The 71,883-nt window shown below is 44.3% G+C and overlaps 1 protein-coding gene, 1 long non-coding RNA gene and 1 pseudogene across 3 annotated transcripts; 1 reads left to right on the forward strand and 2 right to left on the reverse strand.

Moving 5' to 3' along the window:
- Window positions 1–6,032: 6,032 nt before the first annotated feature.
- Window positions 6,033–9,834, reverse strand: LOC134739390 (uncharacterized). The gene is made up of 4 exons (XR_010125987.1): window positions 9,796–9,834; window positions 8,500–8,656; window positions 6,655–6,771; window positions 6,033–6,567 (listed from the first exon to the last, which is right to left on the reverse strand). It is a non-coding gene; the product is annotated as an uncharacterized LOC134739390 (long non-coding RNA).
- Window positions 9,835–19,570: 9,736 nt separating this feature from the next.
- Window positions 19,571–22,547, reverse strand: FRG2 (FSHD region gene 2). 2 transcript variants are annotated; one of them, XM_054485364.1, is made up of 4 exons: window positions 22,181–22,547; window positions 21,842–21,919; window positions 21,535–21,612; window positions 19,571–21,212 (listed from the first exon to the last, which is right to left on the reverse strand). In XM_054485364.1, exons 1-4 carry the CDS (start codon window positions 22,356–22,358, stop codon window positions 20,698–20,700), a joined length of 849 nt encoding a protein of 282 aa, XP_054341339.1. In that variant the 5' UTR covers window positions 22,359–22,547; the 3' UTR covers window positions 19,571–20,697. The 2 variants fall into 2 exon arrangements, with proteins under 2 accessions (XP_054341339.1, XP_054341340.1); XM_054485365.1 differs by having other exon boundaries at window positions 19,837–21,212; window positions 21,842–21,916; window positions 22,181–22,358.
- Window positions 22,548–36,454: 13,907 nt separating this feature from the next.
- On the forward strand, window positions 36,455–38,167 carry LOC129034646 (angiogenic factor with G patch and FHA domains 1-like; annotated as a pseudogene).
- Window positions 38,168–71,883: the final 33,716 nt, after the last annotated feature.

Here is a 71,883-nt window from a genome sequence, read left to right on the forward strand (position 1 = left end):
TGAATCCAGCAATACATCAAAAGGCTAATTCACCACAGTGAAGTAGGCTTCTTCCCTGGAATGGAAGGTTGGTCCATCATGGGCAAATCAATAAAATGTGATTCATAACATAAATAAAACTAAAGACAAGAACCACGTGATTGTCTCAATAGACGCAGAAAAGGCTTCAGTAAAATTCAGCAATGCTTCATGTTAAAAAGTCTCAATAAATGAGGTATTGAAGGAACATACCTCAAAATAATAAAGGCCACCTACGATAAACTCACAGCCAACATTATACTAAATGGGCAAAGTCTGGAAGCATTCTCTTTGAAAACTGGCACAAGACAAGGATGCCCTCTCTCACCACTCCTATTCAACACAGTATTAGAAGTCCTTGCTGGAGCAATCAGACAAGAGAAAGAAATAAAGTGTATTTAAATAGAAAGAGAAGTCCAACTACTTCTGTTTGCAGACAACATAATTCTCAATCTGAATCCTATAGTTCTGACCCAAAAGCTCCTTAAGCTGATACAACTTCCACACAGTTTCAGGATACAAAATCAATGTACAAAATTTGCTAACATTCCTACACACCAAGAAGAGCCAAACTAAAAACCAAATCAGAGAGGCAATTTTATTCACAATTTCCACAAAAAGAATAAAATACATAGGAATACAGCTAACCAGGGTGGTGAAAAATCTCTATAATGAAAATTACAAAACACTGCTCAAAGAAGTCAGAAAAAACACAAACAAATGAAAAATCATTCCATGTTAATGGAGAGAAAGAAGTAATATCATTTAAATGGTTTTACTGCCCAAAGCTATATTAAACTACCAATGACATGCTTCACAGAAGTAGAAAAAGCTATTTAAAAATTCACATAGAACCAAGAAAGAACCTAAGTAGCCAAGGCAATCCGCAAAGCTTGAGGCATCACATTACTTGACTTCAAACTATACTACAGCACTACAGTAACCAAAACAGCATGGTACTGGTGTAAAAACAGACACATACACCAATGGAACAGAATAGAGAGCCCAGAAATAAGACCACATACCTACAACTATCTAATCTTTGACAAAGCTGGCAAAAACAAGCAATGGGGAAAAGATTCCTTATTCAATAAATGGTGCTGGAATAACTGCACATACCTACAACTATCTAATCTTTGACAAAGCTGGCAAAAACAAGCAATGGGGAAAAGATTCCCTATTCAATAAATGGTGCTGGAATAACTGGCTAACCATATGCAGAAGATTGAAGTTGGACTTCTTCCTTATACCACACACAAATATCAACCCAAGATGGATTAAAGACTTAAATGTAAAACCCAAAACTATAAAAGCCCTGGAAGACAACCTAGGCAATACCATCCTGGACGTAGAAACAGGCAAAGATTTCATGATAAAGACACCAAAAACAATTACAACAAATGCAACTATTGACAAGAAGGATCTAATTAAACTTAAAAGCTTCTGCTCAGCAAAAGAAATTATCAATAGAGTGAAAAGACAATCTATAGAATGAGAAAAAGTATTTACAAACTATGTCTCTGACAAAGAGCTAATATTCAATATAAGGAACTTAAATTTATAAGAGAAAAACAAACAACCCTATTAAAAAGTGGCCAAAGAATTGTCTATTCATGTCCTTAGCCTACTTTTTGATGGGATTGTTTGTTTTTTTCTTGCTAATTTGTTTGAGCTCTTTGTATATTCTGGATATTAGTTCTTTGTCAGATATACAGATTGTGAAGATTTTCTCCCATTCTGTGGATTGTCTCTTTACTCTGCTGACTGTTCCTTTTGCCGTGAAAAAACTCTTTAGTTTAATTAAATCCCACCTATTTATCTTTGTTTTTCTTGCATTTGCTGTTGGGTTCTTGGTCATGAAATATTTGCCTAAGCCAATGTCTAGAAGGGTTTTTTTTATGTAATCATCTAGAATTTTTATACTTTCAGGTCCTAGATTTAAGTTCTTGATCCATCTTGAGTTGATTTTTGTATAAGGTGAGAGATAAAGATCCAATTTCATTCTCCTACTTGTGGCTTGCCAATTATCCCAGTACCATTTGTTGGGTATGGTGTTCTTTCCCCACTTTGTTTTTGTTTGCTTTGTCAAAGATCAGATGGCTGTAAATATTTGGGTTAATTTCTGGGTTCTCTATTATGTTCCATTTGTCTATGTGCCTGTTTGTATACCAGAACCATGCTGTTTTGGTGACTATGGTCTTATGATATAGTTTGAAATCAGGTAATGTGATGCCTTCTGATTTGTTCTTTTTGTTTAACATTGCTTTGGCTATGCAGGCTCCTTTTTGGTTCCATATGAATTTTAGGATTGTTTTTTCTAGTTCTGTGAAGAATGATGATGGTATTTTGGTGGCAATTGCATTGAATTTGTAGATTGCTTTTGGCAGTATAGTCATAGACAATTCTCAGAAGATATACAAATGGCCAACAAACATATGAAAAAATGCTCAGCACCACTAATGATCAGGGAAATGCAAATTACAACCACAATGCAGTGCCACCCTACTCCCACAAGAATGGACATAAGAAAAAAATAATAGATGTTGGTGTGAATGTTGTGAAAAGGGAACACTTCTGCACTGCTGGTGGGAATGCAAGCTAATACAATCACTATGGACAATAGTGTGGCGATTCCTTAAAGAACTAAAAGTAGAAGTACCATTTGATCCACCAATCCCACTACTGGCTATGTACCCAGAGGAAAAAAAAGTCATTATACAAAAAATATACTTGCACACACATATTTATAGCAGCACAATTTGCAATTGCAAAAATGTAGAACCAATCCAAGTGCCCATCAATCAATGAGTGGATGAGGAAACTGTGGTACATATGTACGATGGGATACCACTCAGCCATAAAAAGGAATGAATTAATGGCAGTTGCAGCAACCTGGATGGGATTGAAGACTATTATTCTAAGTGAAGTAACTCAGGAATGGAAAACCAAACATCATATATTCTCACTTATAATTGGGAGCTAAGCTATAAGGATGCAAAAGCATAAGAATGACACAATGGACTTTAGGGACTCAGGGAGAAAGGGGAGAAGGTGGTGAGGGATAAAAGCTAAAAATTGGGTTCAGTGTATACAGATGAGGTGATGGATGCACCAAAATCTTACAAATCAATAAATAACTTACTAATGTAACCAAATGCCCCCTGTTGTCCTAAAACCTATGGAAATAAAATGTTTCAAAAGTGGGCAAAGGACATGAACACTTTTCAAAAGAATACATACATGTGACCAACAACCATAGAATACAAGGCTCAATATCACTGATCATTAGAGAAATGCAAATCAAAGGCACACTGAGACACCATCTCACACCAGTCAGAATGGCTATTATGAAAAAGTCAAAAAATAACAGATGCTGGCAAGGTTGTGGAGAAAGAGAACACATACACAGTTGGTGGGAGTGTACATTGGTCCCACCATTGTGGAAAGCACAACAGTGCTTTCATCGAAAGAGATAAAAGCAGAACTATCACTTGACCCAGCAATCTCACTACTGGGTATATACCCAGAGGTATATAAATTGTTCTGTCATAAGGACACAAGCACGTAAATGTTTATTGCAGGACTATTCACAATAGTAAAGACATGGAATCAACCTAAATGCCCAACGATGACAGATTGGATGCAGATAATATGGCGCACTGTGGAGGAAAAGTTAAATATTAAATTTGAACTCAATTGAACAGGGACACAAACAATGGTCACTAAGTCCTGGAACGAGTTGTGTGAGCCCCTTGAGGCATTCATCCAGTGCTGCTTCGGAGAAATAGTTATTGAAAAACAACAGTTATTGAAAAACAGTTATTGAAAAACAACAGGCAATTGCAAAAACAAGTTGACCTTTTTGTGTTCCCTGAGCTCAGTTGCGAAGGGCCCTCATGACTGGGCTTCATGACAAACAACCTGTTACAAAAAGAGCTCGGTTCCCAGACTGCGCTGAAGCTTCATGGGACCCCTCCTCATCTGTACACGGACTAGTGGCCAATTCTGAATCCCAGGCTGTTGCTTCCCAGTCTGGTGATGAATCCTCCATAGTCTGGTGAGTGTAAATATATATATATGTATGTATATACCTTTTCCCTTCTCCCGTTCCCATTAAAATTTGTTTATTGTATCATTTGCTTATTATATCTATATTGCCATATACTCAGGATAAAGTCTATTTACCTTTAAAAGTATTGTGTGTTTCTTTTCTTTCCTCACACGTTTCCCACACAGAACAAACATATGCACCATGGAATACTATGCAGCTACATGTTCTCACTTGTAAGTGGGAGCTAAATAATGAGAACTTATGAACACAAAGAAGGAAACAACAGACAACAGACACTGGGGTCTACTTGAGCAGGGAAGGTGGGAGAAGGGAGAGGAACAGAAAAGATAACTATGGGGTACTGGGCTTAATACTTGTGTTATGAAATAATCTGTATAACAAGCCCCTGTGTTATGAGTTTATCTATGTAACAAACCTTCACATGTACCCCCAAACCTAAAATAAAAAATTTTTTAAATCCTTTATGAAAGCTGTAAGATCTGCTCCTGTGTGTTTGTATGTCTATATGTGTTACATGTTATATGATAATATTTTGTAAATAAAGCTCATTCTTAAATCGTTAGTTAAATAGAAACGGCTTTACAATTATCCATTAAAAATAATTAGATACTTGCTTGATTTAACTGTGAGCTTATGTCTTTTGTTGAAAGTTTCTAGATTCATGGGTCTTGATAGGTGACCATGATGAAGTATGGAGACATGTTCTCAGTGCCTAGACCAGCAGCTACAAGCCAGAATCAAGCAATCGGCCCCTTCTTTCTGTGCTTTTCCTGTTTTGCCTCCTGGCTATTTTAGGCGGGGTTGGATCCTCCAGTTACAGCCTTCACAGCTTTGTCTTTAGTCCTAATGGACTCAGGCAGGCCCTGATCGTCATAGTTTTCCTGGGTGCCATGTGGCTACTTGAGACCTAGAATTACTGAGGGAAGACATTACGGATGCTACCTGTGTCATAGTTTCAAAATTCTGTTCATTAATTTAAAATCTTAAAATCACGTTAAATTAAGTAATACATAACCAGAAAATATCTTGAGTCATTTGTAAGCTAAAATAGTGAAATATTAACCATTAAAAATTAGTTTAGGTCTATATACCATGACATGTTACTTGTATATGGTATAGAAAACCTAAATATCTTTAGTTCTGTTAGTAAACAGTAATTTGAAGAACTATATTTCTTAAAAGTTGTAAAATGGTTTTTATCTTAAAATACTGATACAAGACAGTTGAATATCACTTTTTAGGGTTTTCGCTGAAAATTGGGGCTCCTAAGACTTAATTACTAGATATGAGAGAAACAATTCTGCATACAGAGTATATAAAAAGCAAGATATGCTTTTTTTTTTCTTTTTTGAGAATGAGTCTTGTTCTGTTGCCCAGGCTGGCATGCAGTGGTATGATCTCAGCTCACTGCAACCTCTGCCTCCCCAGTTCAAGGGATTCACCTGCCTCAGCCTCCCAAGTAGCTGGGATTACAGGTGCTTGCAACCACACCCGGCTAATTTTTGTATTTTTAGTAAAGACAGAGTTTCACCATGTTGGCCAGGCTGATCTTGAATCCCTGACCTCAAGTGATGCACCTGCCTCGGCCTCCCAAAGCGCTGGGATTACAGGCTTGGGAACATATGCTTTTGATGATAAAACTTATAAAGACATAAAAATGTGTTTTAATTTTTTTTTGGTTTGAAGTTACTTAAAGATTTCAAATTGAAGAAGTAAAAAAAAAAGTAGATAAAACTAGATAAATATAGAAAGTTGGGGGAAAATGCACAGCATAGGTTCACAAAAATCTGGGATTAAAAGATGACAACATTTGATAAATTTATTTATAAAGTTTTATTAAATTAACTTTAGAGGCTGGGCGTGGTGGTGCACACCTGTAAATAATAAAATTATCTTGCCAATTATGTCTAACTATGATAGTTTAAAGTCATTTCCACTGTAAATTGCTTAATTCTGAGGCAGTTTCTGAAAACTTTACAAGCCTGCAAAATCCTGGAATATTTTATCTTTAAGGAGGTTCACGAAAGGATGGAGAAGGCCCTGAGAAGCACTCTTGAATACAGGTTTTTGAGAACTTTCGAATTACATTATTTGAACTGGGTAAGAATTCCCAGAACTTTAATGAAGAGACTGACTGGTTAATAAAACTGCTAACGCAAGCAGAATAAAAATCAATTGAATACCAAGAAAATACTTTGCCAGATTTTCATGCCAAATCAGCTAGTACTTAAATTGTCTAGATAAAGAATTTGAACGAACGGCATAGTTCAAGTCAAATTATCTATGATAATCTCTGATTAGTCAGTGCTAAGCACCTAAGTTGAAGAAACAGTCCAATGTTAAGCATGGAGAACCAGAATGTCTTCCTTCTCCTTCCTGAGTTCTGAAAGCTTTTCTTATTAAAAGTTCTGCATTCTGATTCTTGGGTGTAAGAATAAAGCAAGATGGCAGAAAGAAGGCTCCACTGATAATCCCTCCTGCAAGGACACCAGATGAACAACTATTAATATCCACATAGAAAATACATTCATAAGAATCAAAAATCAGGTGAGTACTCGAAGTACCTGGTTTTAACCTCAGATCACTGAAAGAGGCACTGAAGAGACAGAAAAAACAGTCCTGAAATCACCGTTTCCTCATCCCCAGCAGTGATGGCATGGTGCAGAGATCAACTCTGGGTTCTGCGGGAGGGAGACAGCAATTGTGAGGCACTGAACTCAGTGCTGTCCTGTTAGAGCAGAAAGGAAAACCAGACCAAATGCAGTTAATGCCCATCCACAGAGGGATCAATTAAACCAGCCCTAGCCAGAGAGGAATCAGATTCCAGTGGTTGGAACTTGAGTGTTTGGAAACCTGGCAACTAAGGGCTCCCGCACTCTGTGTGTCTAAGAGAACTTGAAAGGCAGCCTAAGCCATCAGGACTGCAACTCTTAGGTGAGGCCTGGGGCTGAACTGGGCCCAGGGACAGTGGACTGGGGTGGGGAGGGCATGCAACATACTGAGACACCAGCTGGGGCAGCCAAAGGAGTTCTGACATTATCACTCCGCTAACACCAGACTGCACGGCTCATGGTTCCAAAAGGGACACCATCCTTCTGCTTGAGGAGAGGAGGGAAAAGAGTAGGGAGTACTTTGTCTTTCATACTGGACACCAGCTCAATCACAGCAAGATAGTGCACTGGTCAGAATCCTGAGGCCTCCTTTCCAGTCTCTGGCTCCTTGACATTCCTAGACACACCCTGGGCAAGAAGGAAACCTGCTGCCTTGAACAAAAGAACCATGTGCTGGCAGGATTTATCGCCTGCAAACTTGAAAACCTTTGGGCTCTGAATAACCAGCAGCCATACCCAGGTACTACATCAAGGGCCTTGGATGACCCTCATAGACTTGCTAGACTTAGGTGAACTCAGCACATTACCAGCTGTGGTGGCTAAAAGGCAAAACTCCTTCTTCTTGGGAAAAGTAGAGGGAAAATTAAAGGGGACTTTGTCTTGCCCCTTAGGTACCAGCAAGGCCAGAGGTGGGTAGAGCACCAAGCAAAATTTCAGAATCCCTGATTCTAGGGCTTGATTCTTGGTTGGCATTTATGAAGCTGCCCAGGGCCAGTAGGGAGCCCATTGCCCTGAAAACAGCAAGACCCAGGCCAGGCAGCATTCATCGCAAGCTGACAAGAGGCTTTGGGCCTTCTGGGAACATTGGTGGTAGCCTGGCAGTACTCATTGTGGCCTGAAGTGGCGGTGGCTACTCTGCCTTTAGGAAAGGAAGGGAGGAATAGGAAGGACTATGTCTTATGGTTTGAGTGCCAGATCAGCTGCAATGCAATAGAATGCCAAGTGGACTTCTAAAATTTTTCACTCTACTCCCTGACTTCTGAATGGCACTTCTGGACCCAGCCAGGGACTGAGGGCACTCACTGCCCTAAAGGACAGAACACAGGCCTGGCTGGCTTTGCCACCTGCTAATTATAGAGACCAAAGGCCTTGAGTGAACATAGGCAGTCGTCAGAAAGTTCATGCAGCAGGACTTGAGCAAGACCCGGGGCTGTGCTAGCTTCAGGTCTGATCCAGGGCAGTCATAGTGTGGTGGCCAGGGGTGCTTGTGTCTTTCTTCTCCCAGCTTTAGGTGGCTTAGAACAGAGAGAAAGACTCTGTATCTTTGAGAGAAAATAACGGTAGAGAAAAAGAGTCTCTGGCTAGTAATCCAGAAAATTCTCCAGGATCTTGTTGAAGGCTGTCAAGGTGGGACTTCTCTGAGTCTGGAAGAATTACAGCATTATTGGGTACAAAGTACCCATAAAGCAGATATGGCTTAGATCACAACACCGAAGTCTTTTCAAATATGTGAAAAGTCTTCCCAAGAAAGACAGCTACAAATAAGCCGAGACAGTGAAGACTACAATAAATACTCACCTTTTCTCTTTTTTAATTTTATTTTTTAACTCTCTCATATGGTGCTGCATGGCCAAGATTTTAATGTCCAGACACTGAAGAACATCTACTAGCATCAACACCAACCAGGAAAACATGACCTCACCAAGTGAACTAAATAAGGCACCGGGGACAAATCCTGGAGAAAAAGAGATATGTGACCTTTCAGACAGAGAATTCAACATAGCTGTATTAAAAAAAAAAAAAAAAAAAAAACTGAAAGAAATTTAAAATAACAAAGTAAAGAAATTCCAAATTTTATCAGCTAAACTCAACAAAGAGATTGAAATAGTTACAACAAATTCAGCAGAAATTCTGGAGCTGAAAAATGCAATTGGCATGCTGAAGAATGCATTAGAGCCATTTAATACCATTTAATAGCAGAATGGATCAAGCAGAAGAAATAGCGAGCTTGAAGACAGGCTATTTGAAAATACATAGTCAGAAGAGACTAAAGAAAAAGAATAAGAACAAAAAATCATGCCTACAGGATCTAGAAAAATAGAAAAACAGGATCCTCACAAAGACAGATCTAAGAATTATTGGTTTTAAAGAAGATGTAGAGAAAGAGGCAGGGGTAGAAAAATTTATTCAAAGGGATAATAACAGAAAACTTTCCAAACCTAGAGAAAGATATCCATAACCAACTACAAAAATGTTATAGGACATTAAGCAGATTTAACCCAAAAAAGACTACTTCAAAGCATTCAATAGATCTTCCAAAAGTCAAAGATAAAGAAAAGTTCTAAAGGAAGAAAGAGAAAAGAAACAAATAACATACTGGTGAGCTCCAACACCCCTGGCAGGAGACTTTACAGTGGAAACCCTACCGGCCAGGAGAGAGAAGCAATAAATATTTAAAGTACTAAAGGAAAAAAAAACTTTTACCTTAGAATAGCATATACAGTGAAAATGTTCTTCAAATAAAAAGAAGAAATACTGACTTTTCCAGACAAACAAAAGCTGAAGTATTTCATGAATACCATATCTGTCCTAAAGAAATGCTAAAGAGAGTACTTCAATCAGAAAGAAAAGGACATTAATGAGCAATAAATGATCATCTAAAGGTAAAAAAAAATCCTCACTGCTAATAGGATACAAAACAAAACAGAATCTTATAACACTATAGCTGTGTGGTGTGCAAACTACTCTTATTCAAAGCAGGAATACTAAATAATATCCAATCAAAAGTAATAACTACAACAACATTTCAAGACATAGCACAATAAAATATAAATAGAAACAACAAAAAGTTAAAAAGTGAAGGGATGAGCACACCCGTCCTGAGCCGGCCGACGTGGTGGAAGCTGGGAGCTGGGGAGCGGGGGAAGGCCAGGAGCGCGGGCGGAAGGGAGGCCGCCCCGAGAGCCGGAAGCCTGGGCAGGGGACCGAGGCCTCCTGCGCCCCCCAGCAACAGCACGGCGGCGCCACATTGGTCCTACGCGAGGCCTGGCCGCCGGCGACGGCGGGACGCTCTGGGAGGCTGGCGGTGCTCGGGCGTAGAGGGAGACAGCAGCCCGGGGGCACGGGCGAGCGGCTCGGGGGTCCGGGATCCGAGCCCCGCTGCCCCGGGGTGGCGGTGACGCCTGGAGTCGGGCGGGCGTGGCTGGGCCGGGCTCTTGGGGCAGCCAGGCGCCGCTGCGGGCGTCTAGGACACACCACCCTGAACGCGCCGCATCCTCTGATCTCGTGAAGCTAAGCAGGGTCGGGCCGGGTTAGTACTTGGATAGAGTCCGCCTGGGAATAGCGGGTACCCTAGGCTTTTGGCTTCCCGCTCCCTCCCTCTTTCCCCCTTCTGCCTCCTTGCTTCCCAACCGCTCCCCTCCCTCCACCTTGTCCGCCCCTGCGCCCCAGCCTAAGCCCAGGACCTCCCCCTGAGGGTCCGCCACTGCAGCACCACCAGGCAGCAGCATCCCACCTCTTCCCACTCGCTGCAGCCCCACCAGGAGCCCGGCTCCAACCCGGGCGGACGGGACCCACCCCCAGGGCGCAGGCGCGGGTTCCCTGAGGTCCCGGGTGTCTTTCCCGCTCCCCGGACGCCCAGGCAATTCAATTAATTCATCCAGCGCCGCCACAACCGTCCAAGCCGGGGGAAGGGGCGGGCAAGGGCAGCGGGTCCCACAGAAGCCAGCCAAGACCTCCGCTCCGGAACCCGTGGGCTGCTTTACCCGGGGGAAGGACATTGCCTTCGCCAGCCACGAGGAAATCCGTCCCTGTGCACTTTGCCACCGGCTTCGTGTAAACTCCAGTCCCCAGGACACAAGAGAGACCCAGGCCTGGCCCCGTGGACAGGCTCAGAGCCACGGCTCTTGCCTGACGGATTGGGCGTACTCTACAAATCTGGGGGCCACCGCACCGAGAAGACAGAAAGAAGCAAACAAAGGAAGGACCCCATGAAACACACCCCCAAAGCAACCAACAAATCCAAGAAAATAAAAGACGTCTCAGGGCTTGGTTTTCCCACATGGGGGGCCCTGACCCCCTGTTGTAGCCCGGCCTAAGCACCCTCCACCCCACCCCGGCCTGCTCAAAGGGGCCCTGTCTACCTGAGCAGAGCCTCCCTCTCCAAGGCTCTGTTGCTCTCTCTCTACAACTCCCTCACCCTCTCCCTTTCTCTATTTCCCCCTCCACCTCGCGCTCTTCTGTCGCGCTCTCTTTCCCTCTTTCCCTCTCTCTCTCCTCCCCCACTCTCTGTCTCTCTCTCTATCGCTGTCTCTCTCTCTCTCCCTCTGGTTCTAGCTCTCCATTCCTCTCTCCCTTGCTCTCCTTCTGTAACAGGAAGAGCCGCAGACAAAACCCCTCAGACACCGAGTTGTAGAAGGAAGGGCTTTATTCAGCTGGGATCATGGGCAGACTCACTTCTCCAAAAACCGAGCTCCCAGACTGAGTAATTCCTGTCCCTCTCAAGGGCTTACAACTCTAAGGGGGTCTGCGTGAGAGGGTCGTGATCCATTGAGGAAGCAGAGGGTACTGACTGGGGGCTGCATGCAGCGGTAATTAGATCAGAACAAAACAGGACAGGGATTTTCACAGTGCTTTTCTATACAATGTCTGTAATCTATAGATAACATAACCGATTAGGTCAGGGTTATATCTTTAACTACCAGGCCCAGGGTGTGGCACCGGGCTGTCTGCCTGTGGATTTCATTTCTGCCTTTTAGTTTTTACTAAAAGGGGTGCGCCCATGTGTGTCTGTTTGGGAATGGGTTTGCTCGTGATTGTGGTGGGGTGTGTCTGGATGTCCGTCAGTACCTTTGTCCTGGGATCGGGCTGCTGACTCTATTGCCAGCGCGTGGGTGTCACAGTTGCTGTGATACTCTAAGTACGCAGAAACTGGGCATAAGACAATATGAGGGGTGGTCTCATCCCTTACTTCAAGCTATCTTTGTCTGTGTCTTTGTGTGTCCGTGTGTGTGTGCCCGTGTGTGTCTCCGTGTGTGTGTGCCCCCGTGTGTGTGTGCCCGCGCGCGTGCTCCCGTGTGTATCTGTGTGTGTGTCGGGGTGGGTTTGCTCGTGGTGGTGGGGTGTGTCTGGGTGTCCCATCAGCCCCTTTCTCCTGGGATCAGGCTGCCAGGGCTCTAGTGCCAGCGCGGGTCAAAGCAGGGCCTTGGCCAACGGGGCGGGTCCTCGTTGAGACAAGCGACAATTGTGTGGGAGTTGTGAGAAAAAGGGCCCACGAGGCTGGGCCGGCTGTTTGCCCCTGGAGGGCCCTGACAGCTCTGGGTGTGTGGGGCAAAAGGGGGTCTTGCAGGAGGGGCGGCGAGGGATCCAAAATAATTTTTCCGCGGCAAGGCGGAGGACCAGAGGGGAACCCAGGACCGTTGGCTCTGGGCCCTGACGCCTCGGAACACACCCCGTCCTGAGCGGGCCCTATGTGTTGGAAGCTTGGGAGCTCCCGAGCAGGGAAAGGCCTGGAGCGTCTGCGAAAAGGGAGGCCACCTGGTGTGCCTGGAGCCTGGGCAGGGGGCTGAGGTCTCTGGCTTTCCCGCGCTGCAGCAGGGCGGTGCCACGGCGGTCCGGCGCGTGGTCTGGCCGTAGGCGAGGGGGGTGTCTCTGGGAGGCCGGCGGAAGGCGCAGCGCGGCTGCCGGCGGTGCTGGGGCCTTGATGGGGAGAGCAGCCCGGCCGCGGGGGAGCGGCTCTGGGGCCCCGGATCTGAGCCCCGTGGCCCCGGGGTGGCGGTGACGCCTGGAGTTGAGCAGGCGTGACTGGGCCGGGCTCTTGTGGCAGCCAGGCACCACTGCCGGCCTTTATGGCCACACCACCCTGAACGCACGGGATCTCGACTGATCTTGAAAGCTAAGCAGAGTTGGGCCTGGTTAGTACTTGGGATGCGAGACCCCCTGGGAATACTGGGTGCTGAAGGCTTTTGGCTCCCCGCTCCCTCCCTCTTTCCCCCTTTTGTCGCCGTGCTTCCCAACCGCCCCCTGACTCTACTCCGACTTTTCCGCACGCCTGCGCTCCAAAACGCATGGGCTGCTTTCCACCGGGAAAGGACATTGCCTTCATCAGCCACCAGGAAAACCGTCCCTGTGCACTTGGATTTTCATTGCCACCGACTTCGTGTAAAATCCAGTCTCGGGGACACGAGAGAGACCCAGGTCTTGTGCCCTGTGAGCACGCTCGGCGTTCTGGTTCCCGCCAGATGGACAGGCGCACTCTACAACTCTCGGAGCCTACTGCATCAAGAAGACAGAAAGGATCAGACGACGGAAGGACCCTACCAAACGCACCCCTGAAGTAACCAACTAATCCAAGAGTAAACACATCTCAGGGCTCAGTTAGTCCTCTCCCTTGGACGGCCCTGCCCCCCTGTTCTGGCCCAGCCCAAGCATCCTCCACCCCACCCCGGCCTGCTCAAAGGCTCCCTGTCTACCAGAGCAGAGCCTCTTTCTCCAAGGCTCTATCGCTGTCACTCTCCAGCTCCCTCACCCTCTCTCTTTCTCTTCTTCCCCTCCACCTCTAGCTCTTCTGTCACATTCTCTCCGTCTCTCCCCACCCTCTCTGTCTCTATCTCTATCTCTGTCTCACCCTTTGTTTCTATCTCTCCATCTCTCTCCCTTGCTGTCCTTGAAGCTGTCTGTCTTTGTGTGTGTGTCCGTGCGTGTCCGTGTGCGTGTGTGCCGGCGCGCGTGCGTGCGCCGGTGCGTATGTGTGTGTGTGGGGAGGGGGGCGGGTTTGCTCGTGGTGGTAGTGGGGTGTGTCTGGGTGTCCATCAGCCCCTCTTTCCCGGGATCAGGCTGCCGGGGCTCTAGTGCCAGCGCGGGACAAAGCAGGGCCTTCCTGCCCCGTTGGCCACGGGCTGGATCTTCCTCAGGACAAGCGACAATGGTGTGGGCGTTGTGAGAAAAAGGGCCCGCGGGGCTGGGCCGGCTGTTTGCCCCTGGGCAATCCTGGCTTATCTGGGTGTGTGGGGCAAGAGGGGGCCTTGCAGGAGGGGCGGCGAGGAATCAAAATAATTTTTCCGCGGCAAGGCGGAGGACCAGAGGGGATCCCAGGACCGTGGGCCCTCGGCCCTGGGCCCTAACGCCTGGGAGCACACCCCGTCCTGAGCAGGCCCCAACTGTTAGAAGCTTCGGAGCTCGAGAGCCAGGGGAAGGCCTGGAGTGTCAGCTAAAGGGAGGCCGCCTGGAGAGTCCAGAGCCCTGGCAGGCGATGGAGGCCTCTGGCGCCTCGGCGGTCCCGCGCGTGGTCTGGCCTCGGGCGACAGCGGGACGCTCTGGGAGGCCGGCGGAAAGCGCAGCGCAGCGCAGCGACTGGTGGTGCTTGGGCGTATAGAGGGGGAGAGCAGCCCGGCCGCAGGCAAGCGGCTCTGGGGTGCCTGATCGCAGCCTCGTGGCCCCGGGTTGGTGGTGACGCCTGGAATCAGGCGGGCATAGCTGGACCGGGCTCTTGGACCAGCCAGGCACCACTGCCATTGTCTACGGCCATACCACTCTGAACATGAGAGAGACTCAGGCCTCGGCCCGTGGGCACGCTCGGCGCCACTGCTCCCGCCACGGGAACGGGCGCACTCGACAACTCTCAGGGTCCACAGCACGAAGAGGACAGGGAGGAGCCAGCAAAGGAATGACGCTACGAAACGCACCCCCAAAGCAACCAACCAAGTAAAAACACGTCTCAGGGCTCCCTTGGTTTTCCCGCGTGGGCGGCCCTGCCCCCCTGTTCTAGCCCGGCCCAGGCACCCTCCACCCTACCCTGGCCAAAGGGGCCCCTGTCTACCAGAGCAGAGCCTCCCTCTCCAAGGCTCTGTTGCTTTCCCTCTCTAGCTCCCTCACCGTCTCCCTTTCTCTACTTCCCTCTCCACCTTGCCCGCTCTCTCTCTCTCTCTCTCTCTCTCTCTCTCTCTCTCTCGCAGTTTCCCCGGTCCCTCTCTGTCTCTCGCTCTATCGCTGTTTCGCTCTCTCTCCTTCTGTTTCTATCTTTCCATCTCTCTGTCCCTTGCTCTTCTTCAAGCTGTCTGTGTCTTTGTGTGTCTGTGTGTATGCTTGTGTTCCCGCGCGTGCCCCCGTGTGTGTCTGTTTGGGAGTGGATTTGCTAGTGATTGTGATGGGGTGTGTCTGGATGTCCGTCAGTACCTTTGTCCCGGGATCAGGATGCCAACTCTATTGCCAGCGCGTGGGTGTCACAGTTGCCATGATAGTCTCACACACGCAGGTGTGTGGATCTCGTTCATTTTCATGTAGACAAAGAGAGTGAAACCACAGAGAAAAGAAACGTCCCGTGCATCACGGCCTGACTATGGATTCTTGTTTCCTGCAAAATGGGGAGTCTCCAATATAGCCTGTTTGTAAACTGGAAAGTAGAGCACCGACACGATGCTGGTCTTCCACGCATTCCTGGAAATTTCTGGGTCCCCACAGAGCTCAGGAAACAAACAGTCAACATGGTCATGCTTTCGGGGAGGGGGGAGCGGGCAGAGACTTGAGCAACAGGCACCTCCGCAGAGGGCAAAGAAACGTGGAATCCAGAATCACGCTTCAGTCGGCCTGAGTGTGACTCCCGTGTGGATGGGACTATCCGCCTCGCGCTCTGTTGCAGGGCTCAACGTGGGGATTTGTCATCTGTGAACCATGTGGATGAAAAACAGACAACCACCTGAGTCTCCGCTCATTGCTCTCTGGGGAATTCGCTCATTCCTTCGGAAACGGAATTCGAATTCGTCTGAATCGCTCCGGGATGAAGTAACCCAGGCTGGCGATCCGGAGGGCCGCTGAGCGCCCCGCCGGCCAACGGGGCTGTGGGCCCAGCACTCAACCTGCACTGGTCACCGAGCATTTTCCTGGAGTGCTGGGAGCTGTTGGTTCTGGAGGCAGAAGACCGTTTTTCTGTCTGCCTTCCTTTATCTGTTTCTTGCTCCTTTTGTCCCTCGGTCCATCCTTCCCTCTGTTCTTCCCTCCCTCCCCCGATTTTTTCCTCCCTTTCTCTCTCCCTCCCTCTTTCTCTCCCTTCCAGGGTCCCTCCGTCCATCCATGCTTTCCTGGCTCCATCCTTCCGTCCCACTCTGTCTCTGTTCCCGTCCTCATCTCTGCCTGCCTTCTCGAAAGGGCAGCACCCCGGTTTGCGCGGGGTCTCCGGTCTTTATTTAGTTGCAAGGCGCTCCATGGTGCTGGCGAGGAGGCTGGCGGGACACGGGTTGGCAAGTGATAGTGAGCGAAGGGGCAGAGGAGTCGAGCTGCGGAAAGAACTCGCCTGGCTTCTGTCCGGGCCCAGTGTCTCGCGGACTGAGGTCTCCGCCAACCCGACTGAAGAACGCGGGGGAAAAAGGGATGAGAGCTCCTCCTGGGCTAGTTAGAAAACCTGGGCTGCTGCCTGCAAACCCGCGCGTGCGCAGTAGACAGTCCACCTCCCGGTACCTGGAAGGGCCCTGGGATCCCGGGGATGCTCAGGAAAGAATGACAGCCCTCCTCTGTGTGGAGTCTCTCGCCGGACCTGGAACTCAGGGATCCTAGACAGCTCCGCTGGAAGAGAAGACACGCCTCTCCATACCGAGCCAGAAGTTCACCGCGAAAGAGAGGCCGCCGCTCTGCCCCCGCCCCGCCCCAACCCCGCGTCCTAAAGCTCCTCCAGCAGAGCCCGGTGTTCTTCCTGGCTGAGGAGTGGTTCCAGCAGAGCGGGCTCTTACACCTCCTTCAGCTCCCCCAGTGACACCGGACCTAGGAAAGGTTGTGCCTTTTGCTGAAACTCTGGGGTCTATAGGAGCTCATCTAACAGGCTGGAGGTGAGTGCAGACGAGCGCCCCGGCTCCTGGAGCGGTTGGGAGGCGCCTGCATATGGCTGGCATCTGTGCTTGACGAGGAGGCCTCCGGGGTCGCGAGCTTCGGAGGCGGAGGTGCCCCGTCTTCGGGTTCCCACGCCGCCCTGGCGACCTCGGGCTCCAGCCCCACCGCTGACTCCGGTGGGACATGGGTGGCGCAAGCACACCTTGCCCCTGTGACTCAGCTTGAGGGGGCCCAGGCTGTCCCACCGAGCACGCGCCCAGCAGGCCGTCGCGCTGCGGGTCCCGGTCCTCCCGGCCTTTGCTCGGGTGCGCAGGCCACCGAGGAGCCTGAGGGTGGGAGAGCGCCCCGTCCGGGGGAGCCAGGGCAGCGTAGGCAAAATCCGCGCGTGCCGGGGCCGCTTGGGAGATCCCTCCTGCCGGCGCGGCCTGGCTGGGCTGGAGCACGGGGACGGCCCTCGCCCCCTGGCTCACGAAAGCCCCCTGGGGGAGAGCCCCAGGCGCGCAGGGCACGCGGGGTGCGGGAAGCGCCGTTCCCCACGCCCCGGCGTGGGCGAAGGCGACCCACGAAGGAGCAGGGTGACACCCACCGGGGGCCGCGTTGCACAGGCTGCCTGCGTGCGCGGGCGCCCTGCCACCCTGTCCGGGGTGCCTGGCCCGTCGATTCTGAAACCAGATCTGAATCCTGGACTCCGGGAGGCCCGTCTCTCTGGCCAGTTCTTCCCTGGCGGCGATGCCTGGAAAGCGATCCTTCTCAAAGGCGCGGAGGAGCAGGGCGGTCTGGGATCCGGTGACGGCGGTCCGCTTTCGCCTGCCTTCTTGCGGGCCGCGTCTCCCGGGCCAGGGCCGAGATTCCCGCCGGTGCTGCCTCAGCTGGCGTGACCTCTCATTCTGAAACCAAATCTGGACCCTGGGCTCCGGAACGCCGATGGCCTGGGCCAGCCCTTCTCTGGTGGCGATGCCCGGGTACGGGTTCCGCTCAAAGCAGGCTCGCAGGGCCTCGCTTTGGCTCGGGGTCCAGACGAGTCTCCTTCGCCGTCCTCGTCCTCGGGCTTCCGCGGGGAGGGTGCCGTCCGAAGGTGTCGGGAGAGCCATCGCGGGGAGCCCCGGCCGGAATTTCACGGACGGACACGGGCAGAGAGAGGCCCGCGGGCTCCCGGGCACCTCAGCCGGCCTGTGCACTGGGCGCAGGTGCAGCCAGGAGACCCTTAGAAAGACCTGCCACCTCCACCCCGTTATGAACATGCATGAGCTCGGGGCCCAAGGTCCCGGGGTAGCCCGCCCTCCGAAGCCGAAAACCACAGGGACCAGGGCCTTGTGGGGTGGGTGGGTGTAGGGCCAGACTGGAGGGGAAAGAGGGGCTTTGGGGCTGGCTCTCTGAGGTTCTCCAGTAATTCTATGGAAACTGGAAGCCGCTGTCTTGACTCCCAGTTTTCAGGCAGAAACCACCCTGAAGGGTGGAGTGTGGAACTGAACTTCCATGACAGTCTTGAGTTTTCCAGGCCCTCTCCGTGAAGGCGGCAATGCCTGTGGATGTCGCCGTTGCCGTGATAGTCTCACACACGCAGGGGTGTGGATCTCGTTCATTTTCATGTAGAAAACGAGAGCGAAACTACAGAGAAAAGAAACGTCCCGTGCATCACGGCCTGACCACGGATTCCTGTTTCCTGCAGCAAGAGAAGTCTCTACTGTGGCCTGTTTAGAAACTGGAAAGGAGAGCGAAGACAGGATGCTGCTTTTCCACGCTTCGCTGGAGGTTTCTGGGTCCCCACAGAGCTCGGGAAACAAACAGTCAACATGGTCACGCTTTCGGGGGCCAGAGACACATGAGCAACAGGCACCCTTGCAGAGGGCAAAGGGGTGGGCCTGAGTGTGACTCCTGTGTGGACGGGACTATCCCCCTCGCGCTCTGTTGCAGGCTCAAGGTGGGGCTATCTCATCTGTGAACCACGTGGATGAAAAACGGACAATCACCCGAGTCTTGGCTCATTGCTCTCTGGGCAATTCGCTCATTCCTCGGGAGGCGGAATTCGTCCGAATCGCTCCGGGATGAAATGACCCAGGCGGGCGATCCGGAGGGCCCGTGAGCGCCCCGCAGGCAGACGCGGCTGTGGGCCAAGCACTCAGCCTGCACTGGGCACCCAGCATTTTCCGGGAGTGCGAGGTCCTGCTGGTCCTGGAGGCAGAAGACCGCTTTTCTCTCTGCCTTGCTCTCTCTGTCTCTTGCTCCCTTTCTCTCTCTGTCCTTCCCTTCCTCCCTCCGCCCTCCCTACCTCCCTTCCTCCCCCCTCCCCACTTTCTCCTTTCCAATGTCCCTCTGTCCATCTGTCCTTTTCTCGCTCCATTCCTCCTTTTCTCTCTGTTTCTGTTCCTCTCCCCATCTCTATTTTTCAACATTATATGATCCCATTGTGTGTATCTGTGTGTTAACATTTTTAGCAATGAAGTTCATTTTCATTAAGATATGTATATTGTTATTTAGACATGTTATTTATGTATGTGCATTTGTTTAATAGACATAAATTTATTTCAGAGTTATTCTACAGCGTAGTGTAAGCAAAACTCATAAGCCGTGTCAACCCAAAAATTGTGTGACTCGCGTTACTGTGATTCTTTTCTACTGCAGTGCTCGAGAATAAAATCTCTCTATCTCCAATTTATATCTGTGTATTACCATTGAATTGGCCCCGTTTCCTGTAGTGACAGAACACTATTCCCGGACTATGACAAGAGCTGTGGACTGTGGGGAGGTCAGGGTTAGGATGATGCAGAAGTGAAAATAAGACATTCTCTTTTTCACATCTTTATTAAATACAAATTCCATATGAAAGAAATTTAAAATTCCAAACAACATTAATGTTTATTTCATTATTACATAAAGTGAAAATTACAAAGCAACCAAACAAGTCATTAATACACTTAGATAATGAAAGATTGTATGATCTCAGTACAAAATACAAGTAGAATATACATCAAATATAACAAATACACTGTGTTGTAGTCATATCCTGCAATACAGTACAATCAATTGAAATGTATAAAATACAATAAAATATAAATTCAGGATGTTTAAAATGAAATAAAACATGAGACAGGTCAATAAATAAGTACAATCATTTACCATTTAATATATCTTGACTTAAATTTTATGTAGAAATATTAAAAGTAAACAGCTTGCATAGTAATTTTACTATAATTATATCAAACTGTAAAAATGTATAGACATTTTCCCACAGGGAGTGCTACTAATGGTTTGTGGATATTAGTACTCCATGGGTTCAGGCTGGAAGAGTGAGAGCCTACAACATTTTCTGGATTAAAAGAGAAGCAATTTCTTGGTAAAGCGGCTCATGCCTGTAACCCCAGCACGTTGGGAGGCGGAGGCTGGCAGATCACTTGAGTCCGAGGCCAACCTGGCCAACGTGACAAAACTCTACTAACAATACAAGAAAAAAAAATTAGCCAGGCATGGCGGTACATGCCTGTAGTCCCAGCTACTTGGGAGGCTGAGGCATGAGAATTGTTTGAACCCAGGAAGCAGAGGTTGCAGTGGGCTAAGATTGTGCCACTGCACTCCAGCCTGAGTGACATAGCAAGACTGTCTCAAAAAAAAAAAAGAGCATATAATTTTATATTTACTTTTCTACAATCTAAAATATGCAAATTCACAATTACAATCTAATATTTTTCTGATTATATAGAAATGCACGACTGTCATCAGACATCCAAAAGGCATCAAATGTCTAACATGAAATATAAAATTTGTCTATAGCCTTAGCGGTCTGCAAAATGCAGGGCTCAGCATTCTGAGTATACCGCTCAAGTTTCTTTCCTATGACTTCTTCAGGTTCTGTCATTTATTAACACAGTGTGTCTAAAATTGTCACTGCTGGTCATCTGGAAGAATCTGAGAAGAAGCAGGTCCTTGTTCTCATTCCTAGAGCTGCATCTCTGCTGAATAGGGTCAGGGTGCTCCCAGCTTAGCCTTATCTGATCCACTGACAGGCTCAGTTATCTCCTGCCCAGGGAAGGGATAGGTTTCTCTCTCCAAGGCTGAATCCCCAGGACCAGGCATTGTGGCTGGGACAAGCCAGCTCTCAGCAGGGAAGACATAAGCTGCCTGGGTGGCCATGGAATACAAGGTCTGCACCTGGGCACACAGAGGCCCCCGGAGCTGAGTGAGCAGTATCCGCTGCTCACAGGTCAGTGGAGAATGGATCTGCTGTGCCCACACCTGGGCTAGGTCTTGATAAACAGCCTCTGACATAGCTCGCACAGAGGTCACCAAGCTTTTTCGAAGTGACGGTGTTTGGACTCCTAGGGCCCGAGACCTATGCCGCTCGCTGTGCCCAGTGCGAACCCTGGAATGTCCCCTATGGTGGACATCACAGGTCTCCTGGATTTCACTGTTGTGCACAGCGGTGGAGGATCTTGATTTTTTATTCAACGTCAAGCTGCACTCCTCTTCTGAACAGTTCCCTGCAAAGAAAGCATGTGAGAGACTCATCAGAGCAGTCCCCACAGACCCTCATTTCCAGGACCTCCTGTGCACCCAGGTGAACCCCACTTGTTTCTCCCACTTCTTCCCGTCCATCTCAGCACTGGAATGAAGTGAGGCTGAACCGCTTGTGAGTCCCCAGATATTCTCAGAGTGCTAAGATCTCAAAAATTTACTTGTCAATAAGTAACTCCCTTTCCGCTCCAGCCTCATATAAGTTTCCTGATTATTTGCTTTTTGGGGCAAACCAAAAACAAAAAAAGCCACCACCACCACCAACAACAACAAACACCAAGATTCTACCTGCTCTGTCTTGGCAGCTGTCCTTGGAACTGATTTTTCTTTTCCTGCAGTTTTCCCGGTATGAGCTGGACTCTGGTTCTGTGAACACAATGAAAGTTTGAGAAAGTGCCTCCAACTGAACACCTTGAAATTCCTAGTCCATCCTGGACACACAGGAGCTGAGGTTACCAGCAAACTCCAGCTCTCTTCTGTTCTCCAGTGTCCAGGATCTGTACGGCCCTGGCTGCCAAGGAGCTCCCAGTTTCCTTGCCAGGGGAGCCTGTGTTGCTACCCTGTCCCTTCTCACCTTGAAAGAGCCAAATCTTACCTGATCCAGCAGTGCTGTTCCCGGCCTTGAGCTTGGTTTCCTCAGAATTCTCCTTGTTTGGATTGGGCTCTGATCCTGCTGCAAAAGAAAGTTTAGATGAGTCACCTCTCCCTAGGAAGAGTCCCATAGTCTATCTCTGATGCATTTTTGCAGATCAGTCTTTCATGTGAAGCTCTTCTGCCAGTGTCACGAGTGAACACATTTCTCAAAGTCCTCTGAGAGCACTAAGCCATTTCCCATCCCCAAATCTCAAAATAAAACCCTACTAAAGACATATAGCTCAGTGTCCCTGATTCCAACCCTCCTTCCAGCCTCCACAGGAGCAGCCCAAGGCCTTACCTTGCCTTTGTATGTGCTTCTCACTGGAATGGGAGAAGGCGGTCTTGCCTTTTCCTTTGAATGGTTTCTTCTCATCTGAGCCCTTTTCTGTAAAGGAGATCTGCTGGAAAGCGGGCTGGTCAGTGGAGCACTGGGTGGAGGAGCAGTGGAGATCGGGGTCTTCATTTCCCTTTCCCATGTTGAAGCTCAAGTCAAAGGTGCGCTCTCTCACACGTCCAAAGGCAGAGTGTGGGTTATTCTGAAAGACATGCCTTTTATACCTCCCTCGGCTGGGCGTGGCTTACTCTTATTGGCTGAAGAGTTTTCTCATTTCTGCCGCTTCTTAGAGCCTCAATCAGAAGTTTCTTGCTGTAGTTCTACTGGGGACCTAGACACAGTTAAGGGGATACATTTTCAGGGTCCTCTTACCGTGTCAAGAAAACAAAGAACTGGGAGCACAGGGATCGGAAGATCGAGGAATCTTTTCTTCCAATTTCTGTTTCAGTTCCTACCTGGAAGATTTTATGATCCTGTTCACCTTTCAAGATGCACAATTAAACATGCCTATATTGACGTATGTTATACATTTTGCCCAGAAGGAGAATTTATTATACATAGTGTTAACATTGTATGCATAGATATTATAATTTCTTAAGTGCTTGGAAACAACAAATGTTAAATTATGGTTGATTGTATTAGACCCACACCTATATGATGAAATAAAAATGCAGAGAAAAAATAAATACCAAATGAAATGGCCCTTCCTACCTTAAAAATGGGGAATATAATTAGATCAAATGCAATAAAATTGAATTGATTAGGTTGAGCCAGTGCTAACCTAATCAGCCCCTGATTCCTGAGGTAGCAAAAAGTCTAGGTGGAAAAACTTTCCCCCTTTCTCACCCTTCCTCAGTCATCCTGGGAGCACCATTTTGTTCTGTGGAATTTATTCAAGCTCCCTACTGAAAATGGACTTGGTTTCAAACAGGTAAACCATCAACTGATCACAAGAAAAACAGCCTAGATTCTGAACATCAGCTCCTGTCTTCACACCGCACACACCACCTGAATCCCATCAAAGCCCACGTTGTTTCTCAACATCCACCAGCAAGACGCATTCCAGGGCAGACTCTCAAAATTGCCTCAGTGAGATGGAACAAGATGTGGTGGAGCTCCAGGTTCAGAACAGCTGCCTCATCCCTTCCTACTGCGGCGGAGTCTGTCTCTGCTGGTCAGAGCCCTCCAACTAGCCTAGTCTATGTCCAAGCAAGTGTCCCCTAAAAGGACCTTCTTGTCTCCCCCTCTGCTGAGGAAAGCATGCAGGAATGAGACCTTCTATGTTAGTGAGTACTCAGCCTCCAGTCCCAAATGACTTGATTGACTGATGAACTGATTCCTTGAGGAGGAGAAAGACACGGGGAAGAGACTGTGTTGGGTGAGTCTGTGTTTTCCCAGCTGTGCTGCCTGTGCAAATAGTGGAACGAAAAAAGAATTAGTGGTAGACACTGCCTAGTGAAATTGTCTGAATGTAAATGGAACTCATCATAATATGATATCATTATATATTATAATATTATGATATAAAATTTATTTGACATCTGAATAAATTTTTATATATTATGATATATAAAATTTGGTCAGGTAATTTTATAAGAAAATTGAGTTAAATTTTGTAACAACATTAACACATAAACTCAATAGAAAGCTAGGAAAATTGTCTGCTCTTGTGTGAATGATTGCTTGTTGGATAACTCTGTAAAAGGTGTGAAGAGGGGTCTGCTACTTACTTGATAAGTAAGTACTTGATAAGACATCGACTTCCACATCTTTGCTTCTTTTAACCTCTCAAGATATGAGAATATTTTACTCTAAGAAAGTATTTTCATAGATATCATAATAGAAATTTTGTTCATTTTAGTTAATAAATTATTATAACATTTAGTGATTATTAATAATTTATGTCATTGTTAAAATATACTCCTACAGACAGCATATTACACATGTGTTTTGATTTGTCCTTTAATCTCAGGTAAATTTTTTAAATTTTTATTTATTAAATTCTATTTATTTTAGATAAAAGAGACCTTGTAACTGCCATATGATGTACTTTCTTAGAAAGAGAAATTATCAGGCAAAACTCAGGCTTGGCTGGGCATGGTGGCTCATGCTTGTAATCCCAGCACTTTGGGAGGCCAAGGCGGGTGGATCACCTTAGGTCAGGAGCTCAAGGCTAGCCTAGCCAACATAAGGAAACCCCATCTGTACTAAAAATACAAAAAAAAAAAAAAATTAACTGAATGTGGTGGCTCACGCCTGTAATCCCAGCTACCTGGGAGGCAGGAGGATTGCTTGAACCCAGGAGGCAGAGGTTTTGGTGAGCCGAGATCACACCACTGCCCTCCAGCTGGGCGACAGAGCAAAACTCGTTCTCAAAAAAAGAAAAAACTCAGGCTTATTTTTATCAAAATCTAGATTTTAAGTAACATTTCTAGGTGTCCCCTTTCAATAAAAATCCAAACCAAAACAAACAAAAAATTTCTAGGTAATTCCCATGAATATTAATAACTGTTAAATTGGGTACTTTTATTTTTAAGAGAGGGATTGTTTATATGGATGTGTTGATGTGTCAAACACGTACAGTTAAAATTGTACCTTTTTTTGACAGACCCTCACTCTGTCCCTCTGGATGGAGTGCAGTGGTGCAATCACAGCTCACTGCAGCCTTGACCTCCCAGACTCCAGTGATCCTCCCAAGTCAGCCTCCCAAATAGCTGTGACTACAAGCGTGCACCACTATGCCCAACTTTTAAAAAATTGTTGTAGAGATGAGGTCTCACTATCTTGTCCCAGTGAGGTCCTGTTATGTTGCCTAGGCTGGTCTCAAACTCCTGAGCTCTGGCTTCCAAAGTGATGAGGTTACGAATGTGAGCCACCGTGCCCAGCCAAGATTAGACCTTTCAATGAGTGCACATCTTACCAAAAAAAAAAAAAAAAAAGAAACTTATTAAAAGATAAAGTCTGAGTTAAAAATGGATTCACATTAATGATTTTTAATTTGGTACTTCTATTCTTAAAAGAGGGATTGTTTATATGGGTGTGTTTATGTGTAAAAAGCTAGTTAAGGTCGAACCTTTATTTATTTATTTTTTTTGAGACAGAGTCTCACTCTGTCACCCAGGCTAATGTGCAGTGGCACAGTCACAACTTACTGTAGCCTCAAACTCGTAGAATCAAGGGATCCTGCTATGTCAACATCCCAAGTAGCTGGAACTACAGGCATGCACCACTGCCCCTGATTAATTAAAAAAAAAATTAATAAAGATGTGGTCTCACTATGCAGCCCAGGCTGCTCTCAAACTCCTGACCTCAAATGATCCTCCTGCCTTGTCATTCCAAAGTGATGGGGTTACACAGGCTTAAGCCATTGTGCTCAGCCAAGATTTTACCTTCAATGAGCACACTTTTTATACCACAAAAAATAATAATAAATAACAAAGTCTATGTGAGAAATGAGTTGAAGTATAGATAATACAAAATTGGCATGTTATTAGTTGTTGTTGAGCCTGGGTAACAGGCCTATTGTACTGTTTCTTTTATTTTGTGTATGTTTTAAATTTTCTGTAATAAAACATGTATAATAATACAAAGTTGATCTACAGTGTTAGCTCTTAAGATCTTAGTGACTTTGGGGGAGCAAAAAGAGCGAAAGTGGTTGCCAGGACATCAGTGAAGCTGGTTCTATTTCCAGGTTACACACATGTGTTCCCTTTGTAATAATTCATTGAACTTTACATGATTTCTTTGTATACGTCTTTCTGCATGAATGTCATACATATATAAAAATTTAAATATTACCTATTTGCACAAAATTTTAACTTTATATCTCAGAATAATAGCACTGTTTTGTATTGTTTTAAAGTGGGACATGTTTGCTCAGGGCATCATCAAATGGATATTAATATTCCAAGGTATTTACTTATGTCCTAACACTTTGGTGACCTTCTAGGTCTTCCCATGTTTACATCAATTTAGTAAGTAAGATAGTTTTAAGTTTTTAGAGTATAGGCCAAGCATGGTGGCTCATGCCTACAGTCTCAGCTCTTTGGGAGGCCAAGGCAGGAGGATCATTCGAGTCCAGTATTTTGAGTTTTTTTAGGATGCAATTATTGTTCAGCAAAGACTTCTCCCCAGAGTGAGGTTCAGCAATGCAAGGGCACCTAGTGCATACTATGCATTTGGTATGAGTAGAACTGGATTGAATCAGGAATAAAATATGTAGCAGAGGTCAGTTCAGCAAGGACAAGTAGGTAATGCAGGTAAGATCAGAAGAGCACAACCCAGCAGCAAATCTTTCCATTTATTTCAGGAACCCATTTGCCACTAGTTCACCGGAAGAGGCTGATTTAAACCATTCATTTCAGGAAACCATTTGCCACTAGTTGACCCGAAGAGGCTGATTTAAAGCAGCAGTTTGGGGGCTTGGTTGTACCCCATAGTCACCCAGAGAGCTTTAAACAGCACTGTGGCTCAGGTCCCACCGCAGGGATTCTGAATTCATTTATCTATTGCCTTTTGAGTTTAGGTAATTTTAAAAGCCTCCCTGGTGATTCCCGTGTGCACCCAGGGGGAACAACCCCTGGTTCAGGGTGAGAAATGTATTTGCTGCGCATGCATTCCATGTGTGCAGCGGTGATTTACCCCATGGCCACTCCTGAGTTTGAGGTCTTAGAAAATACACTTGTCCTGTTAAAAATCAAAAAACAACTTCAAGACACACTCAGCTGTTTGACTAAAATGCAGCAGGAGAAAATATCTTCTCAACAGGTGTATCTGGATGGCACTTGCTTTCAGAGTAAAAGATGGCTTCAAGCACAATATAGCACTTTTTTCCTACAGGCTTTCAAGGCCTTTTACTGTCATATCCTTATGAATCACAGGAATAAAAAAATCATAGTTATATAACTGTCAAATATTGTATTAGGAAAAAAATAAAGGGCATGTCTTCCATGCTCAGGTATCCTGATTAAAATCAGTTAAGACCCATCTGCCGGGTGTGGTGGCTCACACCTGTAATCCCAGCACTTTGAAAGGCAGAGGCTGGAGGATCACTTGAGCTCAGGAGTTCAAGACCAGCCTGCTCAACGTAACAAAACCTCATCTCTGCCAAAAATACAAATATTATCTGGTTGTGGTAGTGTGCACGTGTGGTCCCAGCTACTTGGGAGGCTGAGGTGGGAGAATTGCTGGAGCACAGAATGTCAAAGCTGCAGTGAGCCACTGCACCCCAGCCAGAATGACAGGGAAAGAGACCCTGTCTCAGAAAAAATAAACAATTAAAGAGACTCATTCTTTCAGACACCCTCATTCTTCTACATAAAACACGAGGCTTTTGACTGAAATGTTTTAAGATGAACTGAAGATTCTCCCATAATCAGGAGCAGCAGATGGGGGTTGCTCCCTTCCTGTTCTTTGAGTTGAAGCAAGGCAGAGGTCTGGAGACTGAAACTGGTAAATACTCAAACTGGTAAATATATCAATTGCTTTCTTTTCATATGATGTATTAAGCTATTTTGCATTGCTATTTAAAAAACCTGAGACTGGGTAATTTATAAGAAAAGAGTTTGATTGGCTCATGGTTCTGCAGGCTGTACAGGAAGCATAGCACCAGGGTCTGCTTCTGGGAAGGCCTGGGGAAGCTTACAATCATGGTGAAAGAGAAGCAGGCATCTCACATGGTAGAAGCAGAAACAAGAAAGATGGGGGAGGGATGGGCCACACTTCTAAACAACCAGATCTTGAGAGTACTCACTGTCACAAGGACAGCACAGAGCCATGAGGGACTCACCTGGTGGTTCAACCACCTCCTCCCCAGGCCCCACCTGCCACATTGAGGATTAAAATTCAATATGAGATTTGGAGGGGACATCTAAACTATATCACATGACCATCAGAAAAACAGACGAAGAATTCATGGTTTCTACTGTCCAGAAACTTTTTATCTAGAGCAAATGGATTAATGGCTGAATTCAGCATCCTGTAGTCAGAAGGGAGAAGGGAGCTGCACAGGGGGCCTTGGCTGCATTTGCTCCATTTCCCTTATGCTGTTCCTTGAGTTCCGATGTCACCACCTGAAGGGCTATTCATGGACAGAAGAATTATTGTTATTGTTGTGATTATTTCTATTTCTTTTATCTTGGTAAAAATAAGTTTTTAGCTTCTCATATAATTGTCCTAAAAAACCCTAAGAGTTTTGCTTAAGTTTCTTGTTATCATGTGTTATAAAAATTGACAGGGAAGTGACTAAAACAGATTAAAATTACACAAGCTCTAAGAGTCAAGTCTCTGTTGGGCAGGCTTAGGAATGACAGAACTGGAAATACTCTACCAGCATGAACATCAGAAACATGGGGTCCACTTTCTGTTCCAGCCCTGCCCAGATCCAGCCTTTTCTAAGGTCTCATCCAGGTCTGGCCTCACCCTAGAATCTTCTCTCACAGAACTGATTAAAGGAGACCAGAGATTCGGGCGGGGGCTCCTGCTGCCTCTCCTGAGCTGGTGCCCACAATTTCCTAAAATGGAAAAACAGATAAGTGGAAGCAAATAATTCTATATTTGGGGGTTATAATTTCTTTTTCATTGAAGCCAGTGCTTCTAGAGACACCCCACCTAGCAACTTGTTTTCCATTCCTGCAAATTCAGTAGCTGCTCCACAAGGCACAAGAAGGTAAATATAAATATAAAACATCTCTCTGAACAGTTCACCCTTTTTTCTCTATCCCTTTCATCTGTCGATATAGCTTTTATTCTGCACATTTTATTTTCCAGGTAGATAATTTTTAAAATGGAAGAAAAAATAGAAACGCTAGGCCCTTCATTTAAATCCTGAAAATTACAGAAAACTTAGCACCCAACTCCCAGGGTACTATGAGGATTAACTCACATCATGTAATGTTTCCTGAACAGTGCTCTGTAACAGACTTCTGAACACATAGTATGTGCTCAATAAACATTGTATTAACTCATGTGTACATGTTTTCCAAATGCAGACTTATTCAAACATTGATGCCTTCTCTAGGCTTTCTAAACTGTAAAGAGCCAGCAGAAAATGACATGTTTGAAAATGGTGATTGGTGGCTTCCACTTTGGGCCAAAAGTATTTGTGTTGTGGTAACAGTGTTGGGTGTCAGGAGGTCTGTGCTGTGCTTACTTCCTCTAGCTGAGTGCTACTATATTGGATGTAGTGGAAGAAACATCAGCATTAAGAGGAGACTTTTTAAAGAAGCCAATTCATGGACCCCTTCCAAACCTGCAGTATCACATCACTAAGAGAGAGCCTGGAATCGGAAATAATTCATATGCACATTGAAACTTGAGAGGCAGCTGGGCGCGGTGACTCATGCCTGTAATCCCAACACTTTGAGAGGCCAAAGTAGGCAGATCACCTGAGGTCAGGAGTTCAAGACCAGCCTGGGCAACATGGCCAAACCATGTCTCTACGAAAACATACAAAAATTAGCCAGGTGTGGTGGCTGGTGCCTGTAATCCTAGCTACTCGGGTGGCTGAGACTGCAGAATCACTCGAACCTGGGAGGTGGAAGTTGCAGTGGGCCAAGATGGCGCCACTGCACTCCTGCCTGAACAATGAGTGAAAACTCTGTTGAAAGAAAGAAAGAAGAAAGAAAGAACGAAAGAACGAAAGAAAGAAAGAAAGAAAGAAAGAAAGAAAGAAAGAAGGAAGGAAGGAAAGAAGGAAAGAAGGAAAGAAAGGAAGAAAGGAAGAAAGGAAGAAAGGAAGAAAGAAAGAAAGAAAGAAAGAAAAAGACTTGAGAGGCAATGCTTAGCTAAGTGGCTCTCAGCCCATGCTTCCAGCCATAATCACATGGCCAGTTTAAAGAAATACCATCACCTGTGCCCTCCCCAGAGACTCTGTCTATTGATCTTGGTGGAAGCATCTAAGTGGTTGTAATTAGAAAGTCAAATTGTCCCTCTTTGATGATTATATAATATGATATATACAAAAATTCTAAAGACCGCCGTAAAAACTCTTAGGTTTGATAAATAAATTTAATAATGTTTCAGGATGCAAAAATCAGTGTACAAAAATTGGTAGCATTTTTATACACTAATGATGATCAAGCTGAGAACTGAATTAAAAAGTCACTTCCTTTTACAATAGCTACCAAAAAAGGTAAAATGCTTAGAAATACAATTAGTCAAAGAGATGAACGATCCCTGCAAGGAAAACTACAAAACACTGATGAAAGAAATTGTACATGACACAAAAGAGAAAAACATCCCATGCTCATGGATTGGAAGAATTATGATCAATAAAATGACTCTACTGCCCAAAGCAATCTACATATCAAATGCAATTCCTACAAAAATGCCAATGTTACATTTTATAAAATTAGAAAAAAAAAACACTAAAATTCACATAGAACCACAAAAAGAGCCTGAATAGTCAAAGCAAATCTAAGCAAAGAGAATAAAGCTGGAGATATTACATTATTTGACTTAAAATTGTGCTAGAAGGCTGTAGTAACCAAAACAGCACGGTACTGATATAAATCGACACATAGATCAATGGTACAGAATAGAGAACCTAGAAATAAAGCCACATACCTACAAACAACTGATATTTTACAAAGTCAACAAAAACACACACTGGAGAAATGACATCCTATTCAACAAATTGTGCTGGAAAAATTATATTGCCATATGCAGAAGAATGGAATGGGACCCCTATGTCCCACCATATACAAAAATCAACTCAATATGGATTAAAAGACTAAAATGTAAGACCTGAAACTATAAAAATGCTAGAAGAAACTCTAGGATAAACTCTTCTAGACATTGACTTGGACAAAGAATTTATGACTAATATCTCAAAAGCAGATGTACCAATAACAAAAATAGACAAAAGGAACTCAATTAAACTAAAAAGCTCCTGAAAATGAGCTTTCTAATTAACACAGTGAACAGAAAACCTATGGAATGAGATAAAGGTTTACGAGTTTTGCATGTGACAAAGATCTAGTGTCAAGAATATGCAAGGAACTCAAACAGCTCAACAAAAATAAAACAAGTAAACTCATTAAAAAGCAAGCAAAGAACATGAACATTAAAAAAAAAAAAAGACACTGATGGTCAATAGTCAACAAGCACGTAAAAGATGCTCAACCTTGTTAATGATCAGAGAAATACCAGTTAAAAACCACAATGAGATACCAACTTACACCATGCAGAATGGCTATTACTAAAAAGCAGAAAAATGAGCTATCGGCAAGGATACAGAGTTTGTGGGACAAACAAAGATACATTGTTTGTGGGAAAGTAACTTTCTACAACCTTTATGGAAAACAGTATGGAGATTTCAAAATAGACTAAAAATAGAACTTCCATTTGATTCAGCACTCCCACTACTTGGTATCTACCCAAAGGAAAACAATTTGTTACATAAAGAAAATACCCATGCTCACGTTTATCACAGCACTATTCATAATAGCTGATATATGAAATCAATTTAAATTTATCAATCAACAATTGAATAAAGAAAATGTGCTCTACAAGTATACCATGGAATGCTACTCAGCCATGAAGAAGAATAAAATCATGTCTTTTGCAACAACATGAATAAAACCGGAGGCCATTATTGTAAGTGAAAAAACTCAGAAACAGAAAATCAAATTCTGTATTTTCTCACTTGTAAGTGGGAACTCAATTACGCATACACTTGGATACAGAGACTGGAAAAATAAACACTGGAAACTCAGAAAGATGGGAGGTTGGAGAGGGTTTAGGAATGAGAAAATAACTAATTGGGATAATAAACAACATTCAGATGATTGTCACACCAAAAGCCCATGTTTCATCACTATGCAACATGCTCCTGTGAGAGAGCTGCATTTGTACTCTCTAACATATTAATAAAGAGATTAAAAAAAAAAAAGGCCTGGTGTGGTGGCTGAAGCCTATAATCCCAGCACTTTGGGAGGCTGAGGCGGGCAGATCACTTGGTCCAGGAGTTCAAGACCAGCCTGGCCAATATAGTGAAACCCCATCTCTACTAAAAATACAAAAATTAGCCGGGCGTGGTGGCACATGCCTGTAGTCCTAGCTACTCGGGAGGCTGAGGCAGGAGAATCACTTGAACCCGGGAAGCGGAGGTTGTGGTGAGCCGAGATTGTGTCACTGCACTCCAGCCTGGGAACAGAGGGAGACTCCGTCTCAAAAAAAAAAAAAAGAGAAAAAAAAAAACTTTGGCTTTTATCAAGAGGACAAACTGAATAGACCTCATAATTTTCATAAATAATTATATTAGACAAAAAATTTTAATAAAAATAAATAAAAAATAATATTGTATTTTAAGAATGGTATAGAAAGATAATTTGATGAATTCGAGTAGTTAGTACTTAGCACATACAATATGTTAGGCAAGATTCTAAGCCACTTAGACCTTTATGGACAGAATATGTAACAGAGTAAAATAAATAACACAAAGATTCATTGGCAATGACAAACTGACATATTTTCAATCATATTAGATGATATTAAAACCATTAACAAATTTACTGTTTTGTTTCATAATAAAAAAGAATGTTAAATAACTTCATTAAAAAGTTTGACTAATTAGGCATATAGATAAATTGGCAGTATTTTGACCAGTACACGGAGGACACACATTTTCAAAGACCAGACAAAATTATTTATTTATTTTTGCGGGGAGAGAACAGTTTTATTATCCGAGGATACAGTGGGGTCCTCTCCCTGGGAGGTGGGGTCTTCCACTGGTTACCCCCGCCAGGGCTCCAGGGGGCGCCATGCGATTCAGTGCTGGGCTCCGCTGGGGGCCGGGCCTTGGAGAAGGCGAACTGTGCGGGGAACCAGCAGCTGTGGGGTCCTCACCGCCCGCTCCGCCCGGCTGCACCGGGCCTCCTGGTGCTCCTCAGGCTCCCGCCGAGTCTGCGTCTCTGGAGGGCAGTGAACCATCTTGCCCAGAACCTTATCCTCACAGTCCAGTTTGACGCAGGTCAGGCATTTCTGCTTCCTCCTCTCGGGCAGGTCTTTGCACTTGGGTTTCTTCCAGTCCTTCCTCGCGCCGCTTCTCTGTCTGCCGGAGCTTAAATTCCAGCCTCACAAATGTTCCAGCTGGGAAGGGCGTGTCCAGGGCGCTGTCCACACTGGTCTCCCGGAAGGCCCGCTGCATGGGCGGGTGCTTGCAGCAGATTCCTCCAGGGCCACCTGCAGGCCCCGGCGCTGGCCCCTGTGCTCGGCTCCCCGCCCCCGCGTCCCCCGCCCCCACCCACGGGGCCAGCGAGATCCGCAGCCGTCTCAGGCTTCCCCTGTCACCCCGACCCTGCGAAGCGGGTGTGCGCCCCTTAGTTCTTCGAGCCCGCCGGGAGCCACCTCCTCCCATGCCCTGCCTCTGGGGGGGCCATGCCCTCAGAACGCTGGGCCTAAAATAATTTTGAAATGATAATAGCAATTATCCATTTAAAGTTTAACCAGAATTCAGAATAACCACCATTTTACCAGAAAAAAGACAAAAACCTGTTATAACTAACCAAGTCAGTAAATTCTCAGGATACAATATTAACATATGAACATCAGTTGCATTTTTTTACAGTAACAACAAAATATCTGAAACAAGAATAAAGATAGTTCCATTTCCAATATTATCAAATAGAGTGAAATACTTAGGAATGAGTTAACAAATAATATGAAAGATCTGTGTACTGAAAAGTATAAAATGTTGAGGAAAGAAAATGAAGAATACAAAATGAGAAATATGTGTTCATGGATTCTAAAAATTAATATTGTTAAAATATCCATACTACACAAAGTGACCTACAGAGTTAAATTTCTATCAAAATTTTAATGCCATTTTATTAAAATGTAGAACAACAATTTTAAAATTAGTATGGAACCACAAAAGACCTCAAATAGCCAAATGCTGAGAAGAACAAAAAGGCTGAAAGCCTCACACTTCCTGATTTCAAACTATTACAAAGCTGTAGTCATTAATATAGTATAGTACCTACATAAAAACCAATAGGACAGAATAGAGGACCCAGAAATAAACTCACAGATATACAGTCAACCAATCCCACAGAATGGAGAAGGGATAAACACATCAAGGAGTGGTGTAGGAAAAACTAGATATGCACAGAAAAAAGTGAACCTTTCTCTCATATCATCACAAAATGAATTTGAAATGAAATAAAGACTTAAACATAAGAACTGAAATCATGAATCCTCTAAAAAAAAATGGGGAAAAACCTCCTTGACACTGGTCATGGCAATGATGTTTTGGATATGACACCAAGAACACAGTCAACAAAAGCAAAAATGAACAAGTGGAACTATGTCAAAGTAAAAATTTTCTGCACAATAAAGGAAACAATCAACAAAATATAAAGGCATTATAGGAAATGGGAGAAAATATTTGTAAACCATATATAGGATAATATGTTACTATCTAAAATATATGTCATACTAATCAATACAAAAAAAGAACCCAGAGCAGAATTAAAAGCAATTTCTTGATTAATAATTGGGCAAAATATATAAATAGCAATTTTTCCAAAGATATACAAATGTCCAGCAGGTATATAAAAAATGCTCAACATCACTAATTATAAGAGTAATTAAAATCAAAATCACAATGAGGTATCACCTTATCGTGGTGTTTGGATGCCTATTATCAAACAGTCAAAAGATAAAAAGTGTTAGGGTGTAGAAAAAGAGAACACTTGTCCACTGTTGCTGAGGATGTCAATTGGTGCAGCTATTATGAAAAACAGTATGGAGGTTCCTTAAAATTTTTAAACTAGAACTACCATTAATCCCAATTTGGAGTATATAGCCAAAGGACATAAAATCAGGATCAGCAAGGGTATGTGCATTCCTCTGATACAGATAAATAAACTGATACATAATTTCAGTTTTAATAAAAACGAAACTCTTTCATCTACTACAATATTGATAAATCTTGAAGACATTATGCTAAGTGAAATAAGCCGAATACAGGACAACTACTGCATGATCTCGTTTGTATGTAAAATCTAAAAAAGTAAATAAAAATAAAAGAATAAAAAGCCATGGAAACAGTAGAACGGTGGTTCCCATGGGCTAGGAAGTGGGGAAAGTGGGGAGATTTCCATGGAAGGGGGACACCTTCAGTTACAAGGTGAGTAACTGCTGGGACCTAATGTACAGAATAGTGACTATAGTTAACAACACTGTGTACTTGAAATTTGCTACAAGAGTAGATCTCAGGTGCCCTCACCACACCCACAGAAACGTATTAACTATGTGAGGGGATAGATATGCTAACTAGCTTAACTGAGGTAATGTAAAGACTACTGACATCTCCCAACGCTCTATTGTACACCCTAAAAATACACACTTTTCAATTTGTCAATCATAGCTCAACGAATGGAGAAAAAAAATAAGAGTAACCAGCAGGTCATATCTAGCCACAGGGAAACTCGATTTAAAACACGCTTGGCTACTGTTTGCAGCTCAACTCGGGAACAGCCGGACCGCTTCTGGCCCCTGGACTTCGACGCTCCTCCCGCAGCCCCCGTGGCTGGGGACGGTACAGTCGTTCCCAGGATTCCAGGCCGCGCAGATCGGCAGGGCCATCGCCGTCCCCTTGCTCTTGCCGCAGCCCCGTTAGGCTCGCGTTTCGGGGCCTCCTGGCCGGGTAGGCTGCCTGTGGCTGCCCGCGCGCCCCCGTGGCTGTGGCTCCGCCGGCCCCCGCTTCGGCCCCGCGCAGCCCCTCCGAGGCCGCAGCCGTCGGGCGCCCGAACTCACGGCCTCGGGCCCGTACCCGCCGCCAGCGCCTTGGCTGTGGCCGCTCCTCCCCCTCTCCGAGCCCGAGCTGGCCCAGCGGAGAAGGAGGGCGGAGAAGCTGGAACCCTAACGCTGAGCTGCAGGCTGCAGGTGCGGGAACGGGAGACGCTATGGCCTCGCACAGGACGGCTGCTCAGAGCGGCACGAGCAACCGCCAGGAGCTCCGCACGCAGCTGGAAGAACTCAGTCACGTACTCCGCTGTGGGAGAAATGGAGACAATAAAAGTCTGATGTAGAAGTACTCACAGAGAACCATGCTCCTTGGTCAATCTCAGATTATTATTATCAGACCTACTCTAATGATGTTAGTCTTCCAAATAAAGTGAGTGACTGAACTGTCAAATCAGCAAGATCAGGATATTGAAACTCTTGCTTTGAATTCTAACGACCAGTTATAAATAGAAAATGATGCTCACCCTGGTACTGATAAGACACCAAATGTTAAATGTAGACAAGAGGGTCATTTGCCTCAAATTCACAGGAGCCAGCATCTGCATTAGCAGCACAAGATACATCCTTAGAAGGTTCGTCATTAGATGGAAGTTTGAGAGCTGCAGCAGAAGCGGCTTTATCACAGACTGGATTAAGTTATGATGAAAATACTGGACTGTATTTTGATCACGGCACTGGTTTCTATTAAGATTCTGAGAATCAAATATATTATGATTTAATTTATTACTACTGTGATGTGGAAAGTGGTCGCTATCGATTTCATTCTCGAGTAGATTTGCAACCTTATCAGACTTATAGCACAAAACAAAAATGAAAAATTGAGAAAAGAAAGGATCCAGATTCTTCTACAAAAAAAAAAGTGAGGAAAAGGATTTGAATTCAGAGGATCAAGAAGCCTTCAGTGTTGAACATACAAGCTGCAACGGGAAAAACAATTTCACAAATGTGAAAAAAAAGCCAAAATAGGCATTCATCACAAAAATAATCCCCCAAAATTCACTGTTCCAGTTAGTGGAAATGCTATGGAATCTCCTCTTAATGAAAACATCTCAATTCATCTTTAAGGATGAGAAAATCACAGAGACTGATAGTGAACCAGAAGAAGGTGAAATTGCGACTCTCAGACCGAGGGTAGCTATGATGAAGGCATTACCACTAAAGGCAATGCAACTGCAAAAGATACTGAGGAGGAAGATTAGGAAAAAGTGTGGCCCTCATATATGAGAGTAGTTGTCGTTAGATCACCTGTGTTACAGACAGGGTCATTCTTCATCATTACTGCTGTAAAACCTGCTACAATTGGAAGAGAAAATGATATGGAGCATACTCTTCGAATCCATGAAGTTGGTGTAAGTTTCATGCAGAAATCTATTTTGACCATGACTTACAAAGTTATGTCCTTTTGGATCAGGCAGTCAAAATGGAACAATTGTTAATGGAAAATGGATTGTTCAGCTGAAAACTAAATGTGACCCTTATGAACCTGAGCATGGAGATAAAGTGAAAGTTGTAGACACTGTGTTATCTTATTACATTCACCCTGGCAGTAATAGCTGTGTTGGATGTGAACCAGGGCAGGTTAGAGCTCACCTTTTCCTTGATAAGAAAGATGAATCATTTGTTGGTCCATCATTAACTAAGAAGGAAACGAGTTGGAAAGAAGAAAAGGATTTTAAAAATATACGAGTAAAATATGGTTTACAGAATACAGACTACAAAAATGATAAGATACTGGAGAATCAAAAATATAAAGATAAAGCTGGAAAACATAGGGAGCAGATTGGAAGTGAAGGAAATTTCCAAAGAGATGATGCTCCTGCATCTGTTCATTCTGAAATTACTGATAGCGACAAAGGTCAGAAGAAGATGTTGAAAAAGATGTGTTGAAAATAGGAGAAGGCCTGGGGAAGGATGGTGGGAGAATAAAAAGTCCAATACAGCTTCAGCTTCGGCAAACACATGCAGGATTGGAGACAGACAAACCATCCTCAATTAAAGAGACTCACCTTCTCCAAAACAAGAACAACAACAACAACTGGGACAAAGCACAGGAGAGGTTTGCTGAAAACTTTCCAGAAACTAACTTCCAAAAGATGACCTAGGAACCATTCCTTGGGTAAAAGGGACTGAGGAGTGAAGGTTAATCACAGAAGAAAACTCAAGCTTTTTTATAAATAGAGTTTGGAAACTCTTATTTTATTGCAGAATGTTTCTCCCCAAAAAAGTCAATGGCACAAGAAAGCTGTGTCACAGTTTACCCCTTCCTGATTCAGAAATGTGTAATAAAATGTGGTTTTTAGCTTTTAAAAAACACTTTTTAAACTAATTATTAGTGACTGAATTAAGTTATACAGTAAGTGAACTAAAGTTCACAGGGCACAGATAAGTTTATCAAATTTTACTATTTTATCTTGTCATTTACAACATCCATATAAGCAATTAGCCATATAAGCAAAATTCATATAACCACTTAAATGTTCATTTGTCCTTGTCTCCATGTAGTCATACTAGTATGCACAGAAAATACAGCAAAAGAAACATCTAAAATCTATAAAAATAAATCTGACAATATACATTCTTTTTTATGCCCTTCAGGACCTAGATAAAAAATGTTGAGACAACATGAATAGTGATGCATACATTTTCTTATATTTGGAATAGCCTAAATCATATTAAAGAACTAATGAACAGGTGACATGTCACAGAAAATTCATCTTTTATTGTTTTCTTCGGTGAAGAATCTGAATATGTTGATATATACTGTACATTCAGCATTTGCATTTGGTTTGTTTCATAGCTAATGAAATGTTTATACACGAACAAATGAGTACAGTATTGAAATAGTCCATGTGCTGGCATTCATACTTTTTATAAATACCATTGCAGGCACTGAAGTTGTGCCAGAAAAATCTGATTTCGAGTACAAAAGGAATACTTAGCCAGGGCCTCAAGCTCAATATATTTATTGAAAATATCCTAAATTGCCATAAAACATTATAACATTAAATTATTCATTTCAATAAATTATGAATTAACAAAAAATACAAATGTCTTTTATGGATCAGGGAAGTCCTAATGAGACAGAATGGCCATTGAAGCCAAAAGGTCTGAATTCAGGTAAATAATTTTACTCATATTAGTTTTATGTTAGAGAAAACAATACTTCTGACCATATACTATTTATTGCAGTGGAGTATTTCAAAAATATGTACATAATATATAATTAATTTTCTAATGATATAAAGTAATCACACTCTACAAATTATTACAATATGGTCTATTGATGAGAGGGGTGTTTCAGATGAAAAAAACTTGGAATTTCTCATGGTGATAGATGCCATAGAAAATCTATGTAAAATATTTCACTCATATATTGATATTTCTGCTTTTCAGAAAAATAATATAAACACTTAATGCAGACAATTAAAATCACCAAGAAGTTACAAGAATTCACAGAATGCCTAATATAGTTGAAAGGAAATTAAGAAAACTTCCCAGGACTGGAAGTAAATAAAGGTAATGATCCAGAGAAGTAATCAACCTAAGAGGCCAGGGCTCCACTCAGATGCATCTGATTACAAGAATGTCAGGTCCATGTGGGTTGTTCCCTTCTGACAAGGCAAATGGAATAAACAAAGAGACACTGCCTGCAGGCATTGGAATGTGGTGTCTCCCATATGTGAGGATTAAATTATAAATTATGTTGCACACAGGGAGATGAGCTACTGGGGTGAAGCATCAGAAGAAATTATATGGCACATAAATCTCAGATATTGAATTTATATTTAAATGTTTAGGTCAATATAATGGAAAAACAAAAAAGCAAAATAATGTGGAATGAAACTACAAGCTTGTCAAGCTATCTTTGGAAAAGAGGCAAATGAAAAATAAAGTATTGAAAGTGTTGTAAAACAATTTAATGTACAACATACAGATTACATATTAAAATAGGCTGAGCCAAAAAGAGGACTAGTAAAGTGAAATGCTGATCACAATTAATGTAGTCATATATGTTATAGAAGGCAAATTAATAGAAAATATAAATATATTTATATATGAAGATTAGATTGAGAAGAAATAAAAAGAATTTAATTGTTTTGCCAGACTCTCTAAATAGGAAGGCAACAGTCAAAGAATCAGTGACTCGTAAGTTTCAGAAATTGGAAACCAGACATGAATCCTTTAAAAGTTTAGAGTGTAATATATGAAAAAAAGGTAAATTAAGAAATACTTAGAAGAAATAGTGGTTTGGGTTCTTGTGAATACTGCTTAATAAACATGAGAGTGCAGTTATCTTTTTTGACATGCTTATTTTGTTTCCTTTTAATATAAACCCAGCAATGAGATTGCTGGATCAAATGGTAGTTCTATTTATAATTTATTGAAAAACCTCCATACTGTTCTCTCTATAGAAATGGGAAATGATTGTACTAACTTATATTCCTACCAACAGTGTATAAGTGCCCATCTACAGAATGAATAAAGAAAATGTTATACACACACACACGCACACACACAGGAATAATGTTCAGTCATAAAACAGAATGAAGTTCTGTCATTTGTGTCAACATGGATGAGCCTAGAGGACATTATGTTAAGTGGAATAAGCCAGGCACAGAAAGAAAAAGACCACGTGCTCTCACTCACTTGAAATCTGAAGAAGTCCATCTCATAGAAGTAGACAGTAGGATGGTGGTTACCAGAGGTTAGCGATGGCAGAAGGATGAGGGAGTGGGGAGAGCTTTGTCACTGGGTACAAAGTTACAGTTAGGAAGAATAAATCCTGGTGTTCTGTTACACAGCATGATGACTATAGCTAATAATAATGTACCGTTTATTCTATAATAGCTTCAAGCGAGGATTTTGAACTTTACCAGCACAAGGAAATAAATGTTTAAAGTGTTAAATATGCTAATTACTCTGGTTGGATCACTGTACAGTGTATATGGTACAATGTGATGCAGTGAAACATCATATAATTAACATAATTATACATGTTTGCGGAGTACAGTGTGATGTTTCACTGCATCACGCTGTACCATGTAGTATGATGCAGTGAAACATCACGTAATTAACACATGATAGTTATATATGTTTATGGAGTACAATGTGATGTTTCACTGCATCTCGCTGTACCATGTAGTATGATGCAGTGAAACATCAGACTGTACCCCATAAATATTACTGGTTCAGCAGGGAACTGTGGGACACAGAGCAGCTCCAGGTTAGCCATGACCAGCAGCTTCACCTGTGTGGGGTAGCGAGAGGGGAAGGGCCCTGTGCTCGGCTGAGAGTTGACCCCTGACCCCATCCACTTTGACTGCTAGGTGCCAGCAGAGGTCAGGGACCCCTAACTTCAGGCAGAGGCAGGAAGCAAGGTCATTGCCTCTTTTTTTTTTTTTTTTTGAGAGAGAATCTCACTCTATCACCCAGGCTGGAGTGCAGTGGTACGATCTTGGCTCACTGCAACGTACATAGAGGTGTACTTCAGAATCACACCTGCAGGAAGGTCCCTGGGTGAGATTAACAATCCCACATAGAGGTGTACGTCAGAATCACACCTGCAGGAAGGTCCCTGGGTGAGATTAACAATCTCACATAGAGGTGTACGTCAGAATCACACCTGCAGGAAGGTCCCTGGGTGAGATTAACAGTCCCACATAAGTGCCAGTTCTGGGTATGAGAGCCAACGCCTCCTGTATGTTGGGTGTATGTACATAAGTCACAATCTCAATGGTGGAATGGATTTTTCCATGAGAGGCTTAATGCCTTTTGAAAATTGAGTTATCTTAGTGGAGTCAGCCTCACAAGTGTTTTGGATCTTGGTCAGGGAGTCACAAACCCGCTTGTGGACAACATCCACTTGTGAGAGCCAACTTTCCAACTTTTGACTGCCTCTGGGTGTGAAATTCAGAACCTCAATTATGGGCTGCGTTCATGTGGGAAAATGACAATTTTTACCGATGGCTGGGCTCAGGCAGGAGCCTTTCATCCTGTAGGTGTTGAGATAAATGATATGTCACAATACCCAAAATATGCTGGGTGCAGGCAAAAGAGGAGAGTCATATTAGCTGGTTGCTAGGTCCAGTTATATTTCACCACCTCCGTTTTTGGCAGAGCTAAGGCAGAAGAGGAGAGTCAGAGCTAAAGAAATGTCACAATGTCCCTGTGGGTAGGGCCTACGCATAAGAATTGCATCACCTAGTCATTGAACCCAGCCATATATTACAATACACAATGTATACAGGGTCCAGGCAAGAAAGGAGAGCATATCACATAGGTACTGGGTCCAGCAATGTGTCACAATACCCCCTGAGGGGAGGCTCCAGGCAACAGGGTAACATTACCTAAGTGACGTGCCCAGAGAGATGTTTCAATGCCCCTGGTGAGTAAGATTTTGAAAAAGGAGAAGTTACATAACCTAGGGGCCAGGCCTAGCTGTGTGTCACATTCATCTCCAAGACGGAGCCCAGACATGAGAGAAAAGTCACATCATGTAGGTACTGGGCAAAGTAATATGTCACAATCCTTACTGTGAGCAGGCCCTAGGAAGAAGTAGAGAGTCACATAGTCTAGATGATGGGCCCAGAGGTATTTGACAATGACTACTGTAGGTAGGGACTGGGCAGAAGAATCACTTCACCCGTGTGCTGTGCCCAGTTGTAAGTCACACTTCCCTCTGTGGGCATGACCGAGGCAGGGAGAAGAGTCACATCATCCCGGTGCTTGGCCCAAAGATATGTCACAATCTCTCTTATGGGCAATGCTCAGGTAAGAGAGGAGAGTCACATCAAATAGGTAGTGGACCCAGAGGTATGTCACAAGGCCTTCTGTGAACTTGAACCAGGCAGAAGATTCACATCAACTTGGTGCTAAGCCCAGCAACATGTCACAATCCCTTCTGTGTAAAGGGACCAGACAGGAAAAGAGAATCACATTACCTGGCCAATGAGCACAGAGATCTGTCACAATGCCCCTTGTAGGCAGGGCCCAGGCAGAGGAGTTACATCACCTGGTAGTGGACCCAGCAATATACCACAGTGTCCCATATGGGCACAAGCCAGAGAGTCACATCACCTGGGTGCCAGGCCAAGCTATATAGAACAACGCTTCCTGTGGGCAGCGCCAAGGCGGAAGAGGAGACTCACATCACCTGGGTGCAAGGTCTAGTGATATGTCAAAATGCTCACTGTGGGCAGTGCCAAGGAAGGAGAATAGAGTTACACCCTCAAGGTGCTGGATCCAGCAATATGTTAGTATCCCATCTGTGGGCTGGGTCCATGCAAGAGCGTCAAGTCACTCAGGTGCTAGGCACTGGGAAATTTCACCATGAAACCTGCAGAATGGTCCGGGAATGAGATTAACAATCCCACAACTGTCACAGTTGTAGGCATGACATTCAACACTTCTTGTATGTTGGGTCTAAGCCCGTGAGTAACCATCTCAACACCAGACTGGATTTGTGCATGAAAGCCTCAATTCCTCTGCAGACTGTGTCACCTTAGTGAAGTCACAGCCTCACAGTTGTGCTGAATCTTGGCCTGAGAGTCACCAACCCATGAGTATCCATATATGTCAATTTTTCCCACCTTTGACTGACTACAGGTGTGAGATTCAGAACCTCAACAGTGACCTGTGTTCATGTGAGAGGATGAGAATATTTACTGTTGGCTGGGTGTGCATATGAGTGCCACAATCTCACCTGTGTGCTCGGCACAGTTAGCAATCTCTGTGTACTATCCAATGGCACTATACAGTATGAATGACAGTTGCAATCAACTTTGAGACCTTCCTGCTGGTAGGGACCCATGGTCGTACCTGTGGCATTAAGCCTGGGTTTGAGAGTCAACATCATTACAATTAACTAGGTCAGGATAGGAGAGTTCTCCCTTGCCTATAAGCTGGGTTTAGAAATAAGCCACCATTTCAACTCTGGTTGAATGTTTATATATGAACACGGGCCTAGCACCAAGATGATGTGAGTCTTTGGCCTAGACACCTCAAGCAGGAGGCAATGTGACATATCTCTGTGCCTAACAACTATTTGATGTGACCAGGTTTTTCACCTGAGCTTTCCCCATAAAAGAGATGTGACATATGTCTAGACCCAGCACCGAGGTGATGTGGCTCTCCTTTTTTGACTGAGCCCTGTGTATTTTGGGTATTCTGATATATCCCTGGACCTAACATCTGGAAGATAAGAAGATCCAGCATGGGCCCTGCCTAAAAAGTTTCTTGTGACATATTTCTACATTAATCACCTTGGAGATGTGACTCTCCTCTCTTACCTGGGCTTTGCCCATAAGAGAGATTGTTACGTACCTCTGCAGCAAGCACCTAAATGCTGTGACTCTTCTTTCTTGCCTGGGTCATTCCCACAGATGAAAGGGTGGCTTATCGTTGTGTCCAGCACACCAGTTATGTGATTCTTCTGCCTGATCTCTGCTCACAGGAGCCATTGTGACATATCCCTGGGCCCAGAAACTATTTAATATGACTCTCCTCTATTACCTTAACTTTGTGCATAGGATAAATTGTGATGTATCTCTGGGTCCAGCACCTAGGTGATGTGACTCCTTTTGTGCATGGACTATGCCCACAAGAAGGAGGCTGATTTATTGCTGTGTTGAGAGCTGATGTAATACCTCGGTCCTTGTCTTCTTAGTTTATAATAATTTAAACAAGAGACACACAGAAAAGAAGTATAGCATAATTTATTGGAAAAGAAAAAAAAATTTGAAAGTTAAGTGCAGAATACAGTACACCGTGAGAGAGATATTCCAGGGCGGGCTGCTCATAAGAGTGAGACAGCATGGATTGTCGCTGGAGAAACCCCCTTATGGGAGTTTTACATTATTATTAATAAGGAGGGGGAAGAGGAGATGCTAGTAAGCCTGTTCTGAGTGGTCTTCTGGGTGCACATGTGCAGTAGCTGTACATGCTTATTCATATTTTGCATGTCTCATTAGCATCTTAAACCTCTAGCCAGGAGTGTATTTTTGTTTGTTTGCATGAGACAGAGTCTCGCTCTGTTGCCCAGGCTGGAGTGTGGTGGTGCAATCTCTGCTCACTGCAACCTCTGCCTCCCGAGTTCAAGGCATTCTCATGCCTCGGCCTCCTGAGTAGCTGGGATTACAGGCATGCACCACCATACCTGGCTAATTTTTGTATTTTTAGTTGAGATGGGGTTTCACTATGTTGGCCAGTCTAGTCTTGAGCTTCTGGTTTCAAGTGATCCACTCTTCTCAGCCTCCCAAAGTGCTGGGAGTACAGGTGTGAGCCACCGTGCCTAGCTGGGGGGTGTATTTTTTGCTGTTAAAATAAGCAAAAGTTAAGTTTGAGGACAGGGAAAATCAAAATGCACATGCTCTCTAGAACAGAATGAAGATAGCTTTGCTTGAATGAGCCCAATTACAATGCGAATGCTAAGGCTCATTGTGCTGGCTGTACAGTCACCACAGTTTCAATGAAGGGGTCGCCTACCCCTCCACACCTGTGGGTGTTTCTCATGAGGTGGAATGAGAGACTGAGAAAAGAAAGAGACACAGAGACAAAGTATAGAGAAAGAAAAGTGAGCCCAGGGGACTGGCGCTCAGCATACAGAGGACCCACGCCGGCACTGGTCTCTGAGTTCCCTCAGTATTTATTGATCACTATTTCTACCATCTTGGAGAGGGGGATGTGGCAGGACAATAGGGTAATAGTGGGGAGAGGGTCAGCAGGAAAACATGTGAACAAATGTCTCTGTGTCATAAACAAGGTTAGAAAAGTTGTTGCGCCTTGATGTGCACGTATACAAACATCTCGGTGCATTAAAGAACAGTATTGCCACCAGCATGTCTCAACTTCAGCCCTAAGGCAGTTTTCTCCTATCTCAGTAAATAGAACATACAATTGGGTTTTACACTGAGACATTCCATTCCCCGGGGATGAGCAGGAGACAGATGCCTTCCTCTTATCTCAACTGCAAATAGGCTTCCTCTTTTACTAATCCTCCTCAGCACAGACCTTTTATGGGTGTTGGGCTGGGGGATGGTCAAGTCTTTACCTTCCCAGGAGGCCATATTTCAGACTATCACATGGGGAGAAACCTTGGACAATACCTGCCTTTTCTAGGCAGAGGTCTCTGTGGCCTTCCGCAGAGTATTGTGTCCCTGGGTACTTGAGATTAGAGAGTGGTGATGAATTTTAACAAGCATACTGCCTTCAAGCACTTTTTTAACAAAGCACATTCTGCATAGCCCTAAATCCATTAAACCTTGACTCAACACAGCACAAGTCTCTGTGAGCACAGGGTTGGGGCTAGGGTTACAGATTAACAGCATCTCAAGGCAGAAGGATTTTTCTTAGTACAGAGCAAAATGGAGTCTCTTATGTCTACTTCTTTCTACATAGACACAGTAACAGTCTGATCTCTCTTTTTCCCCCCACATTTCTGTATCCCAAGATCATGGTCATTTTCTTGAATATCTATTCTGATCTATTCTGCCTCAGTTTCCCCCTAAGAGATCTTGGGGTCATAATCATATTGGAGGTTGAGGGGCTAGGTCACTTTTTCTGGAGCTGTTTCCTGCTGAGTGGGTGTAATTTCTGTCTAGTCTGGGCCCTAACGTTTCTTCTTGTGTGATCTAACCGAGTGTAAACCATGTCATTCGTGGAACCAGTGGGCAAGATGTTGGCGGCCAAAGGTTGAAAGCCTTGCAAAACCATCATGCAAACATGGAGTTGCCATAAGCAAGACAGCAAGAAATCAGTTAACATTTTAAACAAAATTGGAACAAAAGTAAAAGCTGAAAGTATAGTAATGAGTGTTACTATTAAAGAGAGTAAGGCAGGTAATAGACATTGCTTTCATGTTCCCATGGAAGTTCCTAGAGATTCAATTTTGTCTGCCTGGGTGATGATATTATTAATATTTTCTTGGACTAAACCGGGCTGATTAATCTCAAAAACAGCATTCTTCTCTTAGATATAAACATGCTCCTCTTTGCCTGGCTGGGAGAAGATCCCAGCCAGGCTCTTTGCTTTTCTCGGACTACAGTGGCCATGGAGTCCAGACATTGTTGAAGTCTACTGAGGCCTTCTGCTGCTTGTTGCGGACCCATTGAGGTTTTCTGAGATAGTTTATACTGGATTTCCAAGGCTCCACCTTATGGTGACATTTATGCTGCAAAAGTATTTTGCATTAAAATGGTGAAAGCAACAAATGTTTTAAGTATTTTCTATTTTTTTGCTAATAAGCAAAATTTTGTGCAGCTAAGTTGGCAGCAGTCATTCGGTCCATTTATGGATGGTACAGTTGAATGGTGGTCAAAGTTAGAGCCTGGAAGCCTTCAGTAAATGCGCTGAAGTTGTCTGAGGGCCATCAGAGTTGTTGCTTATATTGGATTAGATCATTTATTGAGAGTAGAACAAGCACTCTGATGGTCCTCTCTCCATTTGGGACTTTCTGTAAGGGGAGAAATTTCTCTGGCCCTGAATGGTGTGAAGTCCCACTGTGAGTAACTGCAGCTGGGCTGGTCTCTATTGTATCTGGCAAAGGCCGATAGAAAGGAGCATAAGGAGGAGGTGAAACTAGCTTAGATCCTACAGAAGACTCTGATAGTGTGGGGATGCTGGGGATTCTAAAGGAGGTGTGGGCCCCTGAGGGCCCCTGTCTGGAGCTGGTGTTGGGCTGTGGGGTCTGGGGTCCCTTCCCCTTAATAAGAGATGATCTTCTAATGGTTCTGAGGGGCTTTCTGGCTTACTAGGCTTTAGCCCACAGGTGCTGCATAGAGCTGGGTTTTGTTGTCAGGCCAGAAAGGCTTGCACATAGGGTACTTCAGACCATTTTCCCTGATTACTACAGAAAAGATCTAGCTGTAGGATGGAGTTAAAGTTCACAGTCTCATTCTCCAGCCATGTTTTGTCAGCTAATCTGTAGGCAGGCTAAATAGTGTTACAAAAGAAGATAAGGTTTTCTTTTTTCTAAGTTCATTTAGCCAAAAGCTGTTCTAATTTTTAGATATACATCCCAGGGGTGTTTCAGTGACAGTAGAGGAAGCGGCTCCCATGGTGCCAAGAGAATCCTGCAATGACAGAACATTTACTGAAGTCCAGGAGGCTGTGGGCATCCTCATGAGCCAAGTGGAAACACCAAGGTGTCCAGCGCATCCCCTGGAAACCCCATTAACTGAAGCTCTAGGAGGTCATAGGCATTTGCCATACACGGTCCTAGCTCCCCCCAGCGGTGGACATCTCCAGCCCTACCGAGATGACCCCCACTGCTGGCTGGGGGGCAGATGTCTGGCTGAGAAGTCTTGCCCTAATTCACTGGTTTGCCATTTGTGATGCCCAATTACAACACCTGGAATGCTCAGATTCAATCCCTACGACTGGGCATCTACATGACTGTGCATCTTTTGTTCAGCAAAGAAAGCCTGTTGAAGAACGATTTCAAGGAGCTGGGAAATGCATAAAGCCTGAAGGGACAGGGTTCTCTTAATGTGCTGCTCAAAACAAAACAAAAATTTTGTAAACAGAAAACCTGACCAGAAAATAAATTACAATAGCCACTAGGTGGCGATCGAGTATTGCTGAACAGACAGCAAACGATAAGCCGAGTCTAAACTGTGGCCAGAAAGATGTGAAACTAAGCGGCAAATAGCTCAAATATGAAATGTTGAGGGCAACCCATGTGGTTAGCGTATTTACCGATATTACAGAAGCAGCAGCCAAAAGGAGAGCGGACATATATTCTCTCTGTAAAGAATACAGGCGACTTAAAAACGTTTCCCCCAGAACTTTACTGAAACAACGCTGGAACAAGCAGCGATAGTTAACCAGGTAGTCTGGAACTGCCATAGTATTCACTGCAAGTAAAAGGAAACTGAAATTAATGAAGCAGACAAACCTTTCCCCAGGTCATGGCACCAGAAATGTTGATGGCTGATGTCGTACCTTGGTTCTTATCTTCTTAGTTTAAAAGAATTTAAACAAGAGACACACAACAAAAGAAGTGCATCATAATTTATTGCAAAAAAAGAGAGTATTTTGAAAATTAAGTGCAGAACAGACGGTACAGTCTGAGAAAGATATTCCAGGACAGCCTGCTCATAAAAGTGAGACAGCATTAATTATTGCTGGAGAAACCCTCTTTATGGGAGTTTTGCATGATTATTACATAAGAAGGTGGAAAGAAGTGTTACAGTAAGCATGTTCTGACTGGTCTTCTGGGTACACATGTGCAGTAGCTGTACATATTTGCGCATACATTGCATGTCTCATTAGCATCTTAAATCTCCACCCAGGAATGTGGTTTTTACTATTAAAATGAACAAAGGGTCAGCTTGAGGACAGATAAAATCAAAATGCACATGCTTTCTAGAAGTAAAAGTCCCTACTGAGGATAGCGGGTTTCAAATGACCCCAAGTGCTCCACATCTTAAAAGTTGCTCCCATAAAGCTGGAACACTATCTGTTCCTGAGGTATCAGGTCCCATTTGTGTTTCTGAGACACTGGCAAGCCAGGCCTGACTTGAGATGAGACCAATGATTTCAAGTGTAAAATGCCTAAAGAGTCAGCAGCTTCAGGTTGCATTTTGGAGCTTGTCCACTTAAATGGGTTGATGAAAATGGCTCACAAGACTCACGCCTCGGAAATGGGTTTTTTTCCTTTGCTGTTAGCTGATTTTGTGCAACCCAATAATTAACCTTTCTGATGCCTAGACTTTCACATTCGTGAAAAAGGCGCCATTGAGAGTGACATTTCCAGGAAGCCACAGCCCTTGTCACCCCTGCAGAGCTCTGAAGCTGCTCACAAGCAGGCCAGGTGGAAGATTTCTCTCAAAAACGGTTGAGTGCGTGCTCTGGCTAGAGAAAAAAGAGGGCTGCGGCACAATGGACAGTGTCTCGGACATCAGGAAAGTTTCCACAGCAGTTTAGGAAAGAAGGCAGAGCCCTGGGCTGCAGAAGAGGTAATGCTCTGGAAAGAACCCTGAGTGCAACTGAAAGAGGAACCTGAGAAGGATAGGGCCAATCAGGTGAGGACAACCTGCCTGATTTGGGAAAACGGAAGGTGTCTTCGTAGGGTAATACCCTCCTCAATGCTCAGTGCAGACCTGTCCTCCATGTGCACCTCTGTACTCACTCTCCTTGCAAAGAGTGGGCATAGCATCAGAACTCAGCAGTGCTTTGGACACCGGGAAGTCCACACCGCTCTGCCCCTCCCTCCAGGGCTGTGCACCCCGGATCCCGGTACATGCTCGGATTATAGTTCTGAAGCCTACCGACAAACAGGCTGAGAGTAGTTAACGGACTACAGCTCCCAGCATATTAGGTGGGGCGGGTAGAACTCTGCCCCTTCTTCCAGCGCTGCGCCTCGCCCTGGAGCCTGGTGCATGCTGGGATTGTAGTCCTGTAGCCCTTTGACCAAAGGGTTGGGAGTGTTTATGAGAATACATCTTCCAACAATTCTAGGGAGGCGCGCACAGCCCTGCCTCTTCCTCCAGTGACGCGCACTTTCCCGGAGTCCCGTGCATGCCAGGACTGTAGTGCTGCAGCCCTGTGACCAAAGAGCTGAGACTGCATCTCCCAGCGAGACCAGCGAGACGCGCGGAGCCTCGTCCCTTCCTCCAGTGATTAGCGCACTCTCCCTGAGCCTGGTGCATGCTGGGATTGCAGTGCTGCAGCCCTGTGACCAAAGAGCTTTGTTATAGTTATCTGTGAAGTATTCAACAAACTACTTTACTTCATTGTTACTGGAAGCCAGAACCTCAGTTCTGTTCACTGTTTGGATTTTATATAAGTGAGATTGTGTAATATGTGTACTTTTACATCTACTTTCTTCTATGCAACATTATATTTATTATATTAATTCATGATATTGCAGATAGCTATAGTTTATTTAAAATTATTTTTTACATTGTGGTAAAGTATACATAAAATTAGCCATTTTAGCTATTTTAAGTGTACAGCTCAGAAAAATTAACTACTTTCACATTGTTTTGCAACTGTCATTACCATTCATAGGGACCTTCTTTCAACTTGCAGAAACAAAACTCTATACCCATTAAATAAGCTCCTTGTTACTCCCCCTCTAGCTCCTAGGAACCACTCTTCTATTTGGGTTTCTAGAATTTAACTACTCTAAGTATCTCATAAGTGGAATGATTCAGTATTTGTCCTTTTATGACTGGCTTATGTCACTTTGCACAATGTCCTTAAGGTTCATGCATGATGTACCATGTGTCAGAATTTCCTTATTTTACATAGCTGAATAACATTCCACTGTATGTATACATCACATTTTATCTATTTATTCATTGATGGTAATTCAAACAACACTTGAGTAATTCAAACAACTTTTTGGTGATCCGAGTAATGCTGCTATGAACCTAGGTGTATGTGTATTATTTTGTGTCTTTGCTTTCATATCTTTTGCTGCATACCCAGATGTGAAATTGCTGGATTGTATGGTGATTTTATGTGTAAATTTTTTAGTTACTGTGTTGTTATTTTATAGCTGCTGCAGCATTTTACATTTCCACCAACAGTGTACAAGGATTCTAATTGCTCCACGTCCTCACAAACACTTGTGATTTTCTGTTTTGTTTTTTTTCTTTTGGTAGTAGCTATGCTGATGGGTATTAAATGATATGTCATTTGGGGTTAGATTTGCATTTCACTAATGATGAGTTTTGTTGAGCGTCTTTTCATGTGCTTATTAGCCACTTTACATAATTTTTAGAGAAATGGCTGCTTAAGTTTTTGCCAATATTTTATTTTATTATTATTATACTTTAAGTTTTAGGGTACACGTGCACAATCTGCAGGTTAGTTACATATGTATACATGTGCCATGCTGGTGTGCTGCACCCATTAACTCGTCACTTAGCATTAGGTATATCTCCTAAAGCTATCCCACCCTCCTCCCCCCACCTCACAACAGTCCCCAGAGTGTGATGTTCCCCTTCCTGTGTCCATGTGTTCTCATTGTTCAATTCCCACCTATGAGTGAGAATATACGGTGTTTGGTTTTTTGTTTTTGCGATAGTTTACTGAGAATGATGATTTCCAATTTCATCCATGTCCCTACAAAGGACATGAACTCATCATTTTTCATGGCTGCATAGTATTCCATGGTGTATATGTGCCACGTTTTCTTAATCCAGTCTATCATTGGTGGACATTTGGGTTGGTTCGAAGTCTTTGCTATTGTGAATAGTGCCGCAATAAACATACGTGTGCATGTGTCTTTATAGCAGTATGATTTATAGTCCTTTGGGTATATACCCAGTAATGGGATGGCTGGGTCAAATGGTATTTCTAGTTCTAGATCCCTGAGGAATCACCACACTGACTTCCACAATGGTTGAACTAGTTTACAGTCCCACCAACAGTGTAAAAGTGTTCCTATTTCTCCACATCCTCTCCAGCACCTGTTTTTTCCTGACTTTTTAATGATTGCCATTCTAACTGGTGTGAGATGGTATCTCATTGTGGTTTTGATTTGCATTTCTCTGATAGCCAGTGATGGTGAGCATTTTTTCATGTGTTTTTTGGCTGCATAAATGTCTTCTTTTGAGAAGTGTCTGTTCATATCCTTTGCCCACTTTTTGATGGGGTTGTTTGTTTTTTTCTTGTAAATTTGTTTGAGTTCATTGTAGATTCTGGATATTAGCCCTTTGTCAGATGAGTAGGTTGCGAAAATTTTCTCCCATTTTATAGGTTGCCTGTTCACTCTGATGGTAGTTTCTTTTGCTGTGCAGAAGCTCTTGAGTTTAATTAGATCCCATTTGTCAATTTTGGCTTTTGTTGCCATTGCTTTTGGTGTTTTAGACATGAAGTCCTTGCCCATGCCTATGTAACAAGTAGTTTGTTTTATTGTTGTTGAATTGTTCTTTGCATATTCTGGATACAGTCCTATTCACCTATTTTTCTTTTGTTTCTTGTGTTTTGGGTGTCCTGTTTAAAAAAAAAACTGCCAAATCCAGTGTTATGATGTGTTTCCCCTATATTTTATTCTAAGAATTTTGTAGTTTTAGCTCTTACATTTAGGTATTTGATCCAGTTAGTTAATTTTTTCTTACAGTATAAGTGAAGGGCCCAGGTTCATTCTTTTACATGTGGGTACCCAATTTCCCCAGCATCAATTGTTGTGAAGACAGTTCTTGGCTGGGCGCAATGGCTCACACCTGTAATCCCAGCACTTTGGGAGGCTGAGGCGGGCAGATCACGAGGTCAGGAGATCAAGACCATCCTGGCTAGCAAGGTGTCCACTGTGCTGCTGATCCAGCAAGGCAGCCATTGCCACTCCCAATAGGGCTAAAGGCTTGCCATTGTTCCTGCACAGCTAAGTGCCTCGGTTCATCCTAATCAAGCTGAACGCTAGTCACTGGGTTCCACAGTTCTCTTCCGTGACCCACAGCTTCTGATAGAGCTATAGCACTCACCGCATGGCTCAAGATTCCATTCCTTGGAATCCGTGAGGCCAAGAGCCCCAGGTCAGAGAACAGGAGGCTTGCCACCACGTTGGAAGTGGCCTGCCGAAATTATGGAAGCGGCCCACCACCATCTTGGGAGCTCTGGGAGCAAGGACCGCCCCATGGTAACAGCTCCTTAACTATGCGTCCCCAAGGACCTACAGATCACAGGGCAACAGGGGCTGTGAGGGAGTTGTCCGGATTTCCCAAGGTGGAGGAGGCAAAAGAGGAGATGCCTCCCAAGCTCCTGCACCAGCACCAGCGAGAGACAAAGTCCCCGCCAAACGGCAGAAGCCACGCCCTCCTCTCCTCTCAAACTGCGGCCTGATTGGGTGGTTCCCACACCAGCGCCACTGATTGAATAAAACACCAGGACCCACCCACCCGCAACCCACCCCGGCCCCTACCCCCACTCACCCTGAGCGTTAGTGCGTTTTTGTTTGTTTCTTTGTTTTACTTTAAGTTTTGGGATACATGTGCGGAACGTGCAGGTTTGTTACATAGGTTTACATGTGCCATGGTGGTTTTCTGCACCTATCAACCTGCCATCTAGGTTTTAAGCCCCACATGCATTGGATATTTGTCCTAATGCTCTCCCTCCCCTTGACCCCAACCCCCTAACAGGCCCCTGTGTGTGATGTTTCCTTCCCGGTGTACATGTGTTCTCATTGTTCAACTCCCACATATGAGTGAGAACATATGGTGTTTGGTTTTCTGTTCCTGTGTTAGTTTGCTGAGGATAATGGTTTCCAGCTTCACTCACGTCCCTGCAAAGGACATGAACTCATTCTTTTTTAGGGCTGCATAGTATTCCATGGTGTATATGTGCCACATTTTCTTTTTCCAGTCTATCATTGATGGGCATTTGGGTTGGTTCCAAATCTTTGCTATTGTAAACAGTGCTGCAATAAACGTAAATGTGCATGTGTCTTTATAGTAGAAAAATTTATATTCCTTTGGGTATATACCCAGTAATGGGATTGCTGGGTCAAATGGTATTTCTGCTTGTAGATCCTTGAGGAATCACCACACTGTCTTCCACAATGGTTGAACTAATTTACACTCCCTCCAGCAGTGTAGAAATAAAAACGTTTCTATTTCTCCACAGCCTCACCAGCATCTGTTGTTTCCTGACTTTTTAATAATTGCCATTCTAACTGGCGTGAGATAGTATCTCATTGTGGCTTTGATTTGCCTTTCTCTAATAACCAGTGATGATGAGTTTTTTTTTTTAATATTTGTTGGCCACATAAATGTCTTCTTCTTCTCCTTCTTCTCCTTCTTCTTCTTCTTTGAGACAAAGTCTTGCTCTGTCACCCAGGCTGGAATGCAGTGGCAGGATCTTGGCTCCCTGCAACATCTGCTTCCCGGGTTCAAGTGATTCTCCTGCTTCAGCCTCCCGAGAAGCTGGGATTACAGGCACCTGCCAATATGCCTGGCTAATTTTTTGTTTTCAGTAGAGACAGGATTTCACCATGTTGGCCAGGCTGGACTCAAACTCCTGACCTCATGATCCACCTGCCTCCACATTCCAAAGTGCTGGGATTACAGGCGTGAGCCACCACACTCAGTCAAATATCTTCTTTTGAGAAGAGTCTGTTAATATCCTCTGCCCACTTTTTGATGGTTTTTTTTTCTTGTGAATTTGTTTAAGTTCCTTGTAGATTCCGGATGTTAGACCTTTGCCAGATGGATAGATTGCAAAAATTTTCTCATTCCGTAGGTTGCTTTCACTCTGATGATAGCTTCTTTTGCTGTGCAGAAGCTCTTTAATTAGATCTCATTTGTCAATTTTGGCTTTTGTTGCAATTGCTTTTGGTATTTTAGTCATGAAGTCTTTGCTCATGCATATGTCCTGAATGGTATTGCCTAGGTTTTCTTCTAGGGTTTTTATGGTTTGGGGTTTTACATTTAAGACTTTAATCCACCTTGAGATAATGTTTGTATAAGATGTAAGGAAGGGGTGCAGTTTCTGTTTTGTGCATATGGCTAGCCAGTTTTTTCAGCACCATTTGTTAAATAGAAAATCTTTCCCCATTGCTTGTTTTTTTCAGGTTTGTCGAAGATCAGATGGTTGTAGATGTGTGGTGTTATTTCTGAGGTCTTTGTTCTGTTCCATTCGTCTATATTTCTGTTTTGGTACCAGTACCATGGTGTTTTGGTTACTGTTGCCTTGAAGTATAGTTTAAAGTCTGGTAGCATGATGCCTCCAGATTTGTTGTTTTTGCTTAGGATTGTCTTGGGTGGACAGGCAAACAGGCTCGAATAGTTGGGGTCACATGCCCAGAGTATCACAGCTAATTAAGAAGTGAGCTGAGACTTGAAATGCACATGCTCTTTCCCTTACCAGGATCTGTTGTGTCATGCATCTTAACAGCTATTTAAGGGCAGGAAGTAGAACATTTGGACATCTTTTTAACAACTTATTAGGCATTTTCATGATGCAGGAAAGACCCTCATCCCATCCCTGAGCCCCTCTCTCACCACGCTGCACCTCACTGCTGACCACATCGTGGGGTGGCCGTTAGGAATCAGGTGGGCAGCAGGGGCTGGGAATAAATAAGCAAGAATGATGTTGCCCAAATTTGCTTATCTTAGAAAGGCTCCACAACCATTCTGTGCGAAGTGATTATTCCAGGGTAATTGTGCCCTGACTGTGCTGCATCTCAGTCTGACTTGTCTTTTTGAAAATCACTGGATTACTCTCATTAATGGGGGTATTTCTCTTTCTATTTGAAAATGGCCAACTGTCCTCTGCAGGTGTCCTGATTTGATTTGCTAGTTCAGACCCTGAAGGTAGCAGTGAGAAAATGTTTTGGCCACATCAGAATACCTATTCTCAGCTGGAGTAGATATAGAAATTTCTTAATAATATCTAACCATTTTCTCAATAACCATTATATTTAACAGTGATAACTGGAGGGCAGAGAGGGACACAGATGACACAATCTTCGAAGTTTAATTTGGTTATAAGGTTTTTTGTTCTTGTTTTGTTTTGCTTTGTTTTTGGATACAAGGTCTTGCTCTGGTGCTCAGGCTGGAGGGCAGTGGCGCAATCATAACTCATAATTTGGTTGTAACTGTTCTTTAAAAAATATTTTTGGCTGAGTTTGGTAGCTCACACCTGGAATGTAAACAATTTGGGAAGCCAAGGTGGGATGATCGCTGGATCCTATGAGTTCAAGACCAGTTTGGGCAACATAAGTAGGCTCAGCCTCTACAAAAAAATTTTAAAATTGGCTGGGTGTAGCATTGCATGCCTGTAGTGTAATCCTAGCTCTTTGAGAAGCTGATGTGAAAGGATCACTCGAGCCTAAGAGTTTGAGGCTGCACTGACCCCTGATTCAGCCACTGCACTGACAGACAGATGTGCGTGTGTGTGTGTGTGTAAACAATATGGATGTGAAAAAAATTCAAGCCCGGGAGAAAAGTGAAAGCCCATGGTGGGGGATGTGGAGAAAGGTGAGTGCGGCTCCAGCAACTCAGTGAAACTTGGTTTTCCATCTTGAAGAATTGCCCATCCACACCGAAACCATAGCCTAGCACATGCCGGTTATCACACTACACCTGCTGGGATACCACTATGTACCGTTTTTTAAGAAATAAAATCTTTCACCTAAGAGAAGCAGAAGAGAAAAGGAGGGTTTCACATATAAAGCCTTCATTTTCTTCATGAAACAACAGCCACTTGTCATTTGAGTTGTCCAAAGGCGACTGACAGCACTAATACACTTAATGAATCAACCAGGAAAAATGGGCCTCTCGGGTGAGGAGGAGGCACAATAGTAACTAAACCCAGTCCATTCTCAGTTTTACATGGTGCCCGTATCTCAAGAAGTGGTGTTAGCCACGTGAACCGTTTTCACTGGACAAGGCCAGAGGAAAGAACATGTAGTACAATGCAACCATGAGGCTGCAAATCAAACTGGTAGTGGGAGCATGCACAAGGCTTCAGTGGCCTAGACACTGGTGGCTACCCTTGGGTGTCACTTAAAACTTCGAGGTGAAGGACATTTTTTTTCCAATTGGCTCAGGGAAACTAATAAACATTAGAATTGAAATTTGTTTTTCTTTTCAAAATTTCTAAGACATAGAGGACTCTCTCAACACTCCAAAAGACATTCAGATATACATGCAGCTGAGGACCTGCCTGCTCTGCAGAGGGAAGGCTGAGCAGCAGCCACCAGCTGTAATAGCTTTAAACTTCTCCTCTCACAGGGACAGGCCACTCCCACACACACCGGTTACTTCATAGGCTGTGGCCCTCAGATGCACCTGGGGGACTGCCTTCCTCCCATCTCATTAGCTCTCCAAGACAGTCCATCTCACTCTAAAACCTACCCTAGGATGGTGAGTTGTAGACTCTCCTCCATTCTCCCAGTGCAGTGTGACTTCCAGAGAGTGCTGCCCCATCCTCTTACCCCGACTGATGTGAAAAGGGCCGGTGCCTGGGCAGTTAGATGTTCAGTGACCTCACATGTCCAGCATGCCCAGGGCCTGGCCCCACAGCCTGGCACCTCTCCCCTACCTAGCCTTCATGCCGGCCTTTTCTCTTCTGTCACCAATGTCAGGTGACATTCACCTGTGCCACACTCTCATGAGCCTGGTAAGTGATGGGTGGGTAAACCCCAGCTGAGTGCCTGTGACTCTACCCTCTTACCTTTCACTCAAGTGACATTATAAGCATAATTTTACATTTGATTTAATTTATGCATAATCTTTTCTTATAACATTTCTGACAACAGCCCTCACAACCAAAGGAGACTGGGTTACAGAACACACGGGCGAGGCTGGGGTAGCAGGTTTCACTTACTTTATTCCAATGTGAAATGAAGATGTGATGGTTTAAAACCAAGACAAAGTTGTTTATCAGCTGTGGGGTTGCTACACTTGCTAGCTCATGCTTACTTCCTTTGAAACAAGGTATCTGGAAAGACTATATTCATAGGTAGCTCTTTGCAAAACCCCAGGCAAAAGCCCCAGTCAGACACAGCTCCCTCAGGCTCTCAGAGCGGCAACCTCCTCCTCCATGTTGGGCTCTGACAGCAGGCAAGGGAAGCAGCACAGGCAGTGGGGGACAGGAAGCCACCCGGGGCCATAGGGATCCCCAAACGCCCCAGAGCTATTCTCTGTAGAAAGGGCTGTGTGGCAAGGACCAGGTATGGAGCTGGGTTCCACAGAGAGGTGACAACCACGTCTGTATCTCTAAATTTCCCCCAGGATCCATGATCCAGCCCTGCTTTCCCCCAGGCCCTTCACCCACCCTGCCCCTACTGTGTTAGGCAGCTCAGGTTAAAATGGGAGAAAAATACATTCAGATTGTAGCCTCCAAGTATTCCCATCTGGGCTGCAGAGAGTAGGGAAGGAAGTTGGGGCCTGTGGTGGTGCCTTTTGCTGTGCCTGAGGGCAGGAAGGCCAGGGCTGGGCACATGGATGTCTCCCGGACCAACACTGCTGACTCCCTCTCCCTCACCAGGAGCTACAACCAGGCCAAGCTCTCACGATTAATAAAACCACTGCAGCTCTCATCCTGTCACAAAACTAATGTTCACCCAACTCCAGCCCTACACAGATCCCTGGCTTCCTATCCCAGAACACAGAAAAGCCTCTTATCTTTTTTACTGAAAACCTGGACTTTAAGCCAGATTGGGCCTGGGGATAGTGGCAGCAAAAGCAACAGCCAGATGTATACACTCCAGATGTATACACTCAAGGGCATGGGCACATTCCACACTTGCTGAAGAATGAGAGGCACCTGTTTCCCAGCTGCTAACTGATGTCCACACACCCCATTCGTGTGTCTTCTTTTAGGCCTCTGCATCATGTATTTGTTCAGCCAGTGCAAACACGTCTTCTGGGGGGCATCATTAATTGCAGCACCAGCCCCACTTGTTTTGGGAGGAAGTCAGGAGGAATCTGGTCAGCTCCTAATCCCCCAGGACAAAGGTGCTGCCCTCTTTTTGGCACTCACATCCAGCAGCACCATCTCGGGATGGTTTTTCAAACACAAGTAGCATGAGGTAGCAAGCATGGTGTGACAGGCTCAGGGCCATAGGCAGTCGGCTGCTGGAGAAGCAGCACAGGGCAGGCACATCTGTGGGTGACATCATGACAAGCCAAGGCAGCCACAGCCTCTACCCCCAACAGCCCCAGCCCAGATGGCATTCAAATCTTCCCGGATAGTATTGGGGTTCCCGATGCCCATCACTCACCTGCTCATTAGCACTGCCTTGTGTTGGTTACTCAGGGACTAAGGAGAGGAGGTGGGGGATATAGATCCAGGGTGGGCACCGCCTCGCAGCCAGAGTCCACCTGATTGCAGGCCAGCAAGCAAGCCCAAGCAGCTCAGCTCTAGACACTTAGCCTCACCACCTCTGGCTACACTTTCTATGTATACTTTATGCAAAGGTAGAAAAAGAGGTCAGTATTAGCTGTTGTGACATAAAAGTCTATGCCCCATTAAGACCTCCTTAAAATGCTGTTGTCTTAAGCCCTCTTTCTTCTAATAAAATTTATACAAATACACACATACAAGCTGAAACTACTATAAATGAAATATTAGGATTTTTTAAACCCATAAACAAACACTAAAACAGTCACTGTTTGAATGCAGAGAAAGTGGGAGTCTAAAGCAGCTGACCCCAAAACAGCCTCACCAAGCCCAAGGCCAGGCCAGGCAGTCTGAACACTACAAGGTCACCTGATGGTCACAGAGGATGACAGCTCCCGTGAGTATTCTCAGGCACTGTGTTAGCTTCTCACTCACAGAGTCTCAGAATGCCTCCTCACCAATACCCTGTGAGGGAAGGCCCCACCTCACTAGAGCACAAAAGGTTCCTGAGCTCTTCCCAGAAAATGGTTTTCAAAGGGTGGAGCTGGGGGAAGCCCAGACAGAACAAGTGAGTCCCCAGGGTCTCCTTAACCTCCCTCAGCTCTTCCACATGGGGCCCTGAGGGAAAGTGAGCAGCCTCCTAACCCCTTTGATAGGGTTCCAGTCCTGCAGGTCTGGACTTCCTTATTTTCTGTAACCATAGAAGGTGACAATTCAACCCAGGCCCCTTATTTGCCATCCCTCAATGCCAAGCCAGGCCCAGAGCCCTGTGCTGACACAGCCCAGGAGATGCTCGAGGCCCACCTCAGCACAGTCACCAATCACATAGTGAGATGAGCAAGGAGGTGCAAGAAGGCACAAATCCCCCTGGGCATGGCCTCAGGCATGTTCCACAGGCTCAGGGTCTCCCTGATGAGCTCACAGCCCTCCTTCAGGGAGCCTGCAGAGCACACCCCCAGGGAGCAGTGCTCAGATGAGCAGGCAGGCCCCAGATCCCCCACCCCAGGATGCTCTATTCCACTTTGCTGGGCTTCTGCATTGGCCAGTCCCCACTGCTTTCTGGTGGGATGTTTGAGTTGAAGTGAACGTTGAAGGGCATACAGCTGACAGAGCTGACTGCCTTGCAGGTGTTGTAAATCACCTCCTGGCTCCACGGGTCAGCTGTGGAGACACAGCTTGATGGGAGGTAGCTCCACTCCACCATCAGTGGTGCTGGGCTTCCCTGATCTGCACCTTCCAGCTCCTTGCTGAGAAGTCTGCATGCTTCTCTAAGGGACTGGGTCATGAGACACCCCTGGCAAGGCCCCGCTGGCAGAATAGGCTGGACACTCTCCCTCAGCCTCCCCAGCAGCCCGGCCTGTGCTGTCACCTGTGCTGATGATCTCACTTCTCTATCTTAATAACAGCACTGATAAGCACTGATAAGCCCTAGCAAGCTGAAACTGCAAGACAAATGATCTTCTGCCTTAGAAGGGCCATGGCTGGGCAGTGTGTGCCCTATGGTTGTTAGTGGAAGTAGGTAGCGGAAGTAGGGAGCTGGATGGGCCTGGCCCCATAGCCTAGTGAAAAGTAGGGCCCTCTTCTTCCAGAGCATCAAAGTCTTAGAGGCCGGAAAAAGGCGCTTGGGTGGGCTGCCAGGAAGCAGAAGGCTAGAAGGCTTTGCAAGGAACCCCAACAGCCTTCAAGGTACCTGAGAGGGCTGGGCTTATTCCAGCTTTCTTTGCTTTCATCCTGTTAGCAAGAAAACCTGCTCACAGATGGCAGGTAGGCCTGAGGCTGCCAGTCACTCAGCAGGGGCTATAGGCGCCTTGATTGTGGCTGTTTCTTGAAGCAGCTGCTCAGGCCGGTTATTGCAGAGCAGTTTGCTCATTATCCACAGGTCCTTGTTCCAGCCCCAGCTCTGCAAAGGGACTAGGGAGGGACTAGGCAAGGGCTCAGCCTGTGCCCCACAAGCTGCTCTGAGGTATCTCTTTTGTTACTTCCTCATGGACAGCCTCAAACTTCCAGATGAACAGACCAGCATCGAGCCTCCAGGAAAGTGTATAGAATTCTATCTGGTACCCAGAGGGAAGGGGGTTCCCAGTGAGGGCAGGACCAGGCTGCATGCACCTCTTCATGAATGTTCTCCTTATAGTCCAGCCTCAAAGTGTGCATCCTCTGTGTGCATGGAGTCCATGGCAGGCTCTGCCTGGGGAGCCGTCCAGCTGCACACCTGCAATGTGATGGTGACCCTCTTGAATGGGTGGTTCTGGGCCCCATGGCTGGCAGCAGAGAGGGAGATGCTCAGCCACCAAGCCCAGAGCCCTGCCACAGCCTTCTGTGAGGCCTCCATCTGCTCTGGGTTCTTGCCCTGAGAGGCTGCCCTGAAGTCAAACAGAAGCAGGTGGGCCTGTCTTCCAGGGCTGCTCTCTCCCCCACTGACAGCTCCCTAGAAGGGGATTCAGACAGCGGGGACAGATTCTTCAGGCAGAAGCACTGGAGTTTAGGCTGGCCAGTTCATTCCATACCCCCACATGACATGACACAAGGCAGAGGCTGTGGGACAAAGGCATTGCCTTTTCTTCTGGCATGAGGAACGGCTTAGGAAGCAGGGGATGGTGGGGCTGGGGTTGAGTGATGGGCTGTGGGCCACAAGGAGTGGGTGGGCACTAAGCAAGTGTCCTGCATTGTCTGTCCACAGACCCAGAATGAGTGGCATCCCAGGAGCCTGTGAGGGGCTGGCAGAGATGCTGATTCCAGTAAAAGCCCCATGTGGATGCAGTAATGCTGCCTGCTGGTCCTTGGCTGTAATTACAAACAGGTACATGAGGTACCCATGCATCTTGAAGCTCTCAGGGAGTGGGTTCCAGCTGCTCATGATAGGCACTTTTAGTCACTGAATGTGCTTCAGGTATGTCCAAGCTTGATTAAGCCAGGCATCTTGCTGTGAGGCCCTCCACTTAACTAAGGACACTCTTCCTTGCTCCCCCTGGAAGTTTGACCTTCCAGTTCTGGTTCTGGGACATGATGGCCCCTCCTGGACCCCTGGGAGAATGTGCTTAGGTGACACACAGTCGATGGGGCCCATTTCCAAGCCATTCTTCCATTTCCCACTGTTTGAGGGACCCAAGGCCAGTGACAAGCACTGAGCCACCCAAGGCCAGCTGTCTGCACCTAAATGTGATGCTTGTCTGGATATCTCAGGGCCAGAACCCTCCAGGTGAGATGGCCTGGTCCTCACCACCTGGCCTCCATGCTCCCTTTTCCTCTGTTCAATCCTGACCCCAATGCCTCCCTCAACTCTCAGGTCACCATTGGAGAAGATGCTCAGGAAGAACAGGCAGCTGCAGTTAACCCTGCTGAAGGTGGCAGATGGGTCCAGGCTCTTGAGCTCGTCTTGGACATGGTACATGTGGATGCAGGCTTTGAGCAGTGTGTGTAGCTCTTTCAGGAAGGAAGGGAAAAGGGTGTTACCAGGGTCCTACACCCTGGAACGACCCTTCTCAGACAGTAAATAGTTGACAGGGTGTGGTCATGTGTGATTTTAGTTTTCAACTTTAGGCTTTCATTTTCAAATTCCACAATAAACACATAAGGTGGGGTTCTGGTTTCAACACACACACACAAACACATACACACACACATTCTCTCTCTCTCTGTATGTCTCTTTCTGTCTCTCTCTCTCTCCTTCCTGCTAGTGGGCAAGGATCCTTGTTAACAAGAAACCTTCTGCCAAATGCCTCTGAAGCACAGACAGGTCTTGGGGAGCCACAAGGCCACTTCCTCTTTGTGCACTAGTGTCTTGGGTAGGCATAGCCTTCAGAGCTTTGGGGCCTCCACAACCTTGCCCTGCTGTCCAGGGACAGCCCTCATGCAGGGGTGACCTAAGAACTTTTCAGGATCCCCAAGTTCAGCACTGTCTTCCAATGTGTGTTTCACGATATTTTAATGGTTGTTCTTTTGGGAAAAAGGAAAGGTTCTGTGATCAATTCTGGGACACATTGAGCTACAGATCTTTTTTATAATTGCTCTTAACAAGCAGGTAGGCCCTGAGAACATGAGTAGCTTCCCTGCAGGTAACTTGAGTGCATGAGAACTTTTGCTTTACAACCATGCCAATCTCACCTCAGCAGTTGGCAGTGTTGCACTGGGCAGACTTCCCTACTCAAAGGCTGTGAAGCTTTTCTTTCTTTTTTTAATACATTATTTTTCTTTATAGAATTTGACTGGGCTGATATCAAGCCTGGCTTGGTACTGCCTGATTTTTTTTAGAATCAGAACCCTGTTCTTTAACTCACGGGTTGTGAAGTTAGAAGGTGCTGGTGTGACAGCCTGAGAAGCAGAGCTGCGCTCCAATCCCACTTCATGTGCTCATCTGTGACGCAGAGCCCTCAGAGGAGTGGGGAATTGCTGCCTGGCCCTGCTTCTGGGGGCCCTCCCCAAGGCAGTCCACCCAACTTCCAAACCAGCCTTCCCTCATGCACAGCCCTGAGCCCTCCTGCAGCTCCTCAGTGTTGCACATCTCTGAGAAGTGGTCCAGCATGTTGCTGTCCAGGGGCAGTGAGAAGCAGGTGCACTGACACATGTATTCACAGACCATGAGCACCGGGTAAATCTCCTGCACCATCTCCTTGGGGGACACCTTCAGGGAGAAAACCTCAATAACTGATGGCACACCACATGGCAGAAAGCAAAGACTTACCCTTTCCCCAGCCCAAAGTCCTGAGAATCATGCCAAAAATCCTTGGTTTCCCACTTTTTGAAAATTTAAAAATTAAAATCCCAGGTTCCGTGTATACATGCCATGCCCACCTGAACGTGTGTGTGTGTGTGTGTGTGTGTGTGTGTGTGTGTGTGCGCGCGCAGGACAGAGCCTGGCCCATTGGCTATTCCTGTAGACCAAGAAAAATCCCTATGCAGAGTAAGAGGAGATGGAAGAAATGAGGGAGAGAAAAGCCTTGCCTCCTCCCTTGCCCAGCGCTAAGGTCCCCAGGGCAAATGGCTTTTGCCTTCAACTTCACCTTAAAAACATACAAAATATATTCATTTTTATTTCCCTCACTTTCTTAATGTTACAAATTGTATCTTTATATATGATGAGTATTTTCACAGAGATTTAAGAATTTAATGCACCATTATGGTAGAAAATTGTATGTCTGTGTATATATTTACATTGAACAGAGAGCTTTATATTTTCATGTGGTTTTATGATGCTGTCCAGCATCATTTAATTTTTCTCCATAATTAACTCTCTTTAGCATTTTTTTTTCCTAGGGTTATTCTAGTAGTTAACAACCTTAGCTTTTTTATTTTAATCTTTGAATGTCTTTATTTTTTTCTAATTTTTGAAATACAAAATTTCCCAGATCAATTGTTCTTGGTTGCTAGTATTTTTTGCTTCATCGCTTTGAAATGTGGAAAGTTCTTAGCATCCCCGCTTTTTCTCCGAAATAATGTTTATGCCATTTTCTCCCTCTATTCTTTTTAAAAGACTCTTTCTCTGACTGTATTGGTCTACTTGATGGTGTCCAGTAAGTCTTATATTTCACCCGTATTTTTCCCATTCTTTAAAATATTAGTTTCCAGGACTCAATATTTGTGAATAATATATGTTCAGTTTTCTTTTTTCTGCTGCATTGTTTGCTCTTGTGTCTCCGTAGTGAATTTATAAAACTCAGTTATTATATTCTTCAACTCTATGATTTCTGTTGGGTTTTTAAAAATAGTTTTTATCTCTTTGTTGATATCTTATTTTGCTCATTCATTATTTTTAAATTTCACTCAGTTGTCTCTTTTTGTTATATTTTTGTTCATTGAGAATGCTTAAGATGATTATTTTAAGTTCTCTATCAGATATGCAAAAATCTTTATTTGTTAAGATTCAGTTTCTGGATATTTATGTTTTTCTTCCAATGGGGAATATTTCCTGCCTTCTCTGTGTGCCTTGTGATTTTTTTTTTATGAGATCTGGGGATCTATACAGCACTCATCAAATCTAGCATTTAAAGACTGGCTCAGTAAAGAGGGATACTGACAGCAATGGTTCAGGCTATAGATTCTGGGTGCTTCACAAACACATTCCCAAATATATTTTCTCTGGACTTGGGTGTGTTTCCAAGTTAAAGAGAATTTTTTTCTCAATGTATTCTAGATTCTATTGTCTATTTTCTTCCCCAGTTGACTGTCTGTGGTATTGCAGTTTCTCTAGTGCTGTAACAAGCACTCATCTTTCTTCTCAGCAGACATAAACTGTCATCCATATGACTCCATCATGTCCTTGAGCACTCCACATCAGGAGAGACAGAATCTAGTCATTAGACAATTTATCAAAAAGCCAAACATGTCAACACATATTCTACTGTTTTAATTCTCTCCTGAAGGAGATACTGGGAGTTGGGCATTTTCTGATTAGCCCAATTGCTGTTCTGGGTAAAAAAAGAAACTGTAGTGGACAGTCTGTAAGCCAGACTTGATCACCTTTCTGCAGCAATGAAAAAAAATTTGCAAGAGAAAAACAAAAAACCCTATTAAAGGTCACGGACAAGGCCAGAATTTGAATATGGTGTGGTCATCTCTGCTCCAGTGGAAATTGTTTTGGAAAAGCCTACTTTTATTTTTCTTGCTGTTACAGAGGAACATTTCTTGTCTTATGCTTATTCTATTCTGCAATCCTCTAAGGCTTTTTCTCTCCCTCCCAGAATCTTCCAGTGCATTTGCACTGACAGCCAAAGTCCTCCAAGAATCTTGTGAGAACCTAAATGATCTGACTAGTTTGTCATTGCTTTTGGGGATCTGGGAAAATCTGTGCACACTTCTGGAGACCCTTGTTATGCCATTTTTTATAAATCTGTTGTGCCTCAAATCAGAAGTGTGTGAGGGGAGATGTGGAGGCATTGGGATTTGTTTTAGAAATTCCAGGAACACCAGAGACAGATGACACCTGTTTTTGGCTTTATAATGTCAAGTCCTATGAAGGCTAAAACATAATTCTACAAAAAAATTAGATTGAAAACTTTATAGGCAAAAAGTATCTTACTAAATAGGAAAATCTAATTATTTTATTTTAAAATTTTCTTTTTCTTAGTGGGACCTAATGATAGAAATTTAAACTCTATATGCCAACAGCCTCTACTGTAGGGTGGTTTATTGTATGTACTCATTTTACAGATTTCTTACAAAAACTTTTTCTGTAAGGGAAATTAGAAGTTTGTTCAACATATATTGAATTCCCAATTGTTACCTTATTTCTCACTTATTATTTAATGATTCTGTCTTCTTTAATATGAAGATCACTATGACTGTGTTTTCACTTTCTGAAAGGTTGTATGTCACAATTGTCTGTAATTTCAGTTTCAGAGGTTCTAAAATAGCATGCTCCAATGTAGATGTTATGTATAAATTATATAATTAATGATTTATTAAAATATTTGGCTTGTATGTTTAGTTGACTGTAGGCACAGTGTTACTATTAGCATTTTCTTTCAGTTTCCTCAACTTTTATTTAAATAATAGTGCAATTTATTCCCAATTTTTATTTTATATATCAATATTTTATACTGTATTTACAATATTTATATTGTTACTGTATTTAAAAATGTAAGACTTTTCTCCTAAAGGCTAGATTACAGCCTTACCATTTTGTGTAAGAAAAGCAGCAATGCATCAGCAGCATAATTTAAAAGTTTCAGCCGGGTGTGGTGGCTCACGCCTGTAATCCCAGCACTTAGGGAGGCCAAGACGGGCGGATCACGAGCTCAGGCGATGGAGACCATCCTGGCTAACACGGTGAAACCCCGTCTCTACTAAAAATACAAAAAATTATCCGGGCGTGGTGGCGGGCGCCTGTAGTCCCAGCTACTCGGGAGGCTGAGGCAGGAGAAGGGCGGGAACCCGGGAGGCGGAGCTTGCAGGGAGCCGAGATCGCGCCACTGCTCTCCAGCCTGGGGGACAGAGCCAGACTCCGTCTCAAAAATAAATAAATAAATAAATAAATATAAAAAGTTTCTCTAGTATTACTTAAATGCTTGTTCCTTAAAACTTTCTCTTCACAGCTCTTTATGATAATTATAATGTGTTTTCTCTAAAATGTCGTTGCCCTAACCGTATCCAAATGATTCAAAATTTACACTTTTCATGGATTCACAGGAAGAGTTGAAAATTGTAGTTACCTAGGATTCTTTTTCAGTAGGACACTGTGTTTATTCGGGATTTTATGGATTAAAATTTCTCTCAATTATGTTTTATAATTTTATGTTTCTGCGTTTTTTTTAGAGTAGGCTGTCTCACATCAGTCAGTTGTGTTTTTACTTTCTACCTATTTATTATGATTTTGAATTACATTATTCTAATCAGAATTCTGGGGGTTAATGTTTCTTTTAACTTTGTTTTGCAATTTTATATTTCTGTTCCCTTTTTTAGGGTAGGGCACCTTACATCAGTTTATTGCTTTTAGTTTTAATTTATATAATATAATTTTGTATGACAATATTCAACTCTGTACACCTTAAGACAGTGTGGGGCAAAAGTCAAATATGAACCAGCCCTATGTCTTTTGTCAATATAATGATCTGTTTGTTTGCTTGTATAAATATTGCCCCTATTTTGTTTATGACTTGTATATTTTCTTCTTGATTGATGGCCAATAATTGATTCTAAGTGAGTAGTCATGGAAATTGTCTTAATTTCAACATCTGTTGTTTATATTATCTTCGTGTGAAAGAAAGACTTATGTGATTTTAAGGCAATTTTTCAAAACTTTGTAATTCTATCTCTTTCAGGTGTCTTTTTTTTTTTTTTGACAGAATCTCACCCTGTCACCCAAAGTTCAGTGGCACAATCTTGGATCACTGCACCCTCCACCTCCCAGGTTAAAGCAATTCTCCTGCTGCTGCCTCTTGAGTAGCTGGCATTAAATGTGTACACCACCATGCCTGGCTAATTTTTGTATTTTTCGTAGAGCTGGGGTTTCCCCATGTTGGCCAGGCTGGTCTTGAACTCATGGCCTCAAGTGATCTGCATGCCTCAGCTTTCCAGAGTGCTGGGATTACAGGCATGAGCCATTGCTCTTGGCCCTTGGGTGTCATTTTTAACTTTGATTGTGGTAAAAATATATAACATAAAATTTAGAATCTTTAATATTTTTTCTTATACAATTCAATCATGGTAAGTGTATTTACATTGTTATGCAACATATTTGTAAAACTTTTTTCTCTTGCAAAACTAAAACTCAATACACACATGAAATGACAACTACTCATTTTCCTTACCACCTGGCTCCTGATAAAAATCATTCTATTTTCTGTTTCTAAGAGTTTTAATACTTTAGATATTACATATAAGTAGAATCATAGAGTATCTGTTTTATTGTGACTAATTGTACTTAGCATCAGGTTCTCAAGATTTATCTTTATTGTGGATGTTAACAAGATTTTCTGCCTTTAAAAGCTGAGTAATATTCCATTACTTTTATATTACAAATTGTATTTATTTATTCATTCTGTGAGGAAAGTTTGTGTTGCTTTCACCTATTGGCCTTTGTGAATAATGCTGCAATGAATATGGGTGTGTAAATAACTATTTGCTCATATGTGAGAGGTTTACATCTGTGCTACCTTCTGTTTTTTTGGTGGGAAATTGTCTGTCTTTTATGCCAGAAACAAACTGTTTTCATTACTGTTGCTTTGTAATGTGCTTTGAAATCAGAAAAGGTGAGGTCATTAACATTGTTGTTTTTTAAAACATTTTTGGGCTCTTTATGGTCGCTTGAGATTCCATATAATTTTTTGGTTTTTTTTCTATTTTTTTAATTGTTAATTTAAAAGGGATTGCATTGAATCCGTAGCTTGCTTTAGGCATCATGAACATCTTCACAATACTAAGTCTTACAACCCTTAAACATGAGCATGCTCAAAAGTGAGTTAATTTCCATACATATGTTGATATTTTTGTTTTCTTCTGTTATTGATTTCTAGTTTTATTCCATTTTGATCAGAAATAATAGTTATCGAAAGGCTAAACCACTCTGGGAAGTGACCTCCATTATAGAACATTAAAAATACATGTGAGGGCACTGCTTCTGCCCTGATGGGCTGCAGGGACGAGCTCTCTGAGATGACACATTGCAGACAAATGCAGGGAACAATGTAACCCTTTTTTCATGTAACCTCTTCCCTATTTTTGTAGAGTAATAGTGATAGTGGTGGCTTTTAAGTCTTGGAGAAGGTCTGCTAGTACACTGAAGATGTCTGCTACAGATGGTACCAGTGGTGAATAATTAAAACAATACAAACTGTAGCAGCATGAATAAATACAGCCTAGTGTAGAGTAAAAACAACACAAAAGCCTTCTCTGATATTTCTACAAGTGTGTAAAAAGGGACTTTATATCTAACCAAGTTGCCATTGGGACTAATGAAGGCCAGATTTTTGTGGGGGAGAACTTTGAGTCACTCATGGAAAAGCCTTAAGAGAGAGCCCAGAGAAATTCCACATTTGGGTCTGGGTCCTGGGCCCATCCTGGTTTTGTCAGGCCCCTGTCTGTAGAGACTCCCATGTGCCTGCTCTCACCATAGCTCACTGTATGCCATGCTTGGGGGTGTGGTGAACCTGCCCCTTGTCCAAGGAGATGGGGGAGTTGAACCCATCAAACAGCTGCTCACTGATTATAATGCAGCTCTATAAACAGAGTTCCCGACCGGGCGCGGTGGCTCATGCCTGTAATCCCAGCACTTTGGGAGGCCGAGGCGGGTGGATCACAAGGTCAGGAGATCGAGACCATCTTGCCTAACACGGTGAAACCCTGTCTCTACTAAAAGCACAAAAAATTAGCTGGGCATGGTGGGGGCACCTGTAGTCCCAGCTACTCGGGAGGGTGAGGCAAGACAATGGCGTGAAGCCACGAGGCAGAGCTTGCAGTGAGCCAAGGTCGCGCCACTGCACTCCAGCCTGGGCGGCAGAGTAAGACTCCGTCAAAAAAAAAAAAAAGAGCAAGTTAATACTCGGCTTTGTTTTTACCACCAGGTGACATCCCCATTAGAAATTCTGCTTCCTAGATCAGGGACATAGGAGCATCCTCATAGACCCCCAGCCAATGAGGAAACCAGAGGACAGCTTAAGGCCTGGGATTCACATCTGAGTAGACACACTTGGTCCTCAATGCTCAACTTTTTATTCTACCAGACATGACCTGGGTATGAACATGACAGACCCACCAGGGTTCCAACACCTGACAACTTGCCCCTGTCAAGAAGAGCTTCCTCCTTTCCTGCTCCCCCTGCAATACATGGTAATGGTGGGCAGCGTGGGGTTGCCCAGATGAGATGACAAGGGAGGCCTGGTATGGATGGACCTGCCCCGGGCTACACTGTGTTACCTGTGGGTGCCTCTTGCCAAATGATCAGAGGTATCAAGGATGCGGGCTGAGCCAATGTGTATATTATCAGAAAAGGCTCTCACTTTGAGCCTTTCTCAGGCAACAGCTTAGGAATGTAGCATATAATGAGAACACAGTGCTCTCTTAAGCATCTCCCATGAAATGAGCTACATACAGGGCTGTCTCTAGCATGTGGGTGTCTGGTTCCCAAAGTTCTAAATTCTGTCAGGTTCTGTCACAAGGGAAGCCTGTTAACTTCTTCAAGCTTCCATCCCTTGAGCCCTTTTCTTCCACAAATCTATGCAAAGGCCCTGCTGGGCTGCTGATTGCTCACCCTCCTCTCCCATGTCCACTCTTTACCTGTACACAGTTATGCAAACACAATTATACTAATTACTCCTCAAAAAGATCTAAATGCAGCCAGGGCCCCAGGTTTGAGGAAACAGATTTGGGTTAAAACCTTCTTTTTCTTTTCATTTCTGTGACCATATAAAAAGTCATTGTGTGCTTCAGGTCTCCCCATACCTGAAGTATGCATAATGGGATTTTGCCAGCATCAACTCCCAAAACCATTCATTGGAGACATATGAGATAGAATGAATAAAAATCGGTTGGGTGCAGTGGCTCATGCCTGTAATCTTAGAGCACTGGGAGGCCAAGGCAGGTGAATCACTTAAGGCCAGGAGTTTGAAACCAGCCATGGCCAACATGGCAAAAACACTTCTCTACTAAAAATGCAAAAATTAGCCAGATATGGTGATGCATCCCTGTAA

This window comes from Pongo pygmaeus, chromosome 3 (genome assembly GCF_028885625.2).
Source record: "Pongo pygmaeus isolate AG05252 chromosome 3, NHGRI_mPonPyg2-v2.0_pri, whole genome shotgun sequence".
NCBI classification, from domain to species: Eukaryota; Metazoa; Chordata; class Mammalia; order Primates; family Hominidae; genus Pongo; species Pongo pygmaeus.

Coding starts and splice junctions, on each gene's coding strand:
- FRG2 (XM_054485364.1), bottom strand. CDS start 22,358: ATGGGAAAGGGAAATGAAGACCCCGATCTCCACTGCTCCTCCACCCAG. Junction 21,613..21,841: donor GAACAGCACTGCTGGATCAG/GTAAGATTTGGC, acceptor TTGTGTTCACAG/AACCAGAGTCCAGCTCATAC. Junction 21,213..21,534: donor CAGCTGCCAAGACAGAGCAG/GTAGAATCTTGG, acceptor CTTTCTTTGCAG/GGAACTGTTCAGAAGAGGAG.